General features: G+C 41.6%; 1 protein-coding gene across 1 annotated transcript; it reads left to right on the top strand.

Moving 5' to 3' along the window:
• The first annotated feature begins 235 nt into the window (after nt 1–235).
• On the top strand, nt 236–30,534 carry PIAS4 (protein inhibitor of activated STAT 4). The gene is made up of 11 exons (XM_053461737.1): nt 236–394; nt 10,294–10,744; nt 12,251–12,335; nt 13,994–14,035; nt 19,322–19,412; nt 19,716–19,844; nt 26,473–26,578; nt 26,733–26,806; nt 27,887–28,047; nt 28,122–28,252; nt 28,727–30,534. The coding sequence occupies exons 1-11, from the start codon at nt 242–244 to the stop codon at nt 28,933–28,935; spliced, it is 1,632 nt and encodes a 543-aa protein (XP_053317712.1). The 5' UTR covers nt 236–241; the 3' UTR covers nt 28,936–30,534.
• The last annotated feature ends 20,062 nt before the right edge of the window (nt 30,535–50,596 follow it).

Consider the following 50,596-nt stretch of genomic DNA (forward strand, 5'->3'; position numbering starts at 1 on the left):
GCAACGTTTACGCAAATAAGCATTGCAACGGAAGCGTCTTTTTTCACAAAATCACATCCTGCGTGCAACCTAACCAACGAACTTTTTTCAATGCCCAGGCTTCTTGCCACCTGCGGCATATCACGCATCAGAAGAAGATCCTTAACTGTTTAAACGTTCTCAATATACTCATTTTATTGGTCGCATTTCCAAACTAGAGGAAATAAATACATGCCTTTGGGCGGAAATGCGCCTACTGGAAATGCATACGCGAGGGAAACGAGGTCGGACCCGGGCTCAGGGAGGAGCTTCTACAGATAGGTCACAGAATGAGCAATTTGATTACGTAAGCCGGCGTCGGCCGGCGCGGGGGACGCTGGATGCCAAGATGGCGGCAGAGCTAGTAGAAGCGAAGGTGAGAATGCTACAAGGAAATATAATCGGTCGGATTGGGAGTAATTTATGTCATTGCGTGAAGAATAGTCATTTAACGGCAAAGTTGTTTTATTTAATGTTCGTCGGAAGTCTTAGGAAATGTTTATGGTCATCTTCACGACAGTACCACCCGTGTCTGCGAGCTGCACGCAAAGGCGGTTAACTCTGCTGTGTATTATCTGCCCAACGTAAAAGCGAATGCTTATGTATTATAGCCTAACATGCAGGCCATGCTGTTTACCGCTCTTCGTGGAAATGTAATAATCAGCCAATCCCTTTAGCAGAAGGATTATATTGTAGTCATTGTTCACCAGGGCAATGGAGGTGCCAAGAGATTAATCTGCTTTTTTTTTTTTTTTTTTTTTTAACTCTCCTAGGCTAATAGTTTGGTAATGTCCCTTTGCCCAGCTGCTAGAGTAATTTCTCAGAATATTTTGAAATGGTGGTTGAAAATTGTTTAGTTAACGTTAAAAGTTTTGCCTTGTCAATGAAGCCCATGCTGTACTTGGTTTGTTACTTTCTGGCAGCTCAGAAACAATTAACCTCAAATAGCAAGTAAATACCACACGTGTGACATGTCTAATGTTTTTTTCTCCTCAATCTGCGCATGTAACCATTTTACTTTTGTCATTAAATTAAAATCTAGAAAATATAAGACCTAATGGCGGCTCTCAAATGTGTTCTGAATCTCCGCAACCACGCGTACATGAGTAGAACCCACATTCTGAATGGCTTATTAAATGTATGATACATTATCACGTAACCCCCTCAAATGTAGTCCCTCACATGCTTTTGCCTCTCCCGCTTCCCATGCACATGAAATACTTTCTGCTCCGGCATTGGCTTGTCAACCATTGACTTCAGTGGGGACGCTTTGCTGCTTCTGATTGGCTGCTTTAGGCAGCGAACCAGTGGCAAGAATTGTTGGATGTATAAATTGTATAGATGGTGCTATATAAAACAATAAATACTATGGAAATGTTACATTAAGAATGCCATGATGTCACATAATACCCATTAACCGACATCTGGCTTTCCTGACGGACAGTTAGAAGTGCTGTTTTTTTTTTTCATTATATATTCCTAATACTTAAACCTCCATGTCTACTTCAAGACACAGCATTAGAGGACCACTACCCATTTGCTGTCAAATCAGTGTATTGTTAAAATATTGGAAGCATTTGTTGAAAATTCATTATAATTCTTTTCAGGGATTTTTGCATATAAATAACTATTGGCCATTTTGGGGTAGGCACTTTTTGAACATGTGAGTAATTTGTAAATTCATGATCAAGGGATTATTGTGATTGCTTATGGAAAATGTTCCTCCTTTCAGGGTAAAAGTGACAGGTGCATAAAATAACTCCCCCCCCCCACCTTCTGCTACTTCATCTGATAACTATAGCTGTCATACAGCATGTTTCCAAATGGCTTCATGAGTTGTAGTCTGCTGGAGTACTGGACATTCCCAAAGTAATGTGATGTGGAGATAGGCGACACACCAAAAAGCCATAATGTGACCTCTGACAGATGAAATGAATAACACTGATAATCTTGTTATCATGGCACCTGTCAGTGGGTGGGATATATTAGGCAGCAAGTGAAGATTTTGTCCTTAAATTTGATTTTAAAGTGAGGGGGGAAAGTGGGCAAGCGTAAGGATAAGGGCCAAATTGCGTATGGGGCTGCAGACCAGTCAGAGTGCCCGTACTGACCACTTTCCACTGCTGAAAGCTCCTACAGTGGGCATGTGAGCATGAGAACTGGACCACAGAGCAATGGTTACATGGGAAGAAGACAAGCAGGCAGAAGCACTGTAATGTTTTAGGAAATTAACTGCATGTAAGCAAGTCAATTATTATTTAAAGAAAAAAAAAACAAAAACTGTCTGCGCTTCTTACCCTAATAAAGTTGGCAACAAATATATAAACATAATATAAATGAGAGGTTTTGGTTATATGAATTGGCCAAAGTATAATTAAGCTCACCGCCACGTCAAGGCACACTCTCAATAGGGTGAGAACCTACTCTCACCTCCTACATAGTGGGCACACAAAGCAGTTTATACTGCTACCAAAACCTTATTAATGTGTTGGGGGAGGTGCAATTAAACCTCCTCCCTATTAACCCCTGGACAGCAAGCTGCAACCAGACTGATGAGGCTCCAACAACCTCAAATATGTGCAAACAGGGAAAAGAAAATTCCCAAATATTATTTAAAGGTGAGAGAACAGAATGAAAAAACAATGAGTAGGAATATAAAAGGGGGAGGAAATCAACATTTCTTGGTCTGAGGCGTTTGGTAGGGCAGATCTGTACCGGTAGAAGTATGTAAGGAGACATGATTAACACATGGGCTTCCTCAGTCTGACAGTGGCAGCATTTTGAACATGCATAATTGTGACCTGTTGAAGGATACCAATGGCTTTGTATCTTATACACCATATCCTTGATTAAATCATAGATGGTGAATTTTTGTATAAGCACCTGTATATATCTTCATTGACCAGGGATTAAAACATTTGAAGTTCTCTTACATGGCGGTGGGGTACCATATTCCCTCCTATAATATTTAGGTGTTAAGGGAAACATTTAGACCTGGGCAGTAACAGGAAGTTTGGAGACTATCCCTATTCCCATTGTCAGGAGGTTAGCCACCTTGGTTGTGACGTACCTAAAGATACTTTCCTAACTTTCTAATTGTTGTGTCCACATAAGGTATACCCACCAATTGAACAGACTAGTAAGGCTGGCGTGCTTCCCGAGAAGCTGAAGCCTATTATATGGAGGTGGAAATGCAGGAACTTAATGTTTGCAGTAATTTGATAGAAAACGGTCTTGGGTAGATTATCTAGGAGTAATGTTTAGAAACTCCTGTGGCAGGGGTTTTAGTTTTGTGTTTACCTCTAATCCATAAATGCAAGAACTTTTCTTGCTCTTTTCAACCACCAATACCACATGTTGTATGCAGTGAACCCATCATAACTGAGGCATGGCCTAATAAAGTCCATACAAAGGAGAAAGTAATACAGGGCTCTCGAGGATCCACTCCCCCCCCCCACACACAAAATCCCTCAACCTGAACTGCTGCAAAACCCCAGCTTATGATTTGCTGTGCCTGAGGGTCTAGTGGCCCACATGTAGGTATCTTGACTTTGGCATTTAGCCCCTACATTTATCTACTTTTTCCCACTTGTTTGTAATCCTGCTGACCAGTTGCTTACCATTATGCTAGCTGTCTCCTGGAGAGATACTGATAGCCCCTGGATCCTAATTTATAGAGGATTCTCACTTGTAGGCATACTTACTTGGAAGGGAAGTCTTAAATGAAGATGCTGAGGGGAAACCACAAGCAAAGCAAGAGGTGGTGGAACTAGCTTAAGTGTTATGGTTTTACAAAGTGATGTAGAAGCAATGCTAAGGATCATGGCTTTCTATTTTAATATTGCTAAATGTAATATACGATAAAGTATATGGTAAAATTAACATGTCAACTCTATTGTCTGAGGTGAGATGTCATCACATTTTAAGGTTATTTTTTGTATTTACCGTATTGGCTCGATTATAAGATGAGGTTTTTTCAGAGCAAATGCTCCTTATATTTGAGGTCATCTGATAATCAGACCTCAAATAGAGGTCTGAGTACAAGACTAGGATCAAGATCCACTTCACGCCAGTGTTCAGTCATAGAAGCCCTGGCGGCAGTACTGGCCAGCAGCAGCGGAGGCTATTTACGCGCATCACGCAGACGTCTGCCGGCTGCTAGCGGAGGATCCCCATCAGCACTGCAGGAGACCTGGATCCTCCTCCCTGGCAGCCGGTAGACGTCTGCATGATGTGCGCAGACAACCTCCACTGCTGCCGGCACTTCCACTAGGGCTTCTATGACTGATTACCGGCGTGGTGCAGCCTACTGGAGACGTGGAAGTCCCAGGTAGCAGCGGAGGTTGTCTGCGCGCGTCTCGCAGACGTTGACCAGCTGCCCCCACTTGACACCCGGAAGTCTGGAGCACGGGGAACAAATCTAGGGATGCATCGGTAAGTTGGGGGTGCATATCGGGGCGGGGGGGTAGAGTGACATATTAGGAGGCAGGGTAGCAAGCCATGGGGGAGATGTGCATCACTGCTGGTTGGCAAATAAAAGGAACTAAAATCAAAAAATGCATTAGTTGTTAAATGTGAGAAAAAATAGTTTACATATGAGGTGGTGTTTGCTAATAACTTTTTTTTTTTGGGTACTATTATATTACGGCTTTTTCTTTTTTTTCTGAATTGATACTCAAATTGGGGGGGGTCTTTGTATAATCGAGCAAATACGTACTTTGTTTTAGGACCTGACGTGTGTCTGGGCCATGTGTCTCTGCTTGCCTAAATCTTTTTTTGATATGCGTCCATCAAGTTCAGCCTTTCCCATATCTGTTAACTGCTGTTGATCCAAAAGAAGACAAGTATTCATTCAGTTGCTGTTTAAACCTCTGTACAGATAATTCCACATCCTTATTGTCCTTACTGTAAGAAAAACCCTTTCCTCTGCCTTAGACTAAATCTCCTTTCTTCCAGTCTAAACGCGTGACCACATGTCCTATGCATAGTCCTGTTTATGAATAGATTTCCACACAATGGTTTGTATTGGCCCCGAATATATTTATACAATGCTATCATATCCCCTCAGAGCCGCTGTTTTTCTAAACGAAACAGATTTAAATTGCACAGCATATTCAAGGTGTGGTCTTACCATTGATTTATACAGAGACAAAATTATATTTTTATCCTGCGAATTGATGCCCCTTTTTATACATGAAAATACCTTACTGGCCTTAGCAACTGCTGCCTGACATTGCACATTGTTTCCTAGTTTGTTGTCTATAACAATTCCCAAATCCTTCCCATTTCTTGTTATCCCTAATTCACTACCATTTAGGGTGTAAGTTGCTTGCTCATTCCTTACCCCGAAGTGCATAACTTTGCATTTATCTACATTAAATTTCATCTGCCGTCTGTGTGCTCAGTCTATCTAAATCCCTTTGCAGCAAAGTAATATCCTGCTCACGTTGTATTACTTTACAGAATTTAGTGTCATCTGTAAACACTGAAACATGGCTTCCATATATATTGGAAGTAACTTTATTTTAGGTGCTCTACTGGCTTCTGCGCTCTACCACATTAAACCGCTTTGGTGCCCCTTTGATATTGGCAGTGATAATTGCTCTTTTCAAATGTTACAGTCGGAAGTAGTCATTGGTGTGATGAGTGGCCACAAATACTGTTGACCAAAGGGTTCCATCACAAAATAAACCAGTTATATTTCTCCAACACCATAATCTTTAAGAAGAGCCTATGGATATGGAGCTGTGCCGTCTTTGCGGATCCACCATCCAGGAAAAAATGTTACGCTGTCTACTAAAAGAATGCCAAAACTATATGCTCAGTGACAAGTGCTAATGCATTTTTCCATTACACAGATATAAATGGGAAAAGTTAATTGCAACCTTGGGTTTATGTGATATTTTAGAAGTTGTTTATTTTTTCAGCCAAACGTCCCTGCCAAAATGTGCAGGGACGTTTGTATGGCTATAGTCTCTGTTGCAAATGTTTCAATGTTTCAAAATAGATTGTTCCAATGACACATGCGTCTTATTGTGTATAGTTTCATGGATGAGCAGGTAGAGCGCATGCTAAAGTGGCACCGTATTTCATTGGATACCTACCTACGTACATAGGATTAACAGCTGCTTGGTGTTTGTTTTTACCTGACACATTGCGGCTGCTTGCCCTTTCAGTAAATTAGGGTTGCTTTATACTGCATTCTGGATATGTTTCTGTTATAACCATGGGATACTGCTTCATTTTTAGTTAGTAAGGACCTTAAAAGTCAAATGAAACTGAGGAAGGCAGTCAATTACTACCGGACAGCCAGGGTAGACGTCTTGCTCCTGACACTCAATGTTAGCGTTTAGTTTAGTTCCAGGCTTTTAGAACTGCAGGTTTCTGTACCATCATACTACTTGGTGAGCAGATGTTACTATTTTGATAACCCTGTTCCCTTTATTTTCAATTGTCTTTAATAGAGAATGGAGATAATCATGATTAAAAACATTCTCTGCCCAACCAGAAACTATACTAAATGTTTACCTGTCTATGCGACAGCCTGAAAGCTGCACTTGAATATGTAACTACTCGGCCCTGGCACTTAAGTCATACTATAGTTTCTATATGTGATTAGATTGAAGTCTGACAACTGCAGTCTCCATCCTTGCTAACTTCTAAAATATATGATCAGCTGTTCAGGCCGTGCTATAATAAGGCCAACATTGTCAGATTTCACTCTTTTACTGCTTTCTTAGTAGCGGCTTCATGAATCTTAATTTAAGTTGTGAATAACTTCCTCGCATCTGAGGCTATATTGTGACCCCCCCCAAAGAATCCTTTGCAGGGAACCTTCATAACCATAGCTTATCGGGGAAAAGGAGGTTGAAATCCTCCCCCACTAAGCAATGTAAGGGCTTGGCGCTCGCTTGTCAGCTTTCTATCAAATTAATTGCTCAAACAAATCATTCATATGAGAGTTTAGCTTGATGTTGTTCTCTGAGCAGGCCCTTGACTCCCTGCAGTGGTGTAGCCAGATTTTTTTTATTTTTTTTTTTGAAAGTGCAATAAACCCAACACAGTGTCCTTCAGTTCTAAAGCCTACATCTCTTATGCCTAAAATAAAGAACCATGGAGGTGCATTTCTCTTCTTGCGCATTGCTGTTCTATTGCAAAATCAAGCTTGGACCTTAATTCTCAACCAGGTTAAGGGATCTCTTCGCAGATTTTAGATTACCCTTTACTGCTTTCATTTGTCTGCTCATGTGCCCCATAGCAGAAGACATTACGATGGTGATTAAAACAGTCAATTTATGTTGAGGGAAAATATCAGAACTTCTCCCTTATGCTAACTTATTTGCCTCTTTTCCAAGGGAAGAGGTGTACTCCACCCATAGATGCCTGGCCGGGGGAAGCAGGAACAGTGCCGGGTCAACGTTACTCCGCTGGGGTCCTGCTTCACCTGGGCGGAACAAGAGACGTTGCTCGCACAGGGTGTGCGAGCAACGCACAGGTAAGCAGCAAGGCCTCTGCGGACACGGTTGCTGCAGACTTTTGCCCTGCGGGTTTTTTTTTTTATTTAATTTGACATTTTGCCAATGTTATTTTCGGCCACCTTTTTTTGTGCTTACTTCATTGCCTTCTATAGTTTAACAATACTGCTTGTTCACTTACTGTGTATTCTAGTTTGTGGAATAAGTAATCCCAGGGTATCATTCAGGGCAAGATTCCTCATTTGTGAACAAGATTTTCAGGAGGTTCTAGAAGTATAGTGACCATTTAGCTAGAGATATAATGCGTGTGAAAACTATAATTCAAATGGGTACATGCAATTTTGTTACATATCCACTAGGGCTGCAACTAACGATTATTTTAATAATCGATTAGTTGGCCGATTATTTGTTCGATTAATCGGATAAAAAAACAATTCTCCCTCTCCCTCTCCCTCTCCCTCTCCCTCTCCCTCTCCCTCTCCCTCTCCCTCTCCCTCTCCCTCTCCCTCTCCCTCTCCCTCTCCCTCTCCCTCTCCCTCTCCCTCTCCCTCTCCCTCTCCCTCTCCCTCTCCCTCTCCCTCTCCCTCTCCCTCTCCCTCTCCCTCTCCCTCTCCCTCCCGAAGCGGAGGTAGGTAAAAGGAGCCTAGTGCTCCAACGACGAATCGATAACGGAAATCGTTGTCGATGATTTCCGTTATCGATTTTATCGATTCGTTGTTTCAGCTCTAATATCCACAAGATTTCCAGTGTAAGTTCTGAGAACTGCTCTGTTTTAGCATCTTCATCAAGGAAGTGTCTGTTTTTTTGTTTTGTCTCGTCACAAATAAAAGTGCACATTACAATGCTGAAAGTAAATGTTTTCTCGGTAGGAGACTAGTGTGCCAGTTAGGGCTGCAACTAACGATTATTTTAATAATCGATTAGTTGGCCGATTATTTTTTCGATTAATCGGATAAAAAAAAACAATATGCAAATTTTTCGTTTATTTAAAATTATTTAATGAACTGGATGTTAAAAAACAACTTAAAATTTACATTAACATTCTTATTTTGTTATGATGTAATAAAAAACAATATTTTCAAAGTACAAGAACCCAAACACAATATTTATGAAACAAAATAACCCCAAACATTCTGAAAAGAGGTGGACTATTACTGTTCAAGAAACTTTGCCCCAGCCCTGGCACTTTGCACCCAGCACTTTGCCCCAGAACTTTGCACCCAGCACTTTGCCCCAGCCCTGGCACTTTGCACCCAGCAAGCACTTTGCACCCAGCACTCAGCACTTTGCACCCAGCCCTGGCACTTTGCACCCAGCACTTTGTACCCAGCACTCAGCACTTTGCACCCAGCACTTTGCCCCAGCCCTGGCACTTTGCACCCAGCACTTTGCCCCAGCCCTGGCACTTTGCACCCAGCACTTTGCACCAGCACTTTGCACCCAGCCCTGGCACTTTGTACCCAGCACTGGCACTTTGCACCCAGCACTTTGCACTGTGCCCCTGCACCCAGTCTCCAACTCTGCCCTGCACCCAGCCCTGCCCCCACACTCACACTCTGCCCTGCACCCACTCTGCCCTGCACCCACACTCACACCCTGCCCTGCATCCCCACCCCCACTCTGCCCTGCACCCAGTCTCCCACTCTGCCCTGCACCCACACTCACACCCTGCATCCCCACCCCCACTCTGCCCTGCACCCAGTCTCCTGCCCTGCACCCCCACCCCCACTCTGCCCTGCACCCCCACCCCCACTCTGCCCTGCACCCACACTCACACCCTGCATCCCCTGAAACCCCACCCCCACCCCACCGTGGACCCCCACCCCCGCGAACCGCTCTGTGCGAATGGAGCCACTCGCACAGAGCGAACCGCTCTGTGCGAATGGAGCCACTCGCACAGAGCGAACCGCTCTGTGCGAATGGAGCCACTCGCACAGAGCGAACCGCCTTGTGCGAATGGAGCCACTCGCACAGAGCGAACCGCTCTGTGCGAATGGAGCCACTCGCACAGAGCGAACCGCTCTGTGCGAATGGAGCCACTCGCACAGAGCGAACCGCTCTGTGCGAATGGAGCCACTCGCACAGAGCGAACCGCTTGTGCTACACGCTCTGCAGTCTCCGCCTTCTAGCTACGTGACGGATGTGACGCGTTCCGGAGGTAAGTATTCTTCATGTCTATGTGCACAGATCGCACAGAGCCACTCGCACAGAGCGAATCGCTCTGTGCGAATGGAGCCACTCGCACAGAGCGATTCGCTCTGTGCGAGTGGCTCCATTCGCACAGAGCGGTTCGCTCTGTGCGAGTGGCTCCATTCGCACAGAGCGGTTCGCTCTGTGCGAGTGGCTCCATTCGCACAGAGCGGTTCGCTCTGTGCGAGTGGCTCCATTCGCACAGAGCGATTCGCTCTGTGCGAGTGGCTCTGTGCGATCTGTGCACATAGACATGAAGAATACTTACCTCCGGAACGCGTCACATCCGTCACGTAGCTAGAAGGCGGAGACTGCAGAGCGTGTAGCAGAAGCGGGGAACGCTCGCGGAGGTAAGTAAAAGGAGCCGAGTGCTCCAACAACGAATCGATCACTCGATTAATCGATAACGGAAATCGTCGACAACGATTTCCATTATCGATTATTATCGATTTTATCGATTCGTTGTTTCAGCCCTAGTGCCAGTCTTTATTTAAATCTTTGTGTAAAATTTATTTGTAGCCACTTTCTTGCTTCGGGGCTGATTAACATGTGTTACGTTATGGATTTAGCGTATTGGAATTGTTGATACAGAATTGTACATTTCTTTCAGAACATGGTGATGAGTTTCCGGGTGTCAGACCTTCAGATGCTCTTGGGATATGTTGGGCGAAGTAAAAGTGGTTTAAAGCATGAGCTTGTGACACGTGCCCTGCAGCTTGTACAATTTGACTGTAGCCCTGAGGTTTTCAAGAAGATAAAAGAATTATACGAGACACGATATGCAAAGAAGGGTCCGGAGACTGGTTCTTCAGCTTCTGCACATTCACTTGCACCAAGTCGATCCCCTGAATCCTTGTCAATCCACTCATCCTATGAACACGGAGTTTCAAGTCCAAGAACTTCCCTCTCTCCCACTAACATAGACTACCCTTCTCTGTATGGAAAACATGTCAATGGCCTGTCTAGGCTACCACCCAAAGTAATGACAAAACCTGAGGTGCGACTAGTTAAGCTCCCTTTTTACGATGTGGTGGATGAGCTTTTAAAGCCAACAGAACTTGGTAAGTAATTTTAGATTTACCAGTACTTGCTTGTAGTAGAGTAAAGATATTTTCTTATTAGCGGGCATTGAAACTCCTTTGTCTTTGGAAGGATGAAGAGAATGTGAGATCAACCTATTCTGCCCTTCATGATGTAACTATGCTGTCATGAATAAAACAAAAACAAAAAATTGCACTGAAATATCTTGTGATGTGATTTCCTGTAAATTTGGAAGCCTAGTGTCTAGAGAAGATTTTGGAACTTAAAATACTGATAGGTTGGTCGCTGACCACTCGTAAACTAGTGGTTAAAATAATCAACTCTGCTTAAAGAATATGACTTGTAATAGCTGCTTGCTACCATGCCATTGTTGAAAATAAGCATTCATGTATGTTGTCAGGTATTCTATTCTAAAATCTGTTTGGCATGGAGTGTCTAATACCTATGCTGCGGACATTGTGCCATAAGAAAGATTACATTTTACTAAACAAAGACATACCCTCGATCAACTTGCAGTGAAAGATCATTACTATTGAAGCAAGGCTTTGTCCTGTGACCAGTTGTAGTTCACTGAGAGCCGCTTATGGTGCAATGTAGACAGGGTTTTGGTAAACTCAGTTGAAAGGGAGTCTGTTGGGAGGGCATTAAGCATGGCTACTACCACTAAACCTATTTTCTGAACCACTTGCAGCCATGGTTAGCTTGTATTACAAACAGTTGCCATATGCTAATTCCTTGTAGCCTCAGTCTTACACCCTTCCCATTTTACTGGTCCTTCTAGGGCCCTTACCATGAAGTTTCTAACGCTTATTGTAGGACTCTACTTCTAGGTCCCAAGTCTTTGGAAGTTTCTTGCTGCGCATGGAGGTTAGGTTAATTGAATTGATTTATGAAGCTTATAAAGTTTGATTATCTGATGTGGGAACTGTGGGTAAACTATGCTAAACCTTGAAGATGCAGCACTTTAAACCCTTGAAAAATTATATTGGTTGGCTATTCTACTAAATGCAAGGGCACACTGAGGTCTCACCAATATGTGCTCTGAGGCTTGAGATTTGGCACCAAAATTCACAAGCTATGTGAAAATGCCAGTAGATACAAAATCAGGTCAAATGCCATTAGTATTTTGTGTGTAGTTTATAGAATCTTTTAAAGATATTTACGGGGCGTGCATGTCCTGGGGAAAAAAGTGTGGTTTAACTGATTATGGTTAAAAATTGATTATGGAAAAAATGACAAACGCTTCCGTCTTGTAAAACTGTCCTTAAGCTTTTCGACTTTATATCCATGGCATTGAGTAAAACCTAAGCTAAGTTTATTGTGAAACTAAAACCAAAATCCTGCCACTGTACAAAGCGCACAGACAATAACATAGCTGGTTTATGCCGGGAAAACTTTTTTAAAGCTTTTATTTAGTAAAGATTTAGGGCACTTATGGTGCGAAAATAAATGTAAAAATGCCTTCAATGGTAAGTGTGAGACGTACAGATCCCTGGTAGCCAGCTAAATAGTGTTTTTCATTGCAGTTGCCCAGAACAGTGAGAAACTTCAAGACAGTCCCTGCGTGTTTGTACTGTCTCCAAGGCAGGTGGACCTGATCAAGAACTCGAGGTACAAATGTCTTTCAGCTTTGACAGTCTTAGGAAATTTGAGATACATTTATTGCTTCCTGGATCATGTTACCTTTAGCTCACTTACTGTTTTATTTATTCCGTTGTGAGATTACCATAACATTTTACTGACTTGTGTGATTTTCATTTGTCTGCCTGCCTTACTCTTTCATGTAATTCCTGTGCCATTTACCAGTTTCTCTTTGATCAAAAAAATCTTATGTAAATATTAGACAAATTAGTGCCCTACCAGCAATGTATATTATAATGCCTTGTAACTACTTAATATGTGGTCTTTTGCCTTAGACAAGACACTTACCTTGCTAAAACGCTCCATTGTGGTATCCATGTTTGGGGTTGCAGTAAGTGTACCTTCTTAGGGGTAAATAGCTTTGTGCCGGTCAAGAGAACAAATTCATAGAGAAGATCCTGTTTAATCAATTTATACACTTCCTTGTGAAGTAAATCTATAAAGTAACACTCAACTATCACGTGCCTTAAAGTGTGATTAGCTACAGTGGAGAGCAGATTGGTAAGGGTATGCTTTCTCCCCTCTTCCAAAACAAAAACCCATTAACCCAAGTAATGCCACAATGTCATTACCCTCTAGACCCAAAATACCCCACCGAAGATCCTGCTTATATGATCAGGTAGAGCAGTGGTACACGCCATTGCAAACAATGTCAGCTGTACACATGCCGCTGGGAAATATAAAATTATGTATAAGTGGAATGTGGTGCCATCAAAGCTTTCCTGTAAATGATGCTTTTTTAAAAATGTCTCAAGGCTAGGCTTAGTTGATTTGATATGTCCCTGCTCACTCAGTAAGATTTTCAAGGGATTAAAAATCAAAATAAGTAAACTCTAGAGGAAAGGAATACTCTAGATATATAAATCAACAGAGTGACAGACCATTGCATCAAAAAGTCATGAGTTTAAGGGATGCTGAAGAGCTTCAAGAAAGGCTACTCATGAAATGTAAAACTAAAGTAGCAAAACTATAACCATTTACTAGTTTTAACTTGGGCCTCCTTATTCTACAAACCTCACAACACAAGGTTCTACCACATCTAATTTTACTACAAAGGCTTCTATGTTTTAAAGCACAGCTGCCTAATTGTACAAATGTTAAGTTTAGGGATGAAGGATTTATTATTGCATCCCCGCTTAAAGCTGAGGCCTCCCAGGGTTTTGCATCAGCAGCTAAATTGTCTGATAGCCTGGATGTCTGCTAGCTGATTATGCTGTAAACTGCCTCTCCTGGTAAATAACACTACCTGCAATTTGGTGCTAAAGAAGTTTTTCAGCCCTCCTGAGAACTTGTCCACGAATTTAATCTCTAGGCTCCTTTGACATGAGTGCCAAAGGTATTTCGATTGAGGACTTGCCTAACACCAGCACTTGCAGGGAGACTGATAAGCACTAGCAGGGCCATACTGATTTAATGTTGGGTGTTAATCCTTAAAAGACAAATAACTTGTGTGTCACAACAGTTTTTGAAATGGCAATCTCACATACAGAATTTAACTGATTTGTCAATTTCATATTTAATGATCAAAGAAAACTGGTTGTTGATGGTGGACTTTTGGACCTTATCATAACTATTTGTGTGTATCTATACAAGTCCAATACCTCACAGTATTACTTTTTGTGTTGTAGAGATTTGCAGCCTGGCACCAAATCTGTTCAAGTTGTCCTAAGGTAAGTTCCCAACAATCAGATTGATTCAAAGCACAAAAATGTTTTTCCATTACACCAGTGCTCGACAAATCCCAGGTCGCCATGGCGACAGAGAATTTTGTCCTGGCGCCTAGGTTTTGTCAGCCTCTTACATAGTTACATAGGCTGAAAAAAGACATGCGTCCAGCAAGTTTAGCCTTTCCTATATCTGTTAACTTGTTGCTGTTGATCCAAAAGAAGGCAAAAAACCCCGGCTTAGCTCTTTCCAATTTTGCACTAACCAGGGAAAAAAATTCCTTCTTGACCCCAAAATGGCAGTCAGATTTCTCCTTGGATCAATAAGCTGTTTCCCCATAATTAAAGATTATATCCCCGAACATTGTTTTTCCAGGTATCCATCCAGTTGCAGTTTAAACGTCTGTACAGACTCTGATAAAACTTCCTCTGCAGGCAGAGAATTCCACATCCTTATTGTCCTTACTGTAAAAAACCCTTTCCTCTGCTTTAGTCTAAATCTCCTTTCTTCCAGTCTAAATGCATGACCACGTGTCCTATGCATAGTCCTGTTTATGAACAGATTTCCACACAATGGTTTGTATTGGCCCCGAATATATTTATATAACGTTATCATATCCCCTCTGAGGCGACGTTTTTCTAAACTAAACAGATTTAAATTAGTTAACCTTTCTTCATAACTATATTGCTCCATTCCTTTTATTAATTTTGTAGCCCGTCTCTGCACCCTTTCTAGTGCTATGATATCCTTCTTTAGAAAAGGTGCCCAAAATTGCACAGCATACTCAAGGTGCGGCCTTACCATTGATTTATACAGAGGCAAAATTATATCTTTATTCCGCGACTTGATGCCCCTTTTTATACACGACAATACCTTACTGGCCTTAGCAACCGCAGACTGACACTGCACATTGTTGCCTAGTTTGTTGTCTATAACAATTCCCAAATCCTTCTCATTTGTCATTACCCCTAATTCACTACCGTTTAGGGTGTAGGTTGCTTGTGCATTCGCTACCCTGAAGTGCATAACTTTACATTTATCTACATTGAATTTCATCTGCCATTTGAGCGCCCAGTCCCCCAGTCTATCTAGATCCCTCTGCAGCACTGTAATATCCTGCTCGCCCTGTATAACTTTACCTAGTTTTGTGTCATCTGCAAACACAGAAACATGACTTTCAATGCCTACTGCCAGGTCATTTATAAAAATGTTGAATAAAATTGGTCCCAGAACAGAACCCTGAGGGACACCACTTACCACTTTTGACCAGCTTGAAAATTTACCATTTATAACAACTCTCTGTTCTCTACCTCTAAGCCAATGTTCTACCCAAGAACAAGAATTTGCATCTAGGCCAATTTCTTTCAGTTTGAATACTAACCTATTGTGTGGAACCGTGTCAAACGCCTTGGCAAAATCCAAGTAGATTACATCCACTGCAACACCCTGATCGACACTTCTACTTACTTCTTCGTAGAATGCAATTAAATTAGTTTGACAGGACCTATGTTTCATAAAACCATGCTGATTTATGCTAATAATACTACTCTTCCCAAGGAATTCTTGAATATTATCCCTAAACAGCCCTTCAAATACTTTCCCAGCAACGGAAGTTAGGCTCACAGGTCTATAATTTCGGGCACAGAGTTGGAACCCTTTTTGAAAATAGGAACCACATCTGCCTCCAATCCTCTGGTACAATTCCTGAAAGAAAAGAATCCCGAAAGATTAGAAACAGAGGTTCACTTATTTCCTGACACAGCTCCTTAAGTACTTGTGGGTGAATACCGTCAGGCCCCGGAGCCTTGTTAATATTAATTTTCTTTAGTTGCTGCAGCACCTTGTCCTGGGCCATCCACTCACAGTTTGACTGAAAATTTTTCTCAGTGGTCCTATGTATATCCATTGCCATAGGTTCCTCCATAACATATACTGAGGAAAAATAATTATTTTAAGTTTCTGCTTTTTCCTGGTCCTCCTTAACCAACACTCCCCTCTCTGTTATTAATGAACCTACGTTTTCATTCTTTGTTTTTTTAGAATTTATGTACTTAAATAATTTTTTGGGGTTAGTTTTGCTCTCTTTGGCAATCACCCTCTCATTTTCTAGTTTAGCCCATCTAATCACTTTTGCATGCTTTATTGGCTTCCTTATATCTTATATAGGATGCCTCTGATTCGTCTGATTTAAATGCTGTAAAAGCCATTTTCTTATTTTTAATTTCCTGCTTAACGACCCCACTAAGCCACATCGGTTTCAATTTGTTTCTTTTATATTTGTTTCCTAGTGGTACATACTGAGAAGTGTACCCTGCTAATATTTGTTTGAAAATACTCCATTTTTCCTCAGTATTTTTATCTCTGAAGAGTTTTTGCCAGTCAATAAGTTGTAAAGCTGCCCTTATCTTATTGAAATTGGCCTTCTTAAAATTATACGTTTTAGTATTCCCCATGGGCAATTTCTTTTTTGAGTTTATTTCAAAAGAGACCATATTGTGATCACTATTACCCAAGTAATGTTAGACACAAGATCAACATTGTTTGTTATGACCAGATCCAAACAAGTATCCTTTCTAGTTGGTGCTTGTACCAGTTGTGACATGAAGGTGTCATTTAACAGGTTCAAAAACCTGGATCCCCTTGCAGAACTACTAGTCTCTCTATCCCAATTTATGTCCGGGTAATTGAAATCTCCAATAATTAACGCGTTACCCAGATGTGCAGCTTTCTCAATTTGTTCTAACAGCTGCTCTTCCTCATCATTATTAACATTAGGTGGTTTATAACATATCCCAACCAGTAGTTCTTTTCCTTTTTTTTGCCCCAAGTTGATATCTACCCATAAAGCTTCCACAAATCCCTTGTCGCCTTCAAGATGTTTAATATTTGACTTTAGCTCGTTGCTAACATACAAGCATACTCCTCCTCCCTTCCTGCTTTTTCTGTCCTTCCTATATAATGTATAACCTTTTAAGTTAACTGCCCAGTCATGGGTCTCATACCACCATGTTTCTGTTATGCCTATTTACATCCAGAAAAAATTGTGGATGTAAGAGGCTGACTCACCACACGGGGGCGCTGCTGCTGTCTGCCCAGGAGTCTGGGCAGACAGCACAGCCACACAGAGCCTGCCCCCGAGCCTGAGATCACTCCCACGGAGTGATCATGTAGGCTGAAAACACGGTTGCTGGAAAACCAGCAATCGTGTTTTCAGCTGCCACAGGCAGCTTCAGGGAAGGGGGTTGTGTGTTGATTACCCGGACTGACCCAACACCCCCCTGCTGTCTGATCGCTCCATGAGAGCGACAGTGCAGCGTTAACCCCTTCAATGCTGCGATCACAGCATTTAGGGGTTAATTCCCGTTTTGTACGGGGCTCTGCTGCTGGTGGTCTGCCTGGAAGCCCAGGCAGACCAGCAACAGCAAAAACTAGCCCCCACAAGCCCTTTGATTCCTGTAGGCATGGAAGCCTACAGCAGTCATCAGAGACTCCCCCAGCAATGGCTGGTCTATAGACCAGCAATTGAGTCCCAGCTGCCAGAGGCAGCTTCAGGGACAGGGGGAGAGGGTTCTTTGGTCTCCCCATGAGTATGGGGACCTGACGCAACACCCCCCTGCTGCCTGATCGCTCCATGAGAGCGACAGTGCAGCGTTAACCCCTTCAATTCCACAATTGTGTATAACACATTCGTGGCATTGCAGGGGTTAACATTTAAACATTATTAAAAAATAATAATAATAATAAAAAAAACCAGCACTGACGTGAAAGTCCAGGGTGCTTCCAGGTCAAATGCTGTGAGTTTAGTAAGTGGGCTGATGATGATGATCAGATCACTCCTAACCAACTGTTAGTTTAAAAAAAAAATCCTGGCTCCTAACTTTTTTAGCTGGCGTCTAGATTCACAACAAATTTGTCAAGCTCTGCATTACACAGAACAATTGTATTAGGTTTTGGTTGTTTAGGTGGTTAATATATTTTCTATAGTGCTATACACACATTGTAGTGCTGTACAATGGGTAGACAGGACGTACCAAGTATTATACACCATGACATTATGGCCACTGACATGTATCAGTGGATGACACACATTTAGGCAGCAAGTGAATGTTTTGTCCTTAAAGTTGATGTGTTGGAAGCAGGAAAAATGGGCAAGTGTAAGAATCCAGGATGCAGCCAGGGAGCCCCCACCTCGCACTGCCTTTAGAGGTCTATGCCTTGGCAGGTCAGGCCTGTTTTGGCAGCAAAATGGGGACCTACACAATATTATGCTGGAGGTAATGTTATGGCTGTTCGGTGTATAGCATAACAATTTGGCTTGTCAGAAACAACCAGTGAGGAGGGCTTACAAATCTAGAGTGAAAATACTTTACCATTCCCATAAAATCAGTTATAGTATGACTGAAATATTACAAAAATATGTTCTGTATTAGTTGACTAACTTTATTTTTTGTAATCTCCAAAACATGTTTTTTCTAAAAGACCTTGATGTTCCTGACTTATATATTATATTTAATATATATAATAGATAATGGTGCTACGTGGACCCATAACAGACTGGAAAACACTAATTACATTAATTTTGGAGTAATAAACCTTTATTCATGTTCATGGGAGTTATTCCGTGTCTCTTACATAAATATATACACCATTTTAATAACATTAACATTTTTCATTTCTGGTTATGATTAGTAACTTATTACAGTGAAATGTAAAAGCCAATTTCTTAATCCAGTGTACATCCTGTTAATGCTTACAAGCCGTTTAAATAGAAATATAAAGTTAATAAGTCATTAACAACGGTACTTCAGTTATGGTTTTTTCCTGGCCATATGATCCCACATGGGGGCACTAGATAGATGCCGTTATCAAAGGAACCTCAGTCTTCTTCCTATATGGATTTAGGAAGAAACATTGGCAACATTGAAATTATATTATGTTTGGTTACTTCATGATCAGAGGTGGTTTTCTCTGCCTTATCGAATGGGATTAAAGTTTGCTTGGTCAGAGGTATGGTTCAAAGTGCAGTCATTGTCCTCTGCAAGGATATACGGATACGTTTAACATAAATAACATTATACAGTATTGCATTTGATAAATTCTGCGAATCAAAGCTACCAGTTAAAACAAATGTTTGTAACCAACTTTTATTTTGAAATTAAGTACGTGATGTGGGAGTACTTTTTTGGGGGGGTTACATGCAGTCATTTTGAAGTGACGGCCTGTATTTTAGCTACTTTCTCTGGGTAATGGAAGAGTCGTATACCTTTCACTTGACAAGTGTCTTTCCTCAGGATTTGTTACACAGACACTAGCTGTCCCCAGGAGGATCAATACCCACCCAACATTGCAGTGAAGGTGAATCACAACTACTGCTCAGTACCAGTAAGTTGACTTTATTTTTCAGATACACAGTAGAGTATTCTGTCGTTTTACACTGAATCCATAGTTTACATTGGCCGGTGTTGAATAGATCTCCGTAAGGATAAATAGCTTGGTGCTGGGCAAGAAAGTCAATGCATAAAGGTCATGTTTAAATGTGCATTAAAGCATTATTAGCTATGGAGGGGCGGGGGGGGGGTAGCCACAGGAACTCAATAAATTAATGTCACCATTGATGGACCTTTTTACACTTAGAGATCATGATATCTGTCAATAATATAGCATTTGTGTATTCTGTTTTCTTAGGGATACTATCCTTCCAACAAACCAGGTGTGGAACCCAAGCGGCCATGTCGTCCCATAAACCTCACTAACCTCATGTACTTATCATCTGCCAGTAATCGAGTTACTGTCACATGGGGAAATTATGGCAAGGTGAGTCATGGAATGGTCTACAATTTAGTTTTTCTGTACAGCTTTTTTTTTTCGTTTTAAGAAATATATCTATCTCTGACACAGAGTGCAGCATCTGCCCTATGGAGCTTGTAAACCATGCATGTATATATATTCCAGGTAATTAAGTTAAGAGGTGAGGTAAGTAATTAAAAGAATTGAGGTAAAGAGATTATGGGTGAATTGAGGGAGAGAGAAGGGAAACGTGTGTATTTACCTTCAAAAGTTTAGGGTCGATTAGCTTGCCAAAGTGCAATTGGAAAGCAGAAGTAATGGTTGCTGAAAGGGTCTCTGTACGCCTATGAATATATTCCATTAAAAAATCACTAAACATAAAAAAGCAGTTTCATTTACAACATTAACAATGTCTACACTACTGCTGATCCATTTGATATTTTAACTCCTTCAGGACTGGGTTTTTTATTTTACCATGTATACATTAAATGACCACAGTCTGGCCCAAACATTATAGTAAAATTAAATTTTTCACAAACCTATCCAAACAGTATTTCAGTAATTTTTTTTGACAGTGACCAGGAGTGGTAAATTTATACTTGAAGTAGAATGTGTGTGGTGACAAATACACACAAAAAATACTACTGCAAACTTTGGTGAAAGCTGGTGGTAAAATGTGTGCATGGAAAGTATTGACCAGGCTAAAGAAAGGGCATGGACACAGGACACTGTAAATTCATACCTGGAGTAAAATGCATGTATCAAAGTAATTTTTTTGTTTAAATAGTAAAAATACTAGCATTTTAAATACCCTGGGGTGTCTAGTTTTCCAAAATATTGTTTTGGGGTAAATTGCATTTGGGAAAAATGGTTTTGAAATGGCAAAATGCCTTTTTTTTCCCGGCGTATAGTGGCAGTACCGTTGGGTTTGCTCTCTTCCCCGGGACAAACACTAAAAAAGATAGAAGGGGTTAAGCTCCACCCCCCCCTTACCCTATAACTGCACATACCGGCGACCAGCAGTCAGTTCTTTTTTGTCCCGCAGGGACGAGCACTGGGGATTCTGCTCCATTCTTCTGCCTCAGCAGCTTGGATCCGGATCGGCCGGCACACGGGTTGTGTCCGGTGAAAGGGGGTTCCTGCAAGTCCGTTCGCTCCCCGGGTGGGAGCTCGGCTGATCTTTGCAGCACCGCGTTACAGAGTGAATCTGTAGCGGTGATTTGTTTCAAGCATGGGAGGAGCATGCGCAGTACGGTGGAACGCACGCCCGGGTGGCTATGCGTTCCACTGATGATCCGGCCGTGCTACAGCGCATGCGCGGCTCGGATCATCCGATTTTGGCGCCAAATTCAAAATTGGCTGCCTATTTTATGCTGTGCAAACCTGTCTGACCACAAGAGTGTGTGTCAGGACAGGTTTCCGTGTTGTCTGAACCCCCCACACGGTTTTTGGTGATCTTTTTGATACGCCAAAAAATATGTTAACCTTCATCTCCAGAGAAGGATAAAGTGCCTTCGGCTCCTCCCTGAAAGGCTTCATGCATGTCTAAACAGTTGGCTTGCCTTGAATGTACCTACTCTCCCAAACGGCTACAGGAGGAGATGTGCCGGCAGTGTTTAGCAGATATCCGGGCAAAAGAGAAACAGAAGGATATGCTGTCCTTTCTATCCTGGTTCCAGGATAATTTGTCTCAAACATTTCAAGCATTTAAGGAGGCTGCCAAACCAAGGGTGCACGACAATCGAAGTTCATCCACATCAGAGTTGTCGTCTGGGGAATGTTCGCGTTCATCTATGGATGTGTCCAGTTCTGAAGGTTCAGAGTCGGAATCCGGTTTTCCTTCGCAAAAACTGGGGAAATTTGTTACAGGAGTAAACCAGATATGGTTGAATCCAGAAGCTAAGAAAAAGGGTTTTCCAATTTTGCCTCACCTAATGGAATTTGCACAGCGTGAGGGGAAACATCCAAGTGATGTGTGCTTGTTTCTAGACACTTTTAAACATATTTTCAAGCTTTAAGATGACATCATGTGGGGAGAGCTTCCTAAGGGTGATGTCCAGATTGCTCAGTTGTCTAAGAAAACTACGTTGCCGATCGGAGAGGTTTCCGGCCTAAAAGATACCATGGACATAGGAGCAGAGACCGCTAATAGCAGAATCTTCCAAGGTCATCAAAGCAAAGCAACATCAGCTGGAGCAGCAGTAGCGAGAGCTCAAGGCTTATGGCTCCAGAAATTGGAAGCCACATTCTGGAGGATGCAGATAAGGATCTTTTTCACAACTTTTGGAGAATTTGTAGCTTTGTAATGAATTCTTGATGTCTAGCCTACATGGAACCGCAGGTATCCCTATTATAGGCAGAGATATTCCACGGCAGCGTGATCCTCACCGTAGGATAGATCTTTCTTTCAGAAACATAAAGATTCCAGATTTTTCCCTTAACAGACGACTGGCTGATAAAAGCTTCATCCGCTGCACAACTTTTAACAGCTCTTCAAGTGATGATCACTCTTCTCAATGAACACGGCTGGCTTCTGAATGTAGCCAATTCACGCTTAACCCGACCACAGAGATCAAGTTTCTGGGGTTTCAGGTAAACTCAAGATCTCTACGCCTCTATCTTCCAATAGTCAAGGCCATACGCATTCGGCTAAGTGTCGCCGAGCTACAAGCGTATCCTCTCTGCTCTATCAGAAGGGTAATGAGCAGCTTGGGAGTTATGACTTCCACCATGCCGGCGATAGCCTGGGCACAGGCAAGAATGAGGCCTCTGCTATGGCACGTTCTGTCACACTGGTCCGGGACCGACGAGGATCTAGACAAGTACATTCTGATATCTCAGGTTGTACTTCAACGACTAGAGTGGTGGAAGGTCAAAAGAAATTTGACAAGCGGACTGTCCTTCCAGCCTAAGCAGTGGCTGATAGTTACCATGGACGCATCCCAGACTGGTTGGGGAGCTCATTTCCAATTTCACACAGCACAAGGGAAGTGGTCAGTGCAGGAAGCGAGTCAATCGACAAACTTCAGGGAACTAAATGCAGTCTTCAAGGCTTAAGTACTCTTCAAACCGTGGATATTGAGCATCCCAGTGAAGATTCAATCCGACAACGCCACAACGCTAGCCTATATTAACAGACAAGGAGGTATGAGAGTAACCAGTCTCCAAAGTTTATGCACAAAAATCATGCTATGGGCACATGAAAATCTAGAAGCTATCTCGGCGGTCCACATCAGAAGTCAGAACAATGTACTGGCAGAAACAGATGTTCTCAAGCAGATTGGTCCCTTCATCCGCCTATTTTTCAAGGGTTGGTGGCAATAGTAGACCTGTCGGAAGTGGATCTCATGGCGACAAGACTGAATCGGAAAGTCCCTCTTTTTTGCCTCTCTATACAGAATGGTTTTCCCTCCTTTTTTTGGGATGGTCTGGAGATCAAGTGGCGATTCAACCTGGCATACATCTTTCCTCCGGTGTCTATAATTCCTCGAGTCTTGCTCAAAGTCAAGATGGACAAGAAAAGAGTACTGGCAGTTATCCCGTTCTGGCCAAACCAGAGCTGGTTTTCCCACCTTTGCCAGCTTTCGGTAACATATGGGGACCTTCCGTTGTCCGCAGACGTTTTGGAGACAAAGGGAATTCCACTCCACATCCTTCAAATGTTCAGATTGACGGCTTGGTTGCTGCAAGGCTGATCATGAAATATCAAGGTATAGACCCAGTTATGACTACTCTCCTCTTGGGGTCAGTAAATCTCTCTACATCAAGATTTTATCTAAGAACCTGGAGGAAATTTCTTGAATGGTGTCAGTCTCAAGGCCTGCAGTCTTCTCCTCCACCCATTCCGGTCATTCTGCGTGTTTTACATGTGGGATTTAAAGCGGGCCTCAAGGTTGCATCATTTAAAAGGGCAGATGTCTGCTGTTCGTCATTTTCTGCTACTCAATCTGGCGTCGGATCATTTCATTCGGAGATTTTTTGTTTTTAAGGCCATCACGATTAGAGACCTCCTGTTACATCGCTTTTTCCACCGTGAGATCTTACCGTTCTACTCAAGGCTCTATGCTCGACTCCGTTTTGAGCTTCTCCAAAAGGTTTCACTTATATTCCTCTCCCTGAAGACAGCATTTTTAGTAGCTGTCACATCGGTACGACGGATTGAGGAACTCCAGGCTCTCTCAGCCTCAAAAGGTTTTTTCTCATCTTTCATCAGGACGACGTACTTATGTATCCTAGGCCGTCATTCCTGCCTAAAGTCTTATCTCAAGCTACTATTAGCCAACCTGTAGTCCTGCCAACGTTTTCTCCAAACCCGATGACACCAGAAGAAAGTGACTGGCACTGTCTAGATGTTAAGAGAGCTCTTACCATATACTTGGGGCGTACCGCTTCCATTTCGCTCATCTGACCATCTGTTCCTTTAGTTCCATGTAAGATCTTCAGGTCAAGCTGTATCTAAATCTACCCTGGCCAGATGGCTTCCATGCCATCCGGCTGGCATATGACTCCTGTGGTGCGACTATTCCTCCTCCGATTAAGGCTCACTCCACACGATCCTTCTGTCTCTTGGGCCTCCAGGTCTTCAGTCTCTCCGGAGAATTGTGAAGCAGCAGCGTGATCCTCATGGAACACTTTCATTAAACATTGCAGACTGGACATTTCCTCTGCTTCGGCAGCTGAGTTTGGACGTCAAGTCCTGCACGCTGTTCAGATCTAACTCCCTCCCTTTTTGGGGGGGATCTTGCTATATCCCAACGGTACTGCCACTATACGCCGGGAAAAACAGTAATTTTACTCACCGTAAATTCTCTTTTCCCAAGTATAGTGGCAGTACAGGTTTCCCTCCCTAATTTCGTTATAAGATAATGTTTTTCCATCCTTTGGTCCTCTTGTTATTAACTGACTGCTGGTCGCCGGTATGTGCAGTTATAGGGTAAGGGGGGGGTGGAGCTTAACCCCTTCTATCTTTTTTAGTGTTTGTCCCGGGGAAGAGAGCAAACCCAACGGTACTGCCACTATACTTGGGAAAAGAGAATTTACGGTGAGTAAAATTACTGTTTTTTTTACTACAGTAAATTAGATACAAGCAAAACAATGACACAATAAGAAAAGCCCTTCTGGGAAAGAACATTACAGCAGTGCATAAATGTTAAAATGGCAATTGTCATGAAGGGTGGAAAAAATAAAATCAGACAGTCATTGAAGGGGTTAAGGAACCCATCCCACCATGAAAAAGGAATTAAAATAGTATTGCTCAGTGCTACCACACACACTAGGGCACACGTGCTATGTGAGCTTTGTAGCTTAAACTGTACTCCACTGCTTAAGTCCTACACATGGGGAAAAAAACCAGTAGTACATTTGTATGGGTTAGATTTCTGGTCCCAGGTGGCTTGAGGTGGCTGTGCTGGTCACTGTCTTGGGGAGACAACAGCAGTGCCCCCACGATAACCATGATTGTGAGGGCAGGGTGTTTTTTTGCGTGATGTACCGGGTACATCACAGAACCGATGAGGCCACTTGGGTTCACCAGACCCGAAGAGGGATTAATAATTAACATACTTGCACACTAACACAGACAGTAAGGCACTCATGCCAACACCATTCACTAATACGCACATTCTAATACTCTGCTGATAACACCACACTCACTATCCAACAGCATACACCAATGCGCTCTGGCTCTTTACATATAAAACATACACACGCACACACATTCTGGCACTTTACATACACTTACACACTAACTCTGGCGTTCTACATATACACACACAGTGACTTACGCTGTAGTTGCCATTTTTGGCAAAAAAAAAGTATAAACGGGTATACTTTCATACCAGTACACTAGATTGTAGTGTTTTTGTAAGTGGGCTAGTACATGGCTATATTCCAGTAGGTCTTCAGCAGTTTAAGATGCATAGCACCAAAAGCCTGGCAATGCCATAATGTTGGATTGGCAGCAGGTTCAGCATGGGGCCTATGCGGGCTTGGGTGCTGATAATGGCTGATCTTTGCTGGCATGTGTTACTGATCAGCATATACCTTGGGGAAAAAGCTTTATTTAAAAAACACTAAATATTTAAAGGGGATGCCCAGACCTTGTGCATTTTACCCATGAGAAAATGTCACATGTTATTTTATAGTATCACTGACATTTCTTATTAAATTAAGGTTGGGGTCCTCTGTATAGATGGGCTAGTAGTGACCCTAGGCTTACCCCGCTTACCTCAGACAGGTCCATTGTTGCCCACAAACCTGGAGATTTAACTCGTGCTCCAGTGCCCTGCTCTCAACCTTCAGATTCCTGCCATTTTTTGTAACTGTCTTAAATTTTATACATGATGTGGAACATGTTCTTTGGTATTTCTCTGCAGCACTAAAAGTGTCTCCATATCTTGGACAAAAATTACACTTCTGCACTTTATTTTTACTTTTATAGCATCAGCAGTTTTTGTGCTGGTGCTATAGACACAGTACAAATTAATTAATAGCAGTCATTTATTGCTATTTATGTATGTTGCCAGTTTCATTAATTAAGAATAAATATACAATTCAGCTGATTAACTCAACACCTTGATGTGTTAATCGATTAAAAAATAAGTCTACAATTTGTATAGTCCTTCCACATACCAATTTACAATCTTTTTGTTCCCAGAGTTACTCAGTAGGACTGTACCTAGTGAGGCAAAGAACTTCTTCCGAACTCTTACAGAGGTTAAAAACCATTGGAGTGAAGCATCCAGAGCTATGCAAGACCCTTGGTAAGAATGTATTCTTCTACATGTCTATGAGCTTATAGTGTATTTTAAGCAGATAATCAGTTTCAAAGGGCAGTAATTGTTTTTATTGTATGTTGACCACAATTATTTAATAGCGGACATCGGTTTATACTATCTTCCTGCTCTGTGTTTGCAGTTAAAGAGAAGTTACGCCTGGATCCAGACAGTGACATAGCCACCACAGGAGTTAGAGTTTCATTGATCTGCCCGGTAAGAAATTCTTCAATATTAGTTTACTTTGGAAGCTTTACTACTGCAAATTGTTTAAGATTGTTTTAATGTGTAAGTGTTCTTCATGAGCATTTTTCCATTTAAAATACCCTGGGGTGTCTAGTTCTCAATAAAATATATGCTTAGATGGGGTTAATTGCATTGGTTGGCTTAAAAGATGTCCCAACTAGCACATGGGGCATAATGAACAGATTTGGGGAAAAATGGTTTTGAAATAGCAAAATGCTACCTGTACTTATTGCCCCATAACGTGCAGAAAAAAAAAGCAAAAAAAATCGGGTATTTCTAAACTCACTACTCATAGTAGAATCTATTTAGCAGTTTAGTAGTAAAATATTTTTCAAATTAAAGTGGGGGGGTGCGTTTTCCCCCTGACAATTTTTCATTTATTTTTTCATAGGAAATTAGATGATATGATCAAGAAATGGTATCTGAAGGAAGCCTTTCTTGTCCTGGAAAAAATACATAACTTGTTTGGGGTACACTAAATAGCAGAGGAGAAAATGACAGCTAAACACGAGCACCACAAGTGTTAAAACAGCCTTGGTCACGAAGGGTACAAAAAATAAACAGCCTGGTCCTTAAGGGGTTAAGATGGTGAATAAGAGGAAATCAACTTGCATAACTAAGCATTGATAATTGAGTTAACTTTACCGTCTAACTGCCTTCAGAAAGTCTTGCAATTAGATGGATGTTGGGAATAAACTAATAAAAGCAAACACTTATAGTAATTTGCTCCAGGGATGTGTTTTTAGGCGTTTCCTAAAACACCTAAACAAGGATGTTTCCACTAGTTTGTTACCACATTTGTGGTCACTTACAATTCCATTAAATGACCTTGAAGTTTTTTTTTTTTTTTTTTCCCCTTTCCCACTACACCCACAGCATAAATAGATCTGGAACTTTTAGAATTTATCTTGTATAAGCAGAATCACACTTCTCCAACTACATTCATGCTCCAAAGTAAATATCGGGCTAACCCACAGGCTTTCTGTTACCATCACACATTGCATATGAATATTCAGAATACCTACTTCAAATTAATTTTTTCTTCTGTAGTTGGTGAAGATGCGTCTTACTGTGCCCTGCCGAGCAGAGACCTGTGCGCACCTCCAATGTTTTGATGCTGTCTTTTACTTACAAATGAATGAAAAAAAACCAACATGGATGTGTCCCGTTTGTGATAAACCTGCCCAGTATGATCAGCTTATCATAGATGGGTAAGTAGTTGACTTAAGGAAAGGGAAAAGTTTGTATTTTGAATTGGGTACGAATAAAATTATTTTTGTTTCAGGCTTTTGTCCAAGATACTCAGTGAATGTAGGGATGCAGATGAGATTGAATTTTTGGTTGATGGCTCCTGGTGCCCGATAAAAGCCGAAAAAGAGAGAAGTTGTAGTCCAATCTGTCCTGTTTTAGACCTTGGTAAGTGTTTAACCCTTTAAGTGCTGTTGTCCAGGACAGATGTTCCCCTGTGGGAGGCTTGGCATATGCGTTTTTTTTTTTTCTTGTTTTGTTTTTTTTTTCTTCTCTATAGTTACATTTACGAGACAACCTTAGAAACACTTAGAAGCACATTGATAGTGTGTACTGGGGAAAAATGTAGAATGCCACTTGTTATCCTTCTCATAGTAGTTGCAGCCCACAGCCTAATCAGTCCATTTTTGGGGGGGGGGCTAGCTTGAGGGAGCACTGATGTCAGAACCCCTGATGCATGGTACCAGGAATCTGGTTTTTTTTCCCAGCATGCCAGGCATCTGTTCTCAGAAAATACCAGCTGGCAACATCTTAGCTCTTCTTTTCACAAGTAACGGATTCTTTACCACACAATACAGTTGAAATAATTTACTAATTTGGTGGCTCATGTAGTTACAGCAGACTTCTTTGTACTTGTGCCAGGTTCCCCAGACACAACAACAAAACCTCCCCCTCCAAGCAACACATCAAGTGAAAATGGGAAACCTGGACCAGATGTAGTGGACCTAACGCTGGACAGTTCTTCATCTTCATCATCTTCCTCTGAGGAGGAGGAAGAGGAGGAAGAGGCTGCAGAAAGGCCCCAGCAGAAGAGACGTTGCTATGAAAAAGGACTATTGTCAGCTTGCTGACAACATATCCCCAGTTAGACTCAAAACCGCGGGATACAGAAAGAGGGGCCTGTGCCCCATCCATTAAGGCCTGTATACATCACTTTCTCACCGCCCTTTTCGATCTATTTAACCCATAAGCCGCACAGAGGATCATTTTCAGCTGGCGATGGGTTAAACATTCGGATCTACTTAACTAGTTATAAGCATAGATCTTGTTGAGCTGGCATTGGATTAAGTATTTTAATTTGTTTCCACTATTTAAAGCTCTTTGCTGTTCAAAAACTGTTAGCGTATTACCCAAATATGTTGAAACGAAACCAATCAATGCCTCCTTTTGGTACAGTTTCCTCTTCCCTAATGTCAGTTGCATTTTTAAACTTAAGAAACATATTTTCTTTACTTAATGGTGCGCTTTGTAAGGGTGAAATACAGTAAAATCTTTACTCATTGTAAGAGTGGGGGTGGGGAGGCATGCATGTTTGGTGATATGGGCTTTTGCAGCATATTGACTAACTAAAACATACATGTAGAGCAGAGACTGGTCCCGGTTTGAGACACCAGGTGAAATATTTAGACGGTTGTTTCTTCGATATTGTGGAAACATGAGGAAGAAAAATGCTATTTTATCGCTGGATGTTCTTGGTAATATGCAAAAAGTGGGTGTGCTTAGTTATTTGGGGCACAAAATGGGGGCTGGGTCTACACAATGCTTTGAATTCAACTACCTCTCTGCTGTTCAGGTTTTATTTCTATGCTAGTTAAGGGGAGAGGTTTAATGCTGCTCTACACACTTTCTCTTCCTTCCTCTGTAAACCTAACCCACAACTGTACCCTGCTTTTGCTCCATGCAGGACTTTTTGACTTTTAAATACAGACTACCTGTCATAATTTTGTAATTTTCCATTGATGCTGTGTGAGAATTTTCTTCTGGATTGGAAGAAATCCAAAAGTACAGTCTCCTTCAGAATGCCATTAACCTTTCATTACCCCGCAATGAGGTTCTCCCTGTCTTTTCAAAATTTTATGTGCAGACAGAATGAGAGAAAATCTCACCCCTTCATGCTCCAACCTACCTCTGTCATCATGTGTCCTTACACATCCACAGTAGGTGGTTTAAATGTGTCTGAAGAACACCACCCAAATTCTTATGTTTTGGTATTCTCATACTGTTCCCCACTTTCCCATTTGCAAAATAGCATTTGTGACATTTTGATCAGGAGCAGGGAGAATTAAAAAGAAAAAAAATCAGGCTTTCATGTACAGAACATTAGAGCCTTTAGATTTTCACTCCTTTGGCCCTGGATATTTTTTTTCCTTTTGTGTGTTTGTTTTTCTGTAATAATCGTTTGCAGGACACCATGCAACCGTATCAACAGCAGCATGATGAAATTGTCAGTTTATTTTATTTGTCTAATTTAATTTTTTTAATAGTCTGATCAGAGTTCTACTTCTGTGAACATTTTATTTCATTATGAATGTTTTTTTTTTTTTATTATGGAAAATACTTTGGGAAAAATTTCTTAGCTTTTTTTTTATTTTCTCTCCATTGTACATTCCCCCAAAGGAAATAAAAACACAAAAAGATAGTGTTTGTTACAATAAAAATATTTAAAAATACACATTATGTAGCTTTTTGTGTTCCAGTAAAATGAGATTGACCATAGGGAAAAATGCACACTTTTTTGTAATTTTAATCTTTAAAATGTGATTCAGAAAATCTGCAACTTGCTTAATGGTTTGTGTACATCTGGTTTCATTTTAGACAGTGCTACATTTGTATAGATTTTTTTTCTTATTCTTTAGTTAGCTTTCATATAGCATAAATGGGACAAAACCACTAGATTACCACTGATTTGCATAGAACTAATGGGACATTATACTTGCTATTAAAACAAAAAACCTAGATATTGCCATTGACCGGTTTTGAAAGGAAAGATATATCTGTGGGACGTGCAACACTTATTGCATTAATTAAATAAGATGCATGGAGTTGAAGTAGTATGTTCTAAAAGTGTACTCCTGAACTACATCAAATATTAGTGAAGTGGTAATACATTTTCTATGGAATCCAACTGAATTGACTAAAGGTGGTATGGACCAAATCTTCAGTTGACCTAATATAATTTGAGCCACCCGCTTCAGTATGGTTGGAGGCTATGATGTTTGCTAGTGGAAAAACAAGTTTGCCACTATTTATGTAGGTGCATGACATCTCCAGCACTCATCTAAGTAGTTAGGGCAGGTGGAATGGAACCTTACACCATCTGGCGGCCAGTTTACAGGCTTTTTCTTGGATCTTGCTGCTAATCGAGCAATCATGATTCAATCCATCATTTTCATCCATTGGAAATGTTTTATGGTCCGACTTCCAGTAGTTTGCATAGTACAAATAAGTGAAATCGTGTTAACATAATCTCAGGCTTCTTCGCAAAATGTCCAGTCGGAAATATATCTATTTTTTAATTATGAGCACACAACGCCATGCTTAATATTTAAGCTTTACAAGAAAATGTGAATCCTTGTGCTCACCGAATTAGTCCGACTATCTAAACTTGATATCCTGACAGATGTGTTTGAGTCTGTGTGGCGGTTCCTTAGCTTCGAGAATCTCTGAAAGGCAGTGTGTCTAATCCTGGCGAAAGCTCAGGATTTCTGGTAATGGGAAAGAGTGGTGATGGGGCTTCGTGTAATGTGGTATGATCCCTGAGCTCTTTCCAAGCTTTAATTCTGCAAGTATTATGTGATGTCTCAATACTAGGAGGCCAAGGACTGAATTGTCTGAACCAGCAAAGTGGAATCTGTTATAGTGGCACACAATTTAGTGAATATAGTGTAATGCATGGTTAATGACTCATTCCACCACTGGGGTCAAAAGAATAGCCTTAGGTATTGCCCCGATACTATTTCTCTATAGGTTGAATGAGATGGCAATAACTGGCTGTTTACAAGTTGCTCAGATAAACTTCATAACTTATTTCCTGAGACACACAGCCTGCAATGGAACCTGTACTGGTAATACCTGCATTTTTATATCTTCTCTTGCTTTGCTAGGAAAAGCAAGGGAGTGTATGTGGCATCATAGGCATATAGTTCATGTAAATGTGGCATTGTCTGGGGGAAAAAAATGCCATATCGAACAGCTGCATCACAAAAAAAAAAATTGGAGCATTAAAACTTCCATGGTATCCATTGAGAATCTGATTTTTGAAGGGTTTATTTTAATTGCCTCGATCAGAGATGACAAGATGAAAATATGGCTGGGTGGCCAGAGAGTTATTTGATGGTGGTAGACCCTTCACCCCACACTCCTTGGCTGTAATGGGTTTTTATGGTGGAACACTAGCGACTCTAGCATTTATGGTGGAGATGGGGCAACCCTGTCTTGTGCTGATTGAAAGTGAGGATAACATTCTACAAAGTTTATTCTGATATTTTATATAAAAAGCTCTTGTTTATTGTCCTGAAAGCCAATCCATTTTAGTCAACTGAAAAGCTCCTCGTTTTTTGCATTTATTGACGGTACTGCTCTGGGCTTTTAGTAGTGGTCCACATTTAATGCATAATACTCAAATCCCTAGCCCCTCAGCCATGAGCTAAATATACTAATGATCATATTAAAGTGGAAAGGTGTGGCTGTATTCTCAACACTCATATATTGGCTAGCAGTTTAATGTAATTTAAGGGAGGGATGGATCAGTAACTCACACATGCATAGTGGTCCTTCTAGACTTGGTTATTGCAACAAAAAAAAGTTTAGGTGATAAGGCATTAATTTAGGTTTTAGAGAATGTGATGGCCAGGAAACTTGTCCCACAGAAAAAAAGTAACAGCTTGCAGTAATGCCTCTCTATTGGAAATTCTAATGCGGTGTTAGCCTGTGGAAATAATCCCTAATTCTACTGGTTCCAATGTTTTTTTTTTCTGATTAGAGTGAATATTGTACAAGTCGGAAAAGAGTGCATATAACTATCTGGGAGTTTCTTATAAAATACATCTATGGAAAGGTTTATTATGTCCTTCCCAAAATATTTCTGGCCTACTGCCGAACAGTTTTCCTGGAAATAGTGTGAAATGTTTTTTTATTTTATATACCTGAAGGAAAGTAGCCAATCTCCCAATCTCCAAAAATGTTCCCAAGGTGTAGGATCAGCAAGTTGGAGGGCTAAATGTAAGAGCATGATCTGTCCAAGAAATAGAACCCAGAGTATTGTTTCTATCTATAAAATCCAAAGTGACTGGAAAATGTAGAATGTTGTGTATGTAGAATGAGGGTGTGCTGACTTTTCTGACAAAAATCATAGTTTTGTGCAGCAGTTGTTTTACCCTCCTGGTTATATATGGAGGATCTGTATCCATCGGATAACTAGTACAGTCGAAGATCCAGAGCAAGGTTCCGTTCAATTAGAGTACGTAACAGAACTTTAACAATATCATGATTTGGCGTGTATATGCATGTTGATGGTCATTTTAAGGATACCAAATAAACATTCAATTAAAAAAATCGACTTACCTTGTTGGGTTTTTGTTCCAAGCGTGTAATGGAGTGATTATGGGTGAGTAAAATAGCTAATCCTTTAGAAGTGGGTGACATCTGAAACACTGAATTTTCTTCTCCCCAATCCAAAACACAATTTTACACTATAGAACAGTACTTTCAAACAGTCCTGCTCTGTAGAATTTTAGATCTACTTGTTGCTAAACACCTTAGCAATTTGTTTGACAGTGTAGTTTAATCTGTGATTTTTCTCGTACCCTTGTATTGTCAAAATTCCAGAAAATATAGACAACAGATATAGTGCCCCTGAAGGGTAGCACATATGGTGTGGATATCACATCTTTACTAAAGGGACCACTTGTCTTCAATCGTGATTTACATTTTCTTCGTTCAGTACATCCATACAAATGATGCATCAGTTACCAGATCAAGGGGGGGGGCTTTCTTTTGAAATGTCTGTAAACTATTTTGTATGGAAAGCAAATGGGAAAGGTGTTTTGGGTCCCCCCGTATAAAATTAAACATGTTTTCCCTCTACAGTAGGGAAGTCCAACGTGTGGCCCACAGGCCAAATGCTGCCCGCCTGACTGTCCCCCGCGAAATTTCCCGGTGGGCTGGCAGACCATCACTCAATGCCAACCGCACGACTGCTGCTTTGAACTTCGCATCTGGGCGGTACAAAACGGTTTGTGCCGCCCAGTGGCAGCGATGCCTCAGCTCTTTGTCCTACCCCTTGATGTGAGGTTCAAGGGGGTGGGCTCACAGAACCTCCTCCTGACAGGGAGAGGATCATCAAGTCAGAGGACCATAGGAAAAAAAAAATGTATTGCCAAAAAAATAAGGGTTTTTAGGAAAGTGGACCCATATTTAAGGAGGGGGAGAAATTCCCCCGGGACAAAAATTAAACAATACAAAAGGGGGGTGGCTGGGTTGTGGCATTACAAAATCAATAGGGCTGGGGGGTAATACACATGGCAGTGGGGGCATCCATACACAAGAGGTTGGTTTGGCATCGCATTAGCCAATACAAAAAGGGTGGGGCATCAATACACAATGGATGGGATTGGGTGGGGCATCACGTAAATCAATATACAAGGGTGTGGGGGCATAAATGCACAAAGGGGCAATACACAATGGTGTGTGGGGGACGGGGGCATTAATCAATACTAAAGGGTGACGGGCTGGATCATCAATACACAGTGGGGCAAAAATACAAAAGGGGCAGTTAATGACAAAGCAGTGTAGAAAATAGTGTGTTTGGGTGTCGGTGTGGTAGAGCCTGTCCTGATGTGTGTGTTTGGGTGTCGGTGTGGCAGAGCCTGTCCTTTTGTGTGTTTGGGTGTCGGTGTGGCAGAACCTATCCTGGTGTGTGTTTGGGTGTCAGTGTGGCAGAGCCTGTCCTGCTGTGTGTGTGTGTGTGTGTCGGCGTGGCAGAGACTGTCCTGGTGTGTGTGTGATTGGGTGTCGTTGTGGCAGAGCCTGTCCTGATGTGTGTGATTGGGTGTCGGTGTGGCAGAGCCTGTCCTGATGTATGTGTGTGTGTGGGTGTCGGTGTGGCAGAGCCTGTCCTGGTGTGTGTGTTTGGGTGTCAGTGTGGCAGAGCCTGTGTTGGTGGGGCAGAGCCTGTCCTGGTGTGTGTGTCGGTGTGGCAGAGCCTGTCCTGATGTGTGTGTTTGGGTGTCGGTGTGGCAGAGCCTGTCCTGATGTGTGTTTGGGTGTCAGTGTGGCAGAGCCTGTCCTGGTGGGTGTTGGTGGGGAAGAGCCTGTCCTGGTGTGTGTGTCGGTGTGGCAGAGCCTGTCCTGCTGCGTGTGTGTGTGATTGGGTGTCGGTGTGGCAGAGCCTAGCCTGGTGTGTGTTTGGGTGTCGGTGTGGCAGAGCCTGTCCTGGTTGTGTGTGTATTTGGTTGTCTGTTTCCTGGCACTTTATTTACTGCAGGAATAAATAGAACTATTTAGTTTTAATTATCCGTAGATAAAACGCCCACCTGAATTTGTAGTCACTTCAGAGGACAAAAATGTCTTCACCCAGAAAACAGTGAGAGGAAAAGTAAATGTTTTGTGTTATTTACTCTATTTCAATCTGCATATTTTATTAAAAAGGATTAGTGTCACTAAATTGTGACTTTAGATGTCCCATGTATGATGACTTTTTTTAGTGTACTGATTACTCCCAGTCCCATCACATAAGATTTTAATCTTGTATTATCTGCCGAGCACTGATGTCGTCTTTATCCAGTACACATCGATGCAGAGGAGTTAAGATTCTATTTTATTTATTTCCATAAAATGGCCACCAAAATCCTCTGCACCAGGCCCGTGATCCTCTTAGTCTGGCCCTGGCTCCAGTGTGCATCAGCCAGTTTAAATCCAGCTTGTACCCACAGGGTGCTCCAGCCTTGTGCAGTTTTATTTGGCTAAACTTGTTTTAACCCCTTAATGACAATTGCCGGTCCTGGCACGGCACGGAAAAGCATGTGCTTTACGACAATTGACGTGCCAGGACCGGCACGTCTTTAAACGGGTGCAGAAAGCGATAGTAGATCGAGGCATCTCTGGCCCCTCCACGGGGCGTCAACATCCGCCATACTTTGTATGGCGGCGGACGCCCGTTTTAAAAGCGTTTAGGAGGCGATCGACGATCGCCTCCTAAACTTAAATGGTGTCGCTGGAATGCCTCGATCAGGAGGCATCCAGCGACACCAAACACTAACCTTTTGATGGGCTGTGACCGCTCCGGAGAGCGGTCACAGCCGCAGCTGCCGGCAATCTTCGCCATCAAGGAAGATGGCCGCCGTCCTGTAACAGGAACCACAAATTTTAAAAGTTCGCTAGATGGTCCAGACCATCTAGAGAACTTTGGCTCCACTTGCAGGTTGAATACAGGTACTGCATTCACCATGCAAGTCAATGGAGCCCAGCTTTCTAATCACAGTGTGATTCGTAAAAATAAATTAAAAAATAAAATAAAATTAATAATATTTAGAAAAAAATAGTAAAAAAACAGTAAAATGTAAAAATCATTTCCCACTGATGTCACTATCAGGGGAACCTCCAAGTTGAAAAAAAATGTTAAATTTTTTTTTAAAAATAATAATAAAAAAAAAATATATATATATATAAAAAATATATTTTTGTGAGCAAGTCCTAAAATTAGCATATTAGCTTAAAACAATTCTCGCATGGAAAGAGTTAAAATACTGGCATATTAAATGCCCGTGGGGTGTCTACTTTTAAAAAATGTATGATTTGATGGGGTAAATTGAATGGGCTAGGTTCAACAACGTCCCAATTAACACGGGGGGAAGGATGGCCACACATCTAATTTCCAATTAGAAAAATGCACACGTACCAAATGTGGCCTTTTAGTTCCCCCAAAAAATGACACACCCATGCATGTGGGGTATCACTGCACTCAGGAGATGTTGCTGAACACATTATGGGGTGTCGTGTGACAGCGGCATATACCAGGAGCTGTAAATTCATACATAAAGTAGGTGTGTGTGGGAAAAATACACACACAAAAATATTACTGCAAACTTTGAAAAAATGCTGGTGGTAAAATGTGTGCATGCAAAGAGTTAAAATACCAACATTTAAAATACCCTGTGGTGTCTAGTTTTGAAAAATATATGGTTTTGTTGGGCACACTGAAATGGCCTGGCTCAAAGATGTACCAAATAGGGCATGGGCAGTGGATCCCCAAATGCCAAAGTTCAACATTGAAAAAAGCGCATGCCCCAAATGTGGCCCTTTTGCCCCCAAACAGCCAGGCAAAATCATTCATGTGAGGTATCGCTGTACTCAGGAGATGTTGCTGAACACATATTGGGGTGTTTTGTGATAGTGACATATACGAGAACATTTTAATTCATACCTGAATTAAAATGTGTGTGGAAAACCAAATGCAAAAAAATGACTACCACAAAGTTTGACAAAGACTGGTGGTAGATATGGTGCATGGAAAGAGTTAAAATACTAGCATTTGAAATACCCTGGGGTGTCTAGTTTTCAAAAATATATGGGTTTATTGAGCACACTGAAATGGCCCGGCTCAAAGATGTACCAAATAGGGCATGGGCAGTGGATCCCCAAATGCCAAAGTTCAACATTGAAAAATGCGCATGCCCCAAATGTGGCCCTTTTGCCCCCAAACAGCCAGGCAAAATCATTCATGTGGGGTATCGCTGCGCTCAGGAGATGTTGCTGAACACATATTGGGGTGTTTTGTGATAGTGACATAAACGAGAACATTTTAATTCATACCTGAAGTAAAATGTGTATGACAAAACAAATGCAAAAAAATGACTACCATAAAGTTTGACAAAGACTGGTGGTAGATATGGTGCATGGAAAGAGTTAAAATACTAGCATTTGGAATACCCTGGGCTGTCTAGTTTTCAAAAATATATGACTTGATGGGGTAAATTGCATTGGCCGGGTTCAAAGATACCCGAAATGGCACAAGGGGGGAAGAATTACCAGATTTGGAAAAAATGGCTTTGAAATAGCAAAACGCTACCTGTACTTATTGCCCCATAATGGGTAGAAAAAAGCAAAAAAACATAAAAACATAAAAACATTGGGTATTTCTAAACTCAGGACAAATAGTAGAATCTATTTAGCAGGTTTTTTCATTACCTTTTATAGATGAGTAAAAGATTTTTCAACTAAAAGTTAGAAACAGTCATTTTTTTCTAAATTTTTCACCATATTTTATAATTTTTTTAATAGTAAATAATATGATACAATCAAAACAATGTCATCTAAAGAAAGCCCTTCTTGTCCTGAAAAAAACAATATCTAATGTGTGTGGGTTCAGTAAACGGGAAAGAAGGAAATTACAGCTAAACACAAGCAGCGCAGAAATGTTAAAAAGGCCATTGTCACAAAGGGTACAAAAAGTAAAATCAGCCTTTGTCTCGAAGGGGTTAAATGGTTTGTGGACTGACTTTGTTTTACTGTTTAAGTAATTCAGCATTGATAGAATGACATAAAAGTTGATCAAAAAACGTTTCCACTGCTTTTTTCCTTATCGCCAAATTAACCCTTTATTAATATGCATTATAAAGCTAACAGGCCATATTTCTGATTATGCCACTTAGTATGCCTAGGATTTTTACTTTGGTAATTACAAGGCCAATAGTGAATCAATCTTTCCAGAGTATTTAATTTACACTCACTGGCCACTTTTAGGTACACCTTGTTAGTACCCGGTTGGACTCCCTTTTGCCTTCAGAACTGCCATCATTCTTCATGGCACACTTTCTACAAGATGCTGGAAACATTCCTAAGAGCTTTTGGCCCATATGGACATGATGGCATCAAGCAGTTGGTGCAGATTTGACAGCTGTACACCCATGATGCAAATCTCCTGTTCCACCACATTCTAAAGTTGCTCTATTGGATTGAGATCTGGTGACTGTGAAGGCCATTGGACTACAGTGAACTATTTGTCATGTTCAAGAAACCAGTTTGAGATGATGTGAGCTTTGTCATGGTGCATTATCCTGCTGGAAGTAGATGGACATGGTCAGCAACAATACTTTGGTAAGCTGTCACGTTTAAACAATGCTCAATTGGTACTAAGGGGCCCAAAGTGTGCTAAGAAAATGTTTCCCACTTCATTACACCACCATGCTTTCATGTTGTTTATGCCAAAGACTGACCTTGCCATCTGAAAGTCCAGCTGGAACTGATTGGGGGTTCAATGGTTAAGGAAAATAAGCCTGGGAGACTATCTTAAACTTGCAGTAGTCCATATCAGATAAACACACTGATCAACCATAACAGTATGACCACTGACAGGGGCAGGGGCGTACCAAAAGTATTTGGCACCTGGGGCGGATGCTGTATGTGGCACCCCCCCCCCCCCACACACACACACACTTTAAAACTGCATAGCTTCTATCGTTATATACTGGCGCAGACACTGAAGGTGGTACAGCATAACACCTATCACTATATACTGAGGCAGACATTGACGGTGGTACAGCGTAATCCCTATCACTATACATTGAGCCAGACATTGACAGTAGTGCAGCATAACTCCTATCACTATATACTAAGCCAAACATTGATGTAGTGTGGGCCTACCACTTCATTGTCTGGCTTAGTAGTAGGGATGCACCGAAACGAATTCTGGACTGAAACACTTTTATTTAAAGAAAGTCACACACCGAAATAGGACAAAAAATAAATAAATAACAATATTAATATATATATATATATATATATATATATATGATTGTTAACAGCAATCACACTCCTATCATGCCCAGGCATACCCAGATTCCAGCATGTACTAGCTGACTTGGCATGATAGCAGCAATCACACTCCTATCATATCCAGGTTCTAGCATGTACTGGTTGCCTGGGCATGATAGGAGTGTGATTGCTGTCGGCAATCATGTATATATTAATATTGTTATTATTATTGTTCACATGTGGAGGCACTGGAGGCATAGAATCAGACATACAAATCCCGTATTTGCAAGTATACAGTAATAATGTATGGAAACATAGCATTGCAGGTATAGATCAACTGGAAATCACATAAAAACTCAGCAATAAAGGTAGAGATAAAACTACAGGCATAGATGATAGGTTGCACAACCCAAAGCCAGCCCTGGTGTCCACACTGCCCACATAGAACCTGACCAGCATCCAGATTACACACAAAGGACCTGCCATATCTGTCCCCAAACAGCCTAGCATGAGTCAACTTTGTCCCCAAACAGCCCGGCCGGTGCCATCTTTGTCCCATAACCACCCTGCCTGTGTCATCTTGGTCCCCAAGGCTCAAACATCCTGCTTGTGCCATCTTTGCCTTTCCACAAATCAATTATACATCTATCATACACACAAACACTTTTACAGTCACTCACTAATTCACACTATCATTCACATAATTAATTCACACAATCATTTATTCTCTCACTCATTCACACAAGTTTTCCACACATTCATTCATTCTCTCACCCATTCTCACAATGCATCCACACATTCATTTATTCTCTCACTCATTCTCACTGTTTATTTATTCCAATATACTTACTACCCACCTTTCCCCCTTTTCTACCCCCTTCTCACTCCCTTCTGCCCTATCTACCCTTTATCATTCCCTTCTGTCCTGTCTTACCCCCTTCTGTCCTATCTACCCCTTATCACTCCCTTCTTCCCTATCTACCCCTTATCACTCCCTTCTGTCCTGTCTACCCCCTTCTGCCCTATGTACCCCGTTCTGCCATATCTACCCCTTCTCACTCCCTTCTGCCCTATCTACCCTGTCTCACTTCCTTCTCCCTATCTACCCCCTATCCCCCATCTCACTCCCTTCTGCCCTATCTACCCCTTCTCACTCCTTTCTCCCTATCTACCCCCTCCTAACCATCTACCCTCTCCCCCTTTGAAGTTCACTTACCTGGAACAGCATAGAGTGATGGGAGTTATGATGTACTTTAGAGCATAATTATAGAATGAAAAAGACATTGGAAATGGTACAGCATAACACCCATCACTCTCACACACACATACCAATCCACACATACCAATCCACTCTTACTGTCACTCTCACTGAATGCTTTCCTACCTTTCCTCTGTCACTTTTCTTCTTACAGCAGTCAGCTCCTTTTCCTCCTCTTCGCTCTTCTTCTTCTGTCTTCTTCTGTCTTCTTCCGGTTCAGAGGTCACGGACGGCGGTGGGCGCGGCTTCAGTGTTGTGCGCCAGGATCCGACAACAAACTCCGGCGCACAGCAGCAGTTGCCGCGCGCATCGCAAGGAAGCCGTATCGGAGGTCTTTAACAGACCTCCGGCTCCCTTGAGTGATTTTAAGCCGGTTAAAGGATCTCCCTTGCCGCTCCCTTGCGAGCCTGCTCCTCCAGCGGCGGACATTACAGTCTGTCTCTGGAGGGGTGCCCGGTGCCGGCAAGTTGGCACCCCCCTGATGAGCGGCACCCGGTGCGGACCGCCCCCCCCGCCCCCTGCTAGGTACGCTACTGGACAGGGGACGTGAATAAAACTGATAATCATATCATGGCCTCTGTCAGTGGGTAGGATATATTAGGCAGCAAGCAAAGATTTTGTCCTCAAAGTTGTGTTAAAAGCAGGAAAAATGGGAAAGCATAAGGATCTGAGTGACTTTGATAAGGGCCAAATTGTGATGGTTAGACAACTTGGGTCAGAGCATCTCCAAAACTGCAGCTCTCCCGGGGTGTTCCTGGTCTGCAGTGGCCAGTATCAAAAGTGGTCCAAGGAAGTAAAAGCGGTGAACCGGTGACAGGATTATAGGTGGCCATGGATTGTTAATGCACATGGGGGGCGAAGGCGAAGGCTGGCCTGTGTTTTCAAATCCAACAGATGAGTTACTGTAGCTCAAATTGCTTTAAAAAAAATAAAATAAAAGTTTATGCTAGTTCTGGTACAAAGGTGTCAGAACACACAATGCATCACAGTTTGTTGCGTATGGGTCTGCCTAGCCACAGACCAGTCAGGGTGCCCATGCTGACCTATGTCTACTGCAGAAAGAGCCTACAATGGGCATGTGAGCATAAGAACTGAACCATGGAGCATTTTCTATTACAGCACGTGGATGGCTGGGTACATATGCATTGCTTATCTAGGGAATGCATGGCACCAGGATGGATGCACCATGAGAAGAAGGCAAGCCGGTATAGGCAGTGTAATGCTTTGGGCAATTTTCTGCTGGGAAACCTTGGGTCCTGCCATGTAGATTCTACTTTGGCATGTGCCACCCACCTAAGCATTGTTGCAAACCATGTACACCCTTTCATGGACACAGTATTTTTTGATGGCATTGGCCTCTTTCTGCAGGATAATCCGCCCTGCCATAAAGCAAAATAATTCAGCAATGGTTTAAAGAACATGAATTCAAGGTGTTGACTTGGCCTCCAAAAACCCCAGATCTCAACCCAATCAAGCACCTGTGGGATGTGCTAGACAAACAAGTCCAATCCCTGGAGGCCCCACCTCACAACTAACATGACTTAATGCTGCATTCGTCTTGGTGCCAGATACCACAGCACACCTTTTGATGCCTGGTGGAGTCCAATCTTAACGGGTTAAGGCTGTTTTGGAGGCAAAATGCATACCTTCACAATATCAGGCAGGTGGTCATAATGTTATGGCTGATCGGTGTAAGTGCTAAAAAGGCAGGACTTCCAGGATAGAGTTGACAGAGGCAGACATTTTATCAAGCTCCACACACCAAAAAATTGATTTAAAATAAATGTAAAATTCACAATGACCTTGTTGTAAGTAGCACCTCTGACTCTGCCTTGGTGAAACATGGATAAAGTGGTTCAATGCCAGCAGTAGAATAAAACTAAACAGCTGCAGCACATCACATCCTTGTTGGAGGATGACTCTCTATAAGACCCAAACACAAATCTTAAATCTTGATACCATTGCTCAACCAACATTAAATAGATCTCTGGCCCTCATTTGAACACTTGGTTCAAGAAGTTCACACAAGCTGGTGGGACCAACACAGTGATGTGGTGACACCGTGAACATTTTGCAACAAAGATTAAAAGCTCAAATAGATTATAGTCATAGCACACACACTTGTAAAAATCTGTAAAATTGGAGATGGGGAAACTGTTTTTGATAGCTTGAATCAATAAAAAACAAAAAAAAAGTATTTTGTCAACATTCCAGTCCTGATTACCTATGGATTTGCACGTAAACATAGATGGCTCTTCTGCATCACAAATTGAGAGGACTAGTCTAATAGAGTGGGAGACAGCAAGCACTATTGAACTTACATTTTCAAGATAAACTGCACTTAATTGTAAACTGGGGCCAAAAAAGCATAGTTTTGATGGATATAGATGCATACATTTTGAGTTGTCTTGTGACTAGGGAATTGCAGGAAGGGCTAATCACACCTGTGGAGGAGAAGAATTTGATAGTCTTCATTGCAAATACAGTGGATATAAAAAGTCTACACACCTTTGTTAAATGCCAGGTTCTTGTGATGTTGAGACAAAGATAAATCATGTCAGAACTTTTGCCACCTTTAAGTGACCTATAACGTGAACAATTCAATTGCAAAACAAGCTGAAATCTTTGACGGGAAAGAAACAACTCACTATAACCTGGTTGCATAAGTGTGCACACCTTTAAACTAATAATTTGTTGAAGCACCTTTTGATTTTATTACAGCAATCAGTCTTTTCTCAGTCAGTCAGTCAGTCTCCTGTATGATTGCTTTGATGCTCAGCCTATGAGAGGAGAGGATCCGTGCTAGGAGCTTGTGGAATATCAAGGCCATGGTGAGAACTGAGCAGGGGAGTGAAGAAGGCAGGAATATGACATTGCTGTCATAGTTCATCTTCAGGGCCTGATCTTAGCGTGTGTGCTGCTTTCACCTAAACAGTAAACTGAAATCAAGATTTCAGTGTGCCTGGCAGTCAGCAAGCTGCCGCAATGCATAATATCCTGAATAAGTCCAAAGGAGCTGTAGTTACCCATAGTGGTATTGATCCCTGACAAATGTACCAAGTTCCACTTTTAAGCCACAGCATTAGTGAGGTGAGAACAGAGCTGCAGAATGACCTCTGCAAGGGAAGACAAAGCCAGGAAAAAAAAGAGGCAGCATTCCAGGGCTGCCTTAAGGCACCAAAGAGGTGTACCTTATTAAACTATATACCAACATATACTACCCTTTGTCAGGTAGGGCTACCTGAATCAAGGGCCACACCAGATTGCCAATAAAAGGACATCTGCATTTGGGAGGAAGAGCTGGGTGTTACTAGTTAGTTACAACGTTTCATTTATATACCTTAGGACTATGTGCCCACTACTAAAACTGAGCTGCATGGCTGTAGTAGCCATGTCTTTCTGTTATACTAATTTATGTGTTACACAGGTATTCTAATACACCTTATACAATTTATGCGCATTATTATAAATTATTGTGGAAGGAACCGTCTCAGTGAGAGGGTTCCCCTCTTTCAGTTAGAAAAATGGCATTGAAGGGTGAATTGTCCTAATCTCCCCCATAGTTGGCACTCTTGGGGCTCCTGAGTCTCTGCTAACAAGTACTTCAAATGTTGGACAACCCTGGAACCCCACACTTTTTAGTCATGTATCTACTGCTGAAAAGCTCTGTTTAATTAACATATGCAATAACCTGTAAGCCATAGTTATACCTCATTTCTTATTATTCCTCTTCCATGAGGATTATAGCATCCTCTTTGCCAGTTTCATATTGATGGTGAGGTCAGAATCCATATAACATCCCTTGACAACTTGATGTAGACTGATTGATTATCTTAAAAGACCAATTCTGTTTGGTAACATCCAACTGAGAAATTTTGATAAATGCCTTGAAAGCATTTTTTATTAAATTTATTAACGATCGCCTCCTAAGCTAAGCTTAAATGTTGTCGCTGAAATGCCTCAACAGGGAGGCATCCAGCAACACTGAAAACCCACCCTAGGACACACTCCGCTCCGGAGAGTGGTCACAAGCGCCATTGCAAGAGCATAAAGAAGTTTCCAAGAGAACTCCTGAGAACTCTGGGCTTCCTCAGCCATGCCAGTCAATGGAGCCCAGTGTCCACAAAAGTTTTAAAAACAAAAGCGAAAATAAAAATTTGGTAACATTTAAAAATAATTATGCAGTGATGTCGCCATCATGCATTGTTTTGAATGCTCTGGGGTTCATTTGCATGCAATTTGCTTATAAGTGCAAACAAGGTCAAGACAAGCAGGGTCAAAAACCTAGAGATCTGTACTGAACACTATGGGTAGCATCCGATGAGTGTGGAGGGTTAATAAGTGTCAAGGTACAACCGAATCAGAACTGAGGCCAAATGTACTGGTTAAAGAATTTATTGGGAAAAAATAACAGGCTGTTGAGGCAGAGGATCCAGATGCGAAGTACAGAGCAGCAGTGTCCAGAGAGCGAGTGCAAACTGGCTAAACGGAAAAAACTAGAGCTGAAACAACGAATCGATAAAATCGATAATAATCGATAACGGAAATCATCGATAACGATTTCCGTTATCGATTAATCGAGTGATCAATTCGTTGTTGGAGCACTCGGCTCCTTTTACTTACCTCCGCGAGCGTTCCCCGCTTCTGCTACACGCTCTGCAGTCTCCGCCTTCTTTTAGCTACGTGACGGATGTGACGCGTTCCGGAGGTAAGTATTCTTCATGTCTATGTGCACGGATCGCACAGAGCCACTCGCACAGAGCGAATCGCTCTGTGCGAATGGAGCCACTCGCACAGAGCGGTTCGCTCTGTGCGAGTGGCTCCACTCGCACAGAGCGGTTCGCTCTGTGCGAGTGGCTCCATTCGCACAGAGCGGTTCGCTCTGTGCGAGTGGCTCCATTCGCACAGAGCGGTTCGCTCTGTGCGAGTGGCTCCATTCGCACAGAGCGGTTCGCTCTGTGCGAGTGGCTCCATTCGCACAGAGCGGTTCGCTCTGTGCGAGTGGCTCCATTCGCACAGAGCGGTTCGCTCTGTGCGAGTGGCTCCATTCGCACAGAGCGGTTCGCTCTGTGCGAGTGGCTCCATTCGCACAGAGCGAACCGCTCTGTGCGAGTGGCTCCATTCGCACAGAGCGAACCGCTCTGTGCGAGTGGCTCCATTCGCACAGAGCGAACCGCTCTGTGCGAGTGGCTCCATTCGCACAGAGCGGTTCGTGAGTGTGGGTGCAGGGCAGAGTGGGGGTGGGGGTGCAGGGCAGAGTGGGGGTGGGGGTGCAGGGCAGAGTGGGGGTGGGGGGTGCAGGGCAGGAGACTGGGTGCAGGGCAGAGTGGGGGTGGGGATGCAGGGTGTGAGTGTGGGTGCAGAGCAGAGTGGGAGACTGGGTGCAGGGCAGAGTGGGGGTGGGGATGCAGGGCAGGGTGTGAGTGTGGGTGCAGGGCAGAGTGGGTGCAGGGCAGAGTGTGAGTGTGGGGGCAGGGCAGAATGTGGGGGCAGGGCTGGGTGCAGGGCAGAGTTAGAGACTGGGTGCAGGGGCACAGTGCAAAGTGCTGGGTGCAAAGTGCCAGTGCTGGGTGCAAAGTGCCAGGGCTGGGTGCAAAGTGCTGGGTGCAAAGTGCCAGGGCTGGGTGCAAAGTGCTGGTGCAAAGTGCTGAATGCTGGGTGCAAAGTGCTGGATGCAAAGTGCCAGGGCTGGGGCAAAGTGCTGGGTGCAAAGTGCTGGGTGCAAAGTGCCAGGGCTGGGTGCAAAGTGCTGGGTGCAAAGTGCTGGGTGCAAAGTGCTGGGTGCAAAGTGCTGGGTGCAAAGTGCTGGGGCAAAGTTTCTTGAACAGTAATAGTCCACCTCTTTTCAGAATGTTTGGGGTTATTTTGTTTCATAAATATTGTGTTTGGGTTCTTGTACTTTGAAAATATTGTTTTTTATTACATCATAACAAAATAAGAATGTTAATGTAAATTTTAAGTTGTTTTTTAACATCCAGTTCATTAAATTCTTTTAAATAAACGAAAAATTTGCATATTGTTTTTTTTTATCCGATTAATCGATTAATCGAAAAAATAATCGGCCGATTAATCGATTATTAAAATAATCGTTAGTTGCAGCCCTAGAAAAAACATTAGTGACTGGGGGGTTACGGTACCCTCAGGATTCATGGCCCTTTTGTAATGTCAAGGTACCACTGAATCTGGACTGAAGCCAAAGGTACTGGTTAAAGTCTAATAACAATAAGCCAAAAAGTGGGACAAGCGAGTAATTGTGTAACAAACCAAGTTCAGGAGCCAGAACGGGTAGTCACACAAGCCGAGGACAGGAGTCCAGGAATCTGCGGAGTCCAGAAACAGGCATTAGTGGTGAGGTCCTTATGTTTGATAAAATTAAATTGTATGGGTTTGGATTAAGAGTTTCCATTCTTGTCTGAGGTGTGGTAGTTCAGCGTATTGATGTCTTGACATGGGTAGTGTGGGGTTGGGTATTCAAATTGGGCAGTAGGACCTAAAGTGGGTGTTGATTTTATATCTATAAGTTCCTTTATTGTAAAAAGTTTCAGTGAGATAAGCTTTAGATGCTTTTTAATGTATCTGGGACTATGTAGCGCAGATATATTTAATTTTATTGCAGGGGAATTTACCAGGAAAAATCTGAGCACAGATAATAGGTGGGGTGTCCTGTGCATGTCTTTGCATATTGAGTTGGAGGTGTTTTTTTGTGCTGAGATATTTTATTGTTTTCTAAATTTTCCACCTCTTTATCACCCTCTGTGACTATGAGAAAAAGAGATTTGGGGATGGCCAGTTGTGCTAATTTACTATAGGTTTTTTAGGTGAAAGAATAAGTAATACATTTGTAATGATTTGTAATAATGTAATAATACACTTGATCAGCTATAACAGAATACATTGATTGTGTGTGCAACTTAAATGTAGATAACAGAAAGAACGGCTAGGATTTGTGTTCCTTTTTATTCCTGTTTGTTCATTAAAAACTTTCGGAGTGCCTGCTACTTTACATTTTGTGTGTTACAGGTGAGGGCATGTGAGTTCATTGTGAACTTGGAGGTCACAGGAGATAGTGGTTGCGCATAGAGGAGAAGAAAGTCACAGTAATATAATATGTGTCCGGCACCGTGTGGTAAAGAGTTAAGGAATGGGTACTCACATTTTTGGGGGACTTAAGCAATTAGTCCCACAAAACTTGCATGGGCGATACAATCCTCGCCTGATATCTTTAGCAGCAGTCCTGTGTAGTTCTTTTTTTTGGTTCTCAGGATAAGGTGCACATAAAAAGTTAAACGGAAATAGGCATAGTGCTTTCTGTATATGTAAAATGAATAAAACAAATAAAAACAGTTCACTATATACTCACAATATGGTGAGCAATAAATGGATTGCTCACACCGTCTGGCGTAGGTGGAATGATCCCCACCAAGGATATAAACTTGCGTGTTTAAAACATTAAAAGGATACCAGAAGCAGAAAAGAATGTTTTTTAAAAAAAACGTATTTATTTTCTGCTTTCTGGTTAAAAACCATTAAAAGGTCAATAAAAATAGCACATACGCGTATCACCTACTAAATAGGCTTCCTCAGAGTGTCTAAAAGAGCTCCTGGCACTGAAATCCTTATATAATAAATTCAAACTGTGTGAAATTGTGCCAAAATGACATCATAATTAAGGGGTGTGGCTGATGACATCATCAGTAAAAATGTACATGTTTAAAAATATAAGGTACAATAAAAATAACAGGAAATAAAGTAATTTTCCGCCATTTTTTAAATGTATTTATTTATTTTTATTTATTTTTTTTTTTGGGGGGGGGTTGAAAAATAATAGTATTATGACAACTCTGTATATAAGAGACAGGTGGTTAGTACTTAAAGTGACAGAAGGCAATAAAATAGTGAAACCTGATAAAAACTTAAAGGAAGAGATGTAGATCAAAATCTACATTTAAACCAAAATTTTACTCATATTGCCCCCTCTCCAAGGGATAGGTATTTTTTTAATCGCTAAAAATTTTAAAAGATTGGGGTCTTTGTTATGCTTTAAAAAAAATTTACAGACACTGTGGGTAGTGACGCCATTTGTAATGTTTCGACAATGTTCCATTATTCTCACTTTTAAACATCTGGTTGTCATAGCCACATATTGTAATCCACAAGGACATTCTAATAAATAAATAACATATTTAGTGTTGCATGTTATACATTCATTTATCTTGTATTCTTTCTGTGTGATATTATATTTAAAAGAACCTTGTCTGCATTGTGTTTTATTGGTTGACTTGCAGGCTAAGCATGTATTACATTTGAAAAAACCTTTTTCTTCATTTAAAAAGGTCCCTTTTATTTCTTTTGTGTTACGTGTGTAATTTTTAGTTAAAAAATCATTTAAATCAGGTTTGGTTCCATCCCAGATAAAAAAAGATATCGTCTATATACCTGCTATAGGTAACCAAGTTTGCACTCCACTGGTTATTAATCCAGATCATCTCATTTTCCCAAAAAATGCTCCTCATAGTCGGATTCGCAATCTGAGGATAGTGGGTAAAATTTATTGCTTTTTAAGACTTCACTATAGGGCATTGTCAGTGTCTTTCTCAAAGGTGACCTACTTCTTAGTTTGTGTACCGCAGTGTTTCTGATCTTTGGTGACTCTTGTGGTGTGTTGTATATTGAGGATTCTCTTGTTGAATGTTGGTTTAGGTTGTGATAAGTTTTAAATTCTTTTTTTGTGGTGTATTGTTTGCCAAGGATGTGATTGGTCTCTATTGGTTTGTGTTTTAAATGGTACAGGTGACCGTCCAATTCTTCTTTTGTGTTGTATAAGATTCTCTATAGTGTGTTGTGATATTTGGTCTGATCTATTCGCTGTGGGAATCTTTTTGGTGATCTTTGAGGGGGTGAGCGCTCATTACGTCTGTGTGTGGGTCATGGAGATGTATCTTTGAAGTAGGGTTTTTTTGAGTAGTGGATTGTGTGTTTAATTGGGGTTCTCCCTCTAGGTTGAAAATGTTTGGATTTTTAGTTATAAGTTCTTACTTCATTTTTTGCATAATCCTGTTTGTCTCGTATATATTTTTTTATTTTGATATGTTTGGTCTCAGTTTCTACCTTTTCTATTTTACTTTGTATTAGAACAGAATTTTGCTTGTATTCATGAGTTTCTTCGAAGTTAATCAACCTTTCCTTTAGTTCATTGATCTCTTTATCCAAAGTAATCAGATGGTGTTTTTTCTTTTGGACTAAGAGATCCATGAGGCCAAAGGTGCAGTTTTCCAGTTGGTTATACCAGTCATTCAGTGTATTTTTTAAGTGTAGCAATTTCCCACTTAAGTTTTATTTCTTTTGTAATACACTTTTTCCAGTTGAAAGAATAATTCCCTTTGAGAGTCTTTGCTTTTTATAGGGGTGGGGGGTCTCATATTCTCATTTGGGTCGTTAAAAATGTCCATGTCTATTTCATGTATTCTTCTGTATTCAAAGACCGACATGGTGTAAACAATGTATTAGGTAGTATGTATGAGATAAAATAAAGACTAAAAATAGTATAATTAAAGGAGGACTAAAAAGCAGCTTAAACCAAAGGAAACAAAAATAAGATGCAGCAAAAAATAGGAAGGTAAAAGCGCTAAGAACAATAAAAACAGCAATAAAATAAATAGTCCTATAAATAGCAGCAGCCCACTCGCCAAGGTTTCCTCTTCTTGGCTTGATAAATAACTTGG

Source organism: Spea bombifrons, chromosome 1 (assembly GCF_027358695.1).
Source record: "Spea bombifrons isolate aSpeBom1 chromosome 1, aSpeBom1.2.pri, whole genome shotgun sequence".
Lineage (NCBI taxonomy): Eukaryota > Metazoa > Chordata > Amphibia > Anura > Pelobatidae > Spea > Spea bombifrons.

What these genes read in the sequence shown, in the direction of transcription:
- PIAS4 (XM_053461737.1), top strand. Translation starts at nt 242, where the DNA reads ATGCATACGCGAGGGAAACGAGGTCGGACCCGGGCTCAGGGAGGAGCT. An exon ending in TCTGTTCAAGTTGTCCTAAG is followed by an intron (nt 14,036 to 19,321) that starts GTAAGTTCCCAA and finishes GTCTTTCCTCAG; the next exon opens with GATTTGTTACACAGACACTA. An exon ending in AGAGCTATGCAAGACCCTTG is followed by an intron (nt 26,579 to 26,732) that starts GTAAGAATGTAT and finishes CTGTGTTTGCAG; the next exon opens with TTAAAGAGAAGTTACGCCTG.